The sequence below is a fragment of the Coffea eugenioides genome, chromosome 2 (assembly GCF_003713205.1).
Source record: "Coffea eugenioides isolate CCC68of chromosome 2, Ceug_1.0, whole genome shotgun sequence".
NCBI classification, from domain to species: Eukaryota; Viridiplantae; Streptophyta; class Magnoliopsida; order Gentianales; family Rubiaceae; genus Coffea; species Coffea eugenioides.
This window is the reverse complement of record NC_040036.1, coordinates 43,882,992-43,955,080: the sequence shown is the minus strand read 5'-3', so window position 1 is coordinate 43,955,080 and position 72,089 is coordinate 43,882,992. Positions and strand designations below refer to the sequence as shown.

The window sequence follows — 72,089 nt, the reverse complement described above, 5'->3', positions numbered from 1 at the left end:
ATTTGGTTTTGTAAGAGAAAACATAAAGAGAAGACTTCAGAATTGAAAAAATAAATTTCTGAGCTTAGCTGGAAAAGAGGTCATGTTGAAGGCAGTTGCAATGGTCATGCCTAGAGGTACTATTGAGCCGAGTCGAGCTCAAGTAGCACCATACTCGAGCTCGAGATCGATCAGAATCAGTGCTGCTCAAGCTCGAACGAGTAAAAAAATTTGGACTCGAGCTCGACTCGATAAAATAAAATTAAACTCGAGCTCGACTCGTTTGAGCTCAAGTAAGCTCGAGTAAATATCAAACCCGATCTATTCGAGCTCGAGCTCGAGTTTTGGAATAAACCTATAATTTTTTTTCAAAATATATAATATAAATATAATATAAAAACTCGATTAAACTCGTCGAACACTCGAGTATTTATTTTTGGAGCTCGAACTCGACTCGTTGAATGTAACGAGTAGCTCGAGCTCGATTTGACCGAGCTCGAGCCAAGCTTTTTACCAAGCAGCTCGCAAGTTACTCGCGAGCGGCTTGACTTGATTGCATCCCTAGCCATGCCTACGTACGTAATGTCATGCTTTAAGCTGTCAAGGAAACTTTGCAAAGACATTAGTACTTTGATGTCTAATTTCTTGTGGGGTGAAACCGAGGGAAGGAATAAAATGCATTGGATATCTTGGGACAGAATGGTAGCGCACAAAAACGCAGGTGGTCTTGGTTTCAAGGATTTGGAAGCCTTCAATAAAGCACTACTGGGTAAGCAGGTATGGAGGTTACTAACCAAGCCAAACCTTCTTGTTAGTAAGGTATTGAAGGCTAAATATTTCCCTCAGGAATCCATTCTACAATGCACCCCCCCTAAGAATGCTTCATAGATTTGGCAAGGATTAATGGGAGCAAGAGGTTTACTAGATGAAGGCTTGATCAAGAGAATTGGAAATGGTAGAAGTACGAGAATCTGGGACCATAAATGGTTACCAGAGGCACTCACGGGGAAGCCATCTATTTGCAGAACAAGTAACTGTGAGTTGAAAATGGTGGATAAACTTATATGTCAGCAGAGATGGAACAGGAATATCATATTCAGTAATTTCAACAAGGAAGATGCTGAGAGGATCCTCCGCATCCCTCTAAGCTTATCAGGGAGAGAAGACAACTTTTACTGGAAACCAAAAGCTGGGGGGGAATATACAGTTGACTCAGGATACAAAATGTTGATAGAGAAAGGCAGCAGCAGAAGGAGGTGTAACCTGGAGGGAGCGGGATCAAGCATTTTAGAAGGAAGCCAACAAATGACTCAGATGTCAAATACACTGTGGAGGCTCAACATTAAGAATAAAATCAAGCACTTCATTTGGAAGTGTATTAAAGGAGCCTTACCAGTTAGGGAGGCAGTGAGGAGACGAACAGGAGTAGGTGATCCTATATGCTCAACTTGTGGTGAGGCACAGGAAACCATAGAACATCTATTACTTAACTGTTCCCACGTAATGGATGTATGGAAATCAGCTCCCATTCAATGGGATGGAGCAAAAGACCAGAAGGGAGATTTCAAGAGATGGTGGCTGAGAATTTCAGAAGCAAGGACTAGACCAGAAGGGAAGGATCATATTGGACTGATAGCAAATATATTGTGGCAGGTATGGAAAGATAGGAATAAGAAGGAATTTGAGAGCTCAGCTAGGTCAACACCAATGAGAACAGTAGAACGTGCGTATAAAGAATGGATGGAACAAGGGGTAGAGATTCAACAGGGAGATAGAAAGAGTACAGAAGAAACAGTCCCTATAAATGAACAACAAAGCCAGAGCATTGGAAATGAAGGGGCTATAATTATAGAAGTGGCAACAACAAAGAAGCAAGAACAGAATGCTCTTGGAATAGGAGTCACAGTAAGAAATGTGGCAAGCACTAAAATTGCAGATTGGGTGCTGAAAGAGAGAAGCCTGGGAAGCAAAATTTTGGATGAAGCATTGGCATTAAAACTGGCTCTGTGTAAAGCTGTGCACTAGCAGTGGAGAAAGGTACGACTCAACTTTTGCAACAAAGAGTTATAGAAACAACTAACATAGCAACGACCAACAGATAGCAAGATGGCTACATTGCTGGAGGATATTTTGAATCTGAAGAGACTGTTTTGCATGTGCTCCTTTGGTTTGGAAAGGGAAGAAAATATGGTAGATAGTAGAAAATTGAGTGCAGATGCTTTAAGCATAATTGTGGATGAGGAAAGATTTTTTCCTCAGTGTTCTTTGAACACTTTTTGTACAGTTCCCTCGAGCCGTTGCTCGTAAATGTAACTTGTACTTTCTGATAATGAAATTTCCTATCGTTTCGACAAAAAAAAAAAGAGTTTCAAATTGAAGAGATTGAAAAACACAAACCCGATGGTTGTAGTTGGGGTTTTCGATATTCTTCTTCAGCTTGATGCTCCAACCCAAACAAGATACAAGTGAATTTCCTCTCCAAGTTCTTCCCCCTTTTCTTGCTTTCACCCTACTTTATTATATATAGAGAAGTCGTGCAGTTGCAGCAAGAAAGAGACGGTTATGAACATCAAACCCTAGAAATTTTAGAGTGTTCTCCCGTCCCTTGTGTAACCAGTCCGATGGCCAGTCCTGACCAATAGCCAGCTGCCCTGTACAAAACTGGCCGCCTCTAATAGCTATCAATTCTGATCCTTACACGCAACTTTGATTCAAGTTGGTTCAATGGCACGTCTTGACCAAGTTGTTGCCAGCCCTGAACATTTCTTCAAGTTTCCTTTGCGCACTTCACTTCTTGCTTTGTACTTGTGCTCAATGTTTCTTCACTTGAACTTCAAAGACAATAGAAATCACATAGAACTTCCTTAATCACAATCCAATCATCTTTGAATTCTCCTTGCAAGTTAAAGTTCATTTTGCACTTACCTACAAAGCAAGATTGAAACAAAATATGAACCATAAAAGTGTAGTTTCCCAAGGCCAAACACAAAATGCAGAAAATGTAACATATATAATTACTAATAAAAACTCCTAAAACATACAGAAAACAAACACATTATATCCTATTAAATTCCATGAAACAAGTGCTTGTCACACACTATGTACAAAAAGAAACCCAAAATATGCTTGAACATAGTCTAATGTTAGGATGGTTCAATGAACTATTTCACATGTCAAACAAGTTAACTTTTTCAGGCACATATCACTATGTTTAAGGAACATTTACTAGCCACTAATCTTATAGTTTAAGCTTTATATTATCAAACATTTTTTTTTATTTTTTCCTACCAAGGAAGCGGTGAGACTTAAGAAGTGAAAATGATACAAGGAGATTTGAACTCAGAATCTCTAATTTCTTGGACCTCAAGTTAAATAAAGAATATAGGTAGAAAAAAGATGGTATTGTGCTTTGAAGTAAACAAAGTATGTAACTAAATCAAGGCCTCCTCAACTATCAAACATTGGTTATGTGCTTTCAAGTTAAATAAAGTATATAGACAGAAAAAAGATGGTATTATGCTTTGAAGTAAACAAAGTATGTAAATAGGAGAAAGATGATTATTACATTGTGAATTACAGTTAGAGTAATTAAGAGCTTCAAAATTCCTTTGCAATTTGGGCATAACGCATACAAGTACATCATAAAATGACCTGACAACAAACCCCACTCCTAATTCAATGTTTCCCGCCTTAAAGTTTAGAGAAAAATTATTACCCTTCTATAGTTCTGGCTATGTTCTTCAACACTTGCCAAGCAGTTAGCGATGCAACAGGAATTGATCTTGCTTCTCGTGGAACACAAAAATTGTATGAATCCTTTATTGCTAGGGAATAAATATGAAGATTGAAGATCAAAATGAAATGCATAGGAAAGTAATGAACTAAATACCTTAAAATTAAACTATGGCATTAGTGCAGAGGATGAAACTAATTTACCATCTTAAATTAAATGAGGAATTAGTAAAATTTTCCCAATATACATTAAGGTAGAAAATTAGGACTAGAAATACTAAAGAGATTTTTTTCAATTTTTATTTAGGGATAGGAGGACAAATTTCAATTTGTGCACTTTACATTTTATTTATGCGAACCTAACACTGGTAAATCAATTAAACATCATCAACACCCAAAATCTTAACAATTGTAATTTTTTCATGTGTCCCAATTCTAATGAATAAGCACGTTGATGTACCAAGGAGTTACCAGCTGAAAGCAAAGTTTAGGCCATTATTTGTACCTATGCTTTGGGGTAGTACCAACCAAAAAAAAAAAGCAAAAATACAATATTGATGTAACTTCCAGAATTTCCAGTCATGCATGAATATGCCCAGTGGTTAGAGAAGGGCTCTTTCTTTTCTATTGTCAGGTTAAGGATTAGAATCGTGTGTTTAATAGTTAGTGGTGAGAAGAGTATGGGAAGGGGTGAAAGAGTAAAAATGAAAAAAAAGAAAAAAGAAAAACACATGCATTGATGCAATAATGATGTTGCCAATTAGTCACTTTAGGATATTCAAAATTCATGTCAAAACATGGTAGGAGCCTTCTTGATGCTACTCGGATGTTAGTCAAACTAAAATAGATGCTTCACTACTTAAATGTTAGTCAAAATGACAAGATGCTTCAATGTGTTTTGGTTATGAATTCCATACATGGGGGGTGAACGTCCGACTAAACAAGTGCACTACTACACTTTCTGACGAATAGTTCTATCAGAGTTGAACTAAAAAGAATCCATAAAAAGAATTGAAATTTAGGAAAGTAAGAAGAAGGGAATTTTGGAGAAGAAATGGGGGAGAATTTTATTTAGAAGACTCTTCAATCAACGGTTACATAACCATCTTATTCTCCTAATTAGGTTATTAATAGAGGTCTCAACCCCATTCAGTAACTAAATAAGCAGTTACAACAACTAATCATCAACTAACTTTTTAGTGTAATGGCATTATTTCTGATCTTTTACACAAGAAGCTAAAAATGATTAAAACAACATCGCCCTACTAATAGTTCTGATTCATTACAAATCCCTCCCCTTTAAGACCATCCTTGACCTCAAGGATGGAAAACAGGAAACTACTGTTTAATGAAGTCAAGATCTTCCCAAGTACCTTTTTCAATTTTGAAACAAACCCACTTGATGAGAATTTGAGATATAGGTTGATGATTCTTCATTATAGCCCTTCGTTTCAGGACCAATTCTGGAGCAACTTGAATCTGATCATTGGGACCAAATAAGAGCAATGTAGGCATGGAACCTAAGAATCTTCCAGCTTCTTTTTCAACATAGAAACATGAAATATTGGATGAATTTTTGAGCCTGCAGGCAACTCCATAGTATTTGAAAGCTAGTTTCAAAGATTTCCTGACTTCAACTAACTGTTGTCTATATGGCTGGAAGTTTCAAATAAACCATATCACCTACTTCCAGAACCCTTTCACTCCTCTTCTTAATTGCAAAATACTTCATTCGTTGTTGTGCCTTTGTCAAATGTTGGCAAAGAATTTGCAAGATAGCCTACCTATCTTTGACAAGATTACTTGCTGCTGGAACAATAGAATTATAGAGGGGTCCCATTGGTAACTGTACTGGTTTATATCCACAGAGAGCTTCAAATTGGGTCATGTCTAGACTAGTATGATGGTTGGTGTTATGCCACCATTCTGCTAAAGTCAGCCAAGATTTCCATTTTTGTGGTCTATCACTAGTCATACATCTCAAATATGTTTCCACATACTTGTTCACACATTCACTTTGTCCATCTAATTGTGGGTGGTAAGATGTGCTATAATTTAGTTGAGTCCTACCAATCTGAACAACTCTTGCCAGAAAATACTTGTGAAAAGTTTATCTCTATTTGATACAATAATTTCTGGCAAATCATGAAGCCTGAAAACATGTGTTAAGAAGAGTTTGGTAACTTCCATTGCAGAAAAAGGATCCTTCAAGGAAATAAAATGGGAAAATTTGGTTAGCTTGTTCACAACTACATTATAGTATCACAGTCATCAGAAAGAGGTAAACTCTCTGTGAAATCCATGCTGATTTGTGACCATGCTTGATTGGGAATTAGTAGAGGCTGGAATAAGCCTGCATATGGAACATTCTCATGTTTGTTTCTCTGGAAAATGTCACACCTCCTAACAAATTCTGTGACATCCATCCTCATTTGAGGCCAAAAGAAAATAGCACTTGACCTTTTGAAACATCCCAGTTGTCCGAAGTATCATCCAAATGCTGATGAATGCAATTGTTAGATAATCTGTTGTCTCAAATCACCATGGTTACCCAAAAAAATATTTTCTTTGAACCTTATAATTCCATCCCTACTCATAATCTGTCACATAAGCATAATCAACTATCAATTGAGCAATTATCCCTTAAAAAGATGAATCATTCTCATAACTGTCAGAGATATCCAATAACCACTGGGGTCTGGTGCAACCTATAGCACAAGATGTTCTCATAGAATCCTCAACCTGGAATCCTCTGGTAGATAATCCATCAGCAACCTTGTTATCAGCTCCTTTCCTATACTGCATTTCATAATCCAGTCCCAAAGCTTTGTCAAACATTGTGTTGCAGTAAAGTGCTCAACATTTGCTCTAGTAAAAATCTCAAACTCTAGTGATTAGTTCTTATAATAAAATGGTATTTAACCAAATAGTGCTTCTATTTTGTTACTGCCATTACAGCAGCTAATAGCTGCTCATATATAGAGAGCCCCAAGTTCTTAGGACTCAAAGCTTTGCTGAGATATGCTACTAGTTGGCCCTCTTGTATTAAAACAACACCAATGCCTCTATTGCAAGCATCGGTCTCCACAATAAAATGTTTGGTGAAATCTGGCATTCTCAGTACAGGAGCAGTGCTCATGATGTTCTTTAGCTGTTGAAAAGTTGTTGCTGCTGTTTCGTTCCAACAAAAAGAATCCTTCTTCAATAATTCAGTCAAGGGTTTACAAATTAACTCATAGCCTTGTACAAATCTTCTGTAATAACCAATGGGACCCAAGAACCCCCTTAGAGACTTGATTGTGTTAGGTACTGACCATCCTCTGATACACTCCACCTTAGCAGTATCCATTTCTACTCCATTATGAGATATAATATGCCTCAGGTACTCCATTCTCAGTTGAGTAAACATGCGTTTAGACATTTTTGCATACAACTGGTAAGATCTTAGAATTCTTAACATTGTTCTCAGATGATTTACATAGGATTGAAGGTCTGGGCAATAAACAAGTATGTCATCAAAAAAGACTAAATGAATTCCTGAGCTAAGGCTGGAAAATTTCATTCATAAGGGATTGAAAGGATGCAAGAGCATTTGTTAAGCCAAAAGGCATAACTAAAAGTTCATAATGGCCTTGGTGAGTTTGAAATGATATTTTCTAGATTCACAGGTTATTTACCCTAATCTAATGGCTCAGGTCTATTTTACTAAAAAATTTTGAGCCAAAAAGTTCTTTAATGTTTGGAATGGGTTATCTATCCTAAATGGTGAGGTCATTTAGGTGTTTGTAATCAACACAGAGGCGCCAAGTGCCATCTTTTTTTCTTGACAAGTAAGATAGGTGAAGAAAATAGGCTTGTACTAGCTATAATGATCCTAGTTTGACGCATATTTCTCATCTAATTTTCAATTTTAATTTTTTGGGAATGTGGATATCGATAGGGTTTGAGTTTAAAGGGCTAAGCATTTGGCTCAAGTGGAATGGTATGATCATGTGATCTTTCAGGAGGAAATTGTTTAGATTCTGCAAATACATCAGAGAATTCATGCAATAATTCTGAGATTTCACTAGGAAATGGAGTTATCTCACTGAAGAAGCCATTCTCATGCAGTGAACTGATAGAGGACAAACTCCTATGTCTTTGTTGGATGAATTTCTTCACTGATTTTGCTCCAACCAGCTTCAGGGTTGGTTGATCAACTGTTTCCTCCAACACCCCACTTTCATTTGAGAACTTGATCCGCAGCTATTTAAAATCGAAAGTAATAATGTTGTAGTGTGCCATCCAATCCAATCCAAGTATTACATCCCATATTCCCAGACTCATGATCACTATAGGGAAAGAAAAATTATAACTCGGAAGACTCCAGAATAATCCACTAGAAATGGTAGTTCTATTAGCAATAGTGGCTGTAAGAGGTGCCATTTTTATTGTCTTTAACTTCAGTGATTCCATTAATGCAGTATTCAAGAAACTGTTAGTACTTCCAGTATCAACTAGTATAGACACAACTTTTCCTTGTATTTTACCTTGCAGTTTTAATGTCTTCCTCTTCATAGAAACTGTCTAGGCATGCAAAGACACATATACTGACTACCCAAGTTTACTAGTGTTTTCATTCTGTTCTCCAATAGCATCAAGAAATTCCAATTCCTCATCATCTTCTAGAATGAAATTTAGATGCCTATATTTACAATGGTGACTAGGGTGGAATCTTTCGCCATATTTGAAACATAGGTGGTTATTCTTTCTATACAATATATCTAGAGGGAAAATCTTTCTACATCCTTGACTGTTGCCAGAATTCTTTTTTCTTTACACAAAATTTAACGAAGTCTTCCCTCCTGTGCTAATTCCTGCAAATGAAGTACTAGAGGATTTCAAACGGTCTCCGGTACCCCAAGCTTTATTATTCTTGGCATTCTTTCATTCAAGATTAAAAGCTGTTCTTGCCACTCTGCTACTTCAAAAGCCTCCATCAGGTGGTAGGCTTCATCATTCGAACCATAGGTTTGATTTCACCCTTAACACCACTGATGAAATTGGAAATGAAATAAGATTCAGAGAGGTGAGGATCTCGAATTAACATCAAGGAACTTAATTCCTCGAACTTCTCTTGGTAGTCATTGACAGTGGTAGTTGGTTGAGTTTATTGAACTCTTCCACTTCATCCTTTTTGTTCTGTCACCGAACATCCAACAAAACAATTTGCGGAACCCTTCCTTAGATAGTTTCCCTTTACTCCTCTTGATTCCTTGAAACCATATCTCGGCCATTCCTTCCAAATATATTTCCACAATTTCCACCTTCTCAAGCTCAGGAATTTGATGAACCAGAAAGTATTTTTCACATTTTCGGATCCATTCTCGGGGCCTATATCCTTCAAAGAAAGGAAGTTCCACCTTGGGAGGATTTGGAACCATAAACCTGCGCTCCTTATTTACTGCTGACTGCTCCCCTCCATCCTTACACCTAGTATGAGGATTAGAAAATAGAGGAGTCTTTTCCTATGACTGGGACTCTCCAGTTGTTAATGTTCTGTCCCTATTGAGAGCTTGAAGGAAAGAAATCAGTTTCGTCTCGATTCCTACCATCATCATATCAATCTTCGTGTCAAGATCCTCAATTCTAGCATCTACATGCATTCGTATCTTGCATTTTTGTCTGTACAGAATCAGCTTGGGTTTGAACCCTAGCTTCAAGCTTCTTGAATTGCTTATGCAAATTCTTAAGTCTAGTATCATTCACCGTTGCAGCACTAGCTATGAATTTGGCCAAGGATCCAATGCTCTAATTACCAAATTGTTAGAGTTGAACCAAAAAGAACCGAGAAAAAGAATTGAAATTGAGGAAGGAAAGAAGTAGGGAATTTTGGAAAAGAAATGGGGAGAATTTTATTCAAAAAAAACTTCAATCAATAGTTACATAACCACCTTATTCTCCTAATTTGATTATTAATGGACGTCTCAACCCCATTTAGTAACTAACTGAGCAGTTACAACTAGGGCTGGTGACGACTCGAGCAGCTCGCGAGCTGCTCGCGAGCTGCTCGAGTCAAAGCTCGGCTCGAGCTCGTGTTGACCGAGCTCGAGCCGAGCTCGAGCAGTTCGTCAAGATAAACGAGGCGAGCTCGAGCCTTCGTTTCTTAGGCTCGATAGCTCGACGAGCCGCTCGTTGGGCTCGAGTAAGTGTGAAATTACAAAAATACCCTTGATTCAATTAAAATTTACACGTTCTCTGCGCACTAAGCTATAATCGATGTTCAGCCACAGTCCGACCTAAGCTACCTTTCCTCCTTCCTTCACTTAGGTTAACTTGTATGCTCTGCTGACTCCTTCGATTGATCTTCTTCCTCCGCCACCGACTGTTCCAAACTCCCAATTTCCACTTCCGTCACTGCCATTGCTGCTACCGCTAGCTGCATCTCGAGATTCTTCACTTCCTCCCACCTCAGCCACAGTCATCGGTGCTACTGCTAGCTGCATCTCCACCGCTTCCGCCATCTCCACTTCAGAAACCTCCAAGTCGCGCAAGAATCTGAGTGCGCAACCCACTGCCGGAGGCTGACTAACGGACGAGGAACTGGAAGGTGATCCACAGTGCCAAGAATCTGAGTGCACAACCTCCCAATCTGATTGCGCAACCTCCTTTAGCAACCACCACTTCCGCACTTCCGCCAGCTCCGCTTCAGCTCCGCAACCGCAAGTGCCAACTCGACTAGCAATCTTTGGTGAAGACTTTGTTCAGAAATTTTGCTTAGACTTTGTCCACCGGACGCCACCCACATTTCCCCACTATACTACCACTTCGCCCCTCTGCACAGCTACCGCTACCTTCCTTGCAACTGTAGCTAACTGCTTCTTGGTCTTGCTTCCTTCTCCCTCCCTAGCACCCAAAAAAGAGAAAAAAAAAAGAAACCCACAGCTTCCACTCTTACTTAAACCGTCTCTTCTTTCTCCAGCGTGAATCTGCGCTGACCAGACTCCCCCGACAGCCAAAGGTGATTCTTTGCTTTATTTTCATCTCTCGATTTTTTTTTTTTTTTTTGGGAATTTCGCTCCAACCTGAGCCTTGATTACTTTGGAAAGATTGAATTTTTCTGAATGCCTTTGTGATGATTATTTGCGGATGCTTTGATGTACTTGTACTTTGCTGCAAATTAAGTAAGTAGGATTACAATTTTATTTTCGTGCTTCCGGGTTCCACCCCTCTTTTTTTTTTTATTATTTTTTTGGGAGGGAAAGGGTGAACCAGTGATGAATTTGCTTCTTTAGGTACCGTCCTTGATTGATTGATTTGATTAATTCGTCTTTTTTTGGTTACCGTTTAGCATGTGTGTCAGCGCCTCGATGTCCTCCTGAAATCCTGTGTCTTGTTCCTACTTGCCAGGATCATGCTTTCTTCTAAGTTTTCTATAATAATTATGCCTAGATTGGTTCCAAATTTGTGATGTCCCATGTTTTGCTAATAATAATGCTTACAATTGTATAATTTTTTGGATTCTCCGCCGGCCATGCTTCTTTGAGCTTCCTTTCAAAGGACGGAGTAACATATTTTTATTTTTGCTGCATAATTCTTTAGCATAGAACTATAAAGAAAACTTTTCAAGTGAACTATTTCTTCTGTTCAATATGAAAAAGAAAAAGGCTAATTGAGAAGAACAAGTTACGTTCAAATGCATCCAAGGCTGGCCCTGGCCATACCTAAAAAGAAGGCTTTGACTTTGCTCTTAATCAAACTATAGGGCCATTCTGATTTCTGACCTGAAAATGCAAATTGGGAGCTCACGCCTCTTATTAGTACCATTTAATCATAAATGATGGCTGCAATTCTTGGTTCAACAAACAACTAAAAATGAAAGTATATCTATCTGCTTTGGCTGTGCACAAAACATATGCCAAATAAAATTCTTAGTATGTCATAGATGTGGTCCAATTTTAACAACAGCAGAGTTTGAACAGTAGCGATATGAGGTGATTAGAAGCTTAAAATGAAATGGAGACAGTGCTAAGAGGCTTGATATTGCTCCAGATCTTGTAGTAACTATGGGATAGTGGCATTTAAGGAGACATCTGTTTAATTACTTATTTTTTTGGGGGTGAAAACTGTGTTGACACTTGACAGTACAAGCTACTTATTATCATTCCATGGTCATGTATGTTCTTGTCATTATGAGCCTTGCTGTCCTCTTGTTTCTTGAAAATAATTACTACTACTAACTTGTTTACTAGTAATAGTAATCTGTTTTGGGACTAGAGAATGTTGCTCATGTTCCTTTTTTTCTTTTGGTATAGTTAAAAGAAATTGAGAATATAAGATGGATACGTCCAACCAAGAGCAGTCTTCACCAATTAATAGATCAGTTGGTGATTCCGCTAGTCCGGTGAATATCTCTGACAAGGCTATTGCTATTAACATTGATGAAGAGCTGGAATTATCTCTTGGTGATGAAGAATTAGGGAGTGAAGATGAAGCATTAGAAGGTGATACACATACAACCACTCAAACAGTCATGGAAGAAGCTGATGCGGATGATGGCTTGGATGCTTTTCGGAAAAAAAAGAGGATCAAAAAATCAGTAGCATGGGATGACTTCAAAGATGTTGAAGTTGGCCATCAAAAAACTCTTATGTCGGAGTGTATTCATTGCCATGCAAAGTTCAAGAAGACGAAAACTAGTACAACTTCAAGTTTGCTGAGGCATAGGAAGTCGTGTACTATCCGATTGCAAAAACTCAAGAAAGCAACACAACAAACAAAGATCAATTTTCCATCTGCTGATTCTGCCGAAGCTTCTCAAACCTACCTTCACTCCGGGAGGTTTGATATGGCAGCCATGAGAGAGGCTACTGCTGAATGGGTGCTTATGCATGAGCATCCATTTTCAATTGTGGACGAAGAAGGCTTCAATTTGATGCAAAAAAGAGGGATGCCGGAATGGCAAAGAATCAGTCGGACTATGAACAAAAACGACTGCACATCAGTTTATGAAAGAGAGAAGACAAAATTGAAGAACCAATTAAAGAAAGTCAAGAAAATTAGCTTGACTACAGATCTTTGGAAGTCCAAGAACCAAAAAAATGAGTATATGGTCATAACCGGGCATTGGATTGATAGCAATTGGAGATTGCAGAAACGGGTTCTCAACTTTGTGCACGTCCCTCCTCCACGTCGGGGCATCCAAATTGCGGATGCTATTTTCAAGTGTTTAACGGATTGGGGAATTGAGAGCAAGATTTATACAGTCTCAGTTGATAATGCCTCAAATAATGACAGTGCACTGAGATGTTTAAAGGACACTTTCTCCCGAAACAAGTGTCTATTAGCAAAAGGAAAGTTGTTTCATGTGAGATGTTGTGCGCATATACTGAATTTAATGGTTCAAGATGGACTCAGTCAAATCAAGGAAATAGTTGGAACAATCAGGGACAGTGTGGAGTTTATCAATAAGACAGATGCAAGACGCCTTCAATTTGCTGAAATTGTACGCCAGCTGCAGTTGCCAGAAAAAATACTAATTTATGACTGCAAAACAAGGTGGAATTCTACTTATGAGATGCTAACTTGTGCACTGGAGTTTCAAGATGTTTTTCCCAGGTACAGAGATAGAGAGCCAATATGATTTCTGTCCAACTTTGGAAGATTGGGAAAAGGTTACAAAAGTGTGCAATATTTTAAAAGCTTTTTGGACAGCAACTCATGTGATATCTGGTAGTGATTATCCGACTGCAAATTTATATCTAAATGAAGTTTGTCGGATTAAAGTACTACTAGATAGTAAGGTTGATGATGAAGATGATTTTGTCCGGTCAATGGTGCAAAAGATGAAGTTGAAATTTGATAAGTACTGGGGAGAGTGTAACTTGTTAATGTCTATAGCAGCTATTTTGGATCCCAGATGCAAGATGAGAGTTATAAACTATTGTTTTCCATTGCTTTATCCTCCACATGAAGTGCAAAGCAACATAGGCAAGGTTCGACAAGCCTTGTATGACCTATATGATGAATATGTGGAGATACATGTTTCAGGCCAAAGTGGATCATCTTCTCAACTACTAGTCGGCAATGATCATCCAACCAAGAGCAGCAGTAGTGCATCTTCATCAGTGTCCCATGTTTCGGGTATGAGTGAATTTCTGACCCACATTGCTACCGTTGAGAGTGTTCAACCCATCAAGAATGAGTTGGATACCTACTTTGAAGATGGTCTCCTCACAGCTGCAGATGATTCAACGGTAGATATCGTGAATTTGGATGCCTTGAAGTGGTGGAAAGACACAACAAAATACAAGATTCTTCCCAAGATGGCTGCTGATATTTTAGCCATTCCAATAAGCACTGTAGCTTCAGAAGCTACATTTAGTGCTGGAACCAGAGTAATCGACTCTTACCGTGCTTCCTTGGCTCCAGAAACTGTAGAAATGTTGATGTGTGCTGGAGATTGGTGTCGTAAGCTACACGGGGTGAAGAAAAGGGAAAAGGTAACAAAAAAAATAAAATTATCACACATAATATTTAAATTCGGTCTTACTATTTCTTAATTTTTTTATTTAATTTTTTTGTTTTTTCAGAAATTGAAGGATAAACAAGAGATTGTGTTGCCTATTTCTTGACTTCGAAGATGTTTGAGGTAATTTACTTTTAATTTCCTATTTAGAGTTTTGGCCAATTGTAACTCGTGGTATTAAACACTTTTTAGTTCTCAGACCTGAGTTCTCTGTTATTAGTATTTCTCTGTTCTGGCCAATTGCTGGTACTAAACTATGTTTGTTGGATATGAGTTGCTGCTGAGAGATCTATGTTTGTGAATAGCTTATTTTGTGTCTGCTATTTTTATGTACTCAAATACTATTGTTGGCTTGTATATTGTCAAGATTTTAGACAAGTCTGTTTTCTAATTTACGTACATCGAATCTTTATGTCTCTCCTTCGTTTCAAAAGGAGATTTGAGATATTTTAGTTAGGTGTGGAGTCAATTAGTTTAGTCGCTTTTTGTAATTTTGGCAAGCAGATACCCTTTTTTTTCTGCATCCTTTGTGGATAAGCCTCTGTTTGTCAACAGGAAAGTTAAAAATTTTGGGTAAGTTCCATTTAAGAATAAAGAATGTTATTACGAAGACTAAAACAGCTTAATGAAATTGGGGCTGGACTTTCGTGCCTATATATCTTTTCAATTGGATGTATCAAGCTGTCTACAACAGATATTTTGTGTTGTAAATTTGTGATAGCTTGTAATATTTTGAGCTTTGGTTGGTTCGTATATATCAAGAATGTTGCCTGCAGGTTGGTTCGTAGATCCATTGCTGGCATTAGGGAAGATTACAAAGGTAATCTACTGAGACTGAGGGGATGTGTCTTTTCAAATATGTGCTGAGAGCCTGAGACAATGCTAAATATATTCCTGATCAGTGAAGTAATCATAATTTGTATTAATGGATTTTTGTGGACATTTGGATAATTTGTATTTGTGGATAATTTTTGGATAATTTGTATTAGTGGACATTTGGACATTTATGATTGTATTGGTGCATAATTTGTAGGCCTCAAGATCAAGAATATGTGAAAAATTGTAGTTATTTCATGCGCAAATTTTGTCAAAAAATGGGGAAAAAATGCTGTATTCTTGCTTAAAGTTTCAGAAATTTTCGAGCTATTTTCGAGTTCGAACTCGAGCTCCAAACGAGCTAGAATTCGAGCTGCTTTCGAGCTTCATGCGAGCTAGAAGATCGAGCGAAACTCGAGCTATTCGCGAGCCAGATTTCGAGCTAAGCTCGCGAGCCATAAACGAGTCGATCTCGAGTTTCCTTTTCTTACATCGAGCCGAGCTCGAGCTTTATTTTTCGAGCTCGACGAGCTCGAGCTCGAACTCGAGCTCTCATATAAATAAGCCTGACTCGACTCGATAAGCTCAAAACTCGACTCGATTCGGCTCGTTTGCACCCCTAGTTACAACAACTAATCATCAACTAACTTTTAGAACGACGGCATTGTTTTTTATCTTTTACACAAGAAGCTAAAAATGATTAAAACGACTTGCCCTACTAATAGTTTTGATTCATGACAAACTCTAAGAGGTTCTCCCTGGTCACTAGACCAAGATCCAATAGTTGAATTCCACTAATCCAATCAATAGACACTTAATTGAGTAGAGTAGAATTAAAATGAAGCAGTTAAAACCAAGAAAGAGAGAAAAATCAACTTACTTGTAGAGGAATTACAATACAATCGGTCATCAATCCAAATAGGAACCCGCTCATGACACACTTATATCTTACAGGATTTAGAGCATATTTTTAAGTTAACCTCCATTTCTCGTCTATTGCTAGAAGAGAGTTACAGAAATTTTTAATGAAGATTGTAAAACTTGTAGAACTCAAAAATCAACCAAAAACATATAAGAGATGAATTTCATAAAATCAAGGTATATGAAGAGGCAATTTACACACATACAAGTATGTGTGGGAGGAAGTGAAATAAATATTAACAATATATCATTAATTATACACCATAAAGAGCAAACCTATCAATTTTCACTCTTATCAACTAATAAGATAATAAGACACCTTATTTATAGATTAAATGATTTAACAAGTCTTATAATCATAAGAAATTTCCTAATAAAATACTAATTTCTAAATAATAAAACTACCATAATTTGACTCGAACAAAATTATTGGATTCTTAATTTGACTAAAACACTACTAGATAATAATATAGAAACTTCTATTTTTTTAGACTTGATTTAATATGCCAACATTATCTCTCTTTAATCAGTTTTGAATTGAATTAGGTTTACCACAATCACGAATGACAATCTCCCTTGAAAATTCTTCTAACATCGCTTTATGTTAATTCTTTATCTTCAAATATTGTTCTCATTACAATAATCCCCGCACTTAAATAGACTGTTTTCGCCGCGCAATTTGATTTCAATTTTTTTGGGTATATCAGTAACTTTTATTGCTATAACAATTAAGTACAATTCACAGTGCAGTTAAAATATTACGAAATATCCTCAACAAAATATCTGATTTGAGGATAATTTGATTTCAATTTACTAACAACTCATTACTTCTCATCACTTTGTGATTTTAATAATCACAATTTAACTGATAGGATCCTTTTCCGATCTCTATTTTCACACTCACAATCAATTTGACAATTCTTGGGCCAATCTTTTTTTTTTCAATCTTTACCAACTAAATATCTCAAAACTAACCTTGTGGTCTAATTTGATCAATTGATTTCTTCATAGCAATTTGTTCTCCAACTCTAAGAGCTAAAAGCACACATGACTAGCCTCATAGCTGGGTCAATTCTTCAATATTTTCAAGCCCTTTCAAGATCAATTTCTTGAATCAGGGCTTTGATATCATATATAAAACTTAAAAAATTTTACCAAAAAGTTATGGGAGATAAATTTCATAAAATCAATATATCTGGGGAGGCAATTTATACACGTACAAAAATGTATGAAAGAAAGAGGAATAAGCATCAACAATATGTCATTAATCACACATCATAATAACAAGCCTATTAATTTTTACTCTTCTCAACTGATACAATAATAAGACTTCCTATTTATAAATTAAATAAGTTGGTAAACAAGTCTTGCAATCATAAGAAATTTCCTAATCAAATACTAATTTCTAAATAATAAAACTATCACAGAATTACTATAATCTTAATTTGACTAAAACACTGTTAGATAACAATATAAAAACTTCTATTTTTTGGACTTGATTTAATATGCCAACAAAAATAATAGTCAAATCCCTCCACATGGAGATTAGATAGCTGGTTGACCAGCTTAGGCCACAATCAAAGTCTTTAAAGTGATTATACATACTTGGCCATCCTTTGCTTTTGGTGACATAGGTTTCTAAAAAGCATAAACTTTGTTTCCTTTTTTTTTAATTAATGATCCTAGAACTTCCAAATGTGTGACAGATGACTAATTGTATCAGTTAGTTCGCCAAATACTTACCTTTGAATATCGCTTTTTTTTTGGGTACGGAAAAAGTGTAGCCGGCAAAAGTTATCCCATTCCAAGATTTGAACAAGCCACGTGCATTTTTCAATGTGATTTTTACTAATAGCTACAAATAAAAAGTTACTTGAGAAAGAGATTAATATACGAATTTCTTTAAAGAAGGTGCACGAGTTTTATCAACTAAACCGACATCGTTGATGGGTTAATAATGCTCAAACTCCCAAGGATCATCTGGATCTTTGAAGCAATAATGCTCATCTGGATCTTTGATGAGTTAAAGAAGATGTACCTCTTTTTCATTGTCAAAATTATACTGGTACTACGAACCAACTCAAGGCTTCGATTAAGTAGTATACAAAAAGATTCAAAACTGTTGAGGCAAAAACAAAATGCATATTCAGGCATATTCAGGACACTGTGGGTTCAATTTCTTTTTCTTTGGTGAATCATCTCCTTTCTAGGCAGCTAGCAATAATTTAAATACTTCTGTTTAGCATTTGAGAAATTACAAAAAACAGTAGTTAAAGAAAAATGTTATCAGGCAAATATTTTCAGCCTTTAAAACTTCGTAAATTTCTAGATGACCAAAAAAGTTTAATCTATATTGGAGAAATAGAATATTCACATATTGAGCAAATTACGGGTTACTCAATAAACTTTTTAAATGATATAGTTATATCCATCCAAAACATATATATTTTGGACCATTCTATCTGTTTTCACCGTTAAGTTTGTCTCTCAATTATGTCTCGTGACTGGTGCGAATCCTTGATTTTGTCAGACTTGGCAGTAGAAATAGACGGAATTGACCAAAATATACACATTTGAGAGTTAAATGAATAATTTCATACTCTTAAAAGTTGAGTGGTTAAAACTATGCTATTTTAAATGTTTAGTGGTAACTAGGTAATTTCCTCTAACATATTTTACAACCCAACAATTCGAACGAAATAGGCCCAGTCATATTTGGTCCCCGGTAATCCTTTCGAGCATGCTATATTTACACCGGTAGATGAACTCAAAGGGATATTAACATAAAAACTATTCTTTGTCCTTGCATACATAAACTATTGGATTAATCTTTATACACTGTCTGTGTACCAATCCCTGTTAGATAAATAATACATATATAAAATTTAAATTTTAAATTCAAATTTTACGCATGAAATTCAAATTTCACACATGCGTCATTTATCAAATTATGATAGTTTATATGCTGACAGTGTATATAAGATTTATTCTAAACTATTTGTCTTTACATTGCATACGAATCCAAATTGACACAAGACCCACAATCTCAGCGATAAAGAAGCGGTTAAAAGTTTGAAATTCTAATAATGGAAATTTGTGCGGTCCTCGTAGAAGTCAAGTTACATGAAGGAAATTTTCTGTTTGGATTGCATTTTTCATGATTTTTCATGGAAAAATTACTGTAGCGATTTGATGCATGTGAGGGAAAAAGGTAATAGGGAAATGTGATTACAGAAAACGACGTAATTTTTCGACGGAAAACAGCAATCCAAACAAGGCCTTAAAAACAGGAGCGAAGAACTGTTTACTTTATTAGGTTCATATGACCGGAAAATCTTTCAGGCAACTTACATAATTGACTAATTTAGAACCGGGTAAGTTGGAATTTGGATAGAGTATTATTTAAAATAATTATTATAATATTTTTTATGATATGATATATGTGAAATAAAAAAATGATTAAAAATATAAAAATATGAGTTAAAAAATATGTTTATAATGTGAATCAAATATTAAATTAGATAAAATTGGGCTATCCAAACGCTAGTCAAAGTTAATTCAGTTAACAAGAACGATGACTTTCTTTTGTGTGTTCGCTATGATTGTATTGAATCGAACCACTTGAAACTGTTTTTTAGCAAAAGAAAATAAAGAAAAAAAATCTCCGAAACTATTCTTTCAAAAGTTCTCTGTGTCTGCACGAAGCACTTTCCCTCTATACACAAGAAAACCACAACGCATTCTAACTTTGACTCTCTCACTTGTAGCTCCCGCTCTCTGCACAAAATCCATCGACACACCGTGCCTCTCCGGTGTTGAAGAGCAAGTGTTTTGTCCAAGTCCCTGCAAAAAAGGTTGGTTCTTTCTCTCTCCTGTTTCCGCTGATTTTTTCCAATACTTTTGCCCTGCTCTTTTTATTTTTCTGAAAATTTCTGCCCTGTCCGAATTCTTTTCGGATCTTTTGAGTTTTGGGTGCAATCGTCTCTGTATGGTTATTTACATGATCAATTTTTTCATTCCCCAAATTTTGTTGCCGTAATATTTATTTTAGCTGAAACTTTTGCCCAATACTTTTGCGGTGGGTTGAGTTGAATATTAAGGTAAGCTGTTAAAATCTAAAGGTTGTAGGATATGATAAGTTGTTTTAAGAGATTCAAGGGCAAGTTAATTGAGGTTTTTGTAGAGGTAAGCAGAACAGGAGCAGATGGGATGTTCTCTAATTACCGTGAATCAGATTGAGTTGGCTTTGCTCTTGACTTGAATTCTCCTTTGGTTATTCATTTTTTGTAGACTTTGTAGTTGGTGTTGTACGCTTGGAGATATTTAAATGTAGAACTTGTTTAAATTAATGAAAAGACAAAAATTTGAGTCAGTGGAGTTATAGAGTAGGAGGTAAGGTTTCTTCCCTCCTTCCTGTTCGTTAAAGCATCCTAAATCCGAATCCTGAATAAAAAGGGAGTTGCTGTTATCAACGGTAACTGACAGTCCCCCATTAACGACATAGATGCATCGGCTTTGCTGTAAATTTGGGTCAAATTTTGCAATACTGGTCTTTGCTCTACCTGAATTTTCTCTATCACCAAAGCTTGCCACAAAATTCAAGCCTCACAGCTAAACTTTCCATCCTCAGTTTTACCAACTTTATCATGTTTCTCCATTTGATTTTATCATTAGTCAACATTTTTCATCCCAAAATTTAATTCTGAAGATCTCCATGGTGGATAGAAGGAAATAGAGGAGAAAAGCTCATTGATGCAGTTGATTGTCACTGCCACTGCTGAGATTATCGCTAATAAGGCTCTGTGCAAGACTCAAATTTAGTTGTAACACCTGTAGGCGGAAAAAAGAGGGATAATATTTACAAAAACATTGGTTTGTAAGGTAAGTAGTGGTGAGTGAAAGACACTAATTGAACTATAGTTGGCTCTTATGAATTTTGTTTCTTGGTTGGATAGGTTTGAATTATATGATTGGTTACTATAGTTGGTTCATATGATTTTTGTTTCTTGGTCTTGTTTTGCTTTCTGCGTTCTTTGTGATATCTTGATTTGATGTTATTACAAGAAGAAATGTGAAGATTTTTTTTTTTTGGGTTTTACTGATAAAAAAAATTAAAGTAGGTAGTTTTATTTGGGTTGTACTGTTGATTTATCAACTGATTTGGTATATGCTTGTTTACTTAGCTTCTTGTCAAGCAAAGGAAGAAAGGAAAAAAGTAGGCTAACTTTTACTGTTTAAGTCTTTGGGTTATGTAAATACACCAAAGTATGTTCTTAATGACTTGGTTATTATATGTTCTAAAAATTATTCTGTTATTGCAGGATATCGTTTTAACACTTATTGCCGCTCAAGAGGTGTGCTTTATTAATCTATCCAACGACTTATAGTCTCTCATAACTACCTCCAACTTGTAAAAAGATTTGATTATGTCTGTATTGTTGTTAAAATTGGTTGGAGCATGATGATCATTGTAGTGTTAATAATCACTGCCAGATACTTTGATTGAAAGCTGTTTGATGTTTTATATTCTATTCTCCCATATCTGTTTTTTTGATTGCAGCTGTTCAACCTAAAATTGAATTTTCTGGTTCATGTGGAAGAGTGTAGTGTTCGGGAAAGCCATATTTTGGTTAGGTGTAGTGCAGGGATAGATGTCTATGCGAGTGTATTTAACATGCCTTCACAAGATTTAGAATATTACCAAACTTTGCACTTAAACATGGGTGATTAGTACTCATTGCAAGTTGATAGAATTGATAATTTTTCGAATTCTTGTTCTATTGAGAAATCTGATATTTTCCCTTATATACACTCTACTATTCTCTTCAAAATTCAGGTTTAAAGAGAAATAGTTTTTGGAACCAAGAAGCAGAGAAAAAGCTAAGAAATTTCCCCATTTTGTCTATCCGGTTTGCTTTCTTACTTTATCTCTAATTGCATTGATTACCTAAGAGTACCACGGGCTTTCATGTAATTTTGAACTTTATTTTTTTATTTTGCTTGGAATATAAAATCTTGTTTTTACTGCTCTGTTTGGCTGGTTTTTGCTATTAATGACTGTTTTTATTGTGACTTATATTTAAAAAGTTTGTTCTGTCATTGAACTTTTCAAGAGAGAGCAGAAAATTTTCTTTTAGTTTAAATTGACGTCCTATTGTTCATTTATGTTGTGTTGGTGAAAAGGTGGCATGAATGAAAGATATCTACATGATTTATAGGCTAAAATGCATATGCTGTCTTTTGGCTTTCTATTGTTTATTATTTATTTATTCAGCATTCATGTTTGAGGAAGGCTGGCAAGAGGTATCATTCAAATACAATGGTGGCTCAAAATGCACATGCTGTTTTTTGGCTTTATGTTCTTTATTTATTTATCCAGCATTAATGTTTGAGAAAAAAATTGATTGACAATAGGTATTATTCAAAGATAATGGTGGCTCAAACTTAGGAGTACGGAATGTGCTCTTGACTGCTTTGTTTCATATTTGGTCCTTTAGTATTTCCTTAAAATTTCACAACAAAGCATGGCAAAGACTGCTGGTGCGTTACCTGTGGTTTAACAAGGTTGTCATTCTGTTATTTATACAAGATGTTTTTAAATTCTAATATGATTCCTTCTTGGCAGATCTGATTGATGTTTAGATAGTGGAAACTTGGAAGCTAATGGAGTTTTGTCATGAGTGCTTGATACTTTGTTTTTCCTTTCTTTCTAATATCTTTAGCAAACAATCATTATTTAATTGTATAATCACTTACTATAGCATAGACATCAAATTTTGTGATGATTCTTTTTAATCTTTCAGCACTAATACATACTTCAAGTAGAATTTTTTGATTGCACCAGACACTAACCAAGCGAAGACTAGAGGCATTTCTAGACATACCAGCCAAAGAGAACTTTTGGATGAATGTATCTTTAATAGTAACTTATTTCCTTTTCACAAGTAATGACACACATTTTACATTGGGAGAGCCTACCTCAATTATACATGTTATTATGCTCCTCAACTTTATTAGTATTAATGTTAACTCTTATTTGCCTTGGTTCTTACCTAAAGTAATCATAACTGAAATGTTGACAAAATCCTTCAATTATCTACCGCACATAGAAATTATAAAAAAAATTATTGGAAAAATACAGCCCTGAGGGCTCTGGGCAACCATGTTAACTTCACACCATGCATTGCATGGTGATCCCCTCCTTGTCTATCTCTAAGCAGATATAATTTCTCCTTATCGGACCCTCTCCATTCTGTTGTTTGTGGTTTTCATCGTCTGTTTTTTGCTTGTTTTGACGAGTAGAGCTTTTTTTTTTTTTGGTTAAAAAAAAAAATAGAGTTAGAACAAAGAAGAGCAAATCCGGATTGTGCACACCAAATGTTGTTTTCTATTTTTGATATAGGAGTTATTAGTTTATATGGTTGCATCCAAGCAACAGTATCGGATTGATGTGGTTTCATCTTGGTACTTGGATTTATGGGTTGTAACTGTTGAGTACAAGAATGATGAATTTGTCCGTAGTTTCTGTGGATATAACAATTGCTTAGTTCATAAACTGAAATATTTTTCTCAATTGAAATATTGAAAGCAGAGGTATGTTCATAGTTGAGAACTTCCTTAATTGCGATACTTTGGGGGCCTTTTGAATTGCTAAAGATGTAGAGCATGTTTAGCTTGCTAAAAGGTGTATGCTTGTTTTGGGGACTTAAAGTTTGTCAGCCCTTAAACAGAGTGTATACATGAAGTGGAACTCCGCATGCTTTCTCATTCAAGGAATTATGTGAGTTTAGAAATAATTTTATGCAATTATTTCTTCCACTTGATCAGTGTTGCAGTTGTAATTTTTCTTTTCCTATTGTTGTTTGATAAAGGTTCCGGTTTGAGGTATGGCTCTTATGTTGATGTCATAGTTGCTAAATCTGAGGTGCAAAGAATATGTATGTTCCTATTGTAAGCAGGGTTCCTTTGGGTATGATCATTTTTTAGAGGAAATGGGTACTATAACTGCTAAATATTTCCCAATTTCCATTGGACAGCTTAGCTAGTAAAAAATTGCTAGAGTTTCATAATTCAGTTGTTGTGCCCCTGTAAAAGATATTTTATAAAGCTGATAGTACGTAGATTTTGGTCTAGACTTTCATAATTTGGTTGTTACTCCAAGTTTTAACCAATTATAGTTTCTTTAATATTTAAGAGACGAATGGGTAGGATATAAGAAACTTAAGCCCTATATAATTCTCCCTTACAACTTTATAAGGTTGAAAAGCTAAATACTGACTACAGTGATATTAAGGTAGGCTTGAGCGGAGGTTGTAGTTTGATTGCAGAAAATGGGAGAGGGATCAGGAGAGGAGGACATGCCTAGAGATGCAAAGATCGTGAAATCTCTACTAAAATCAATGGGTGTGGAAGACTATGAGCCTCGTGTTATCCACCAATTCTTGGAACTTTGGTACAGGTACGTGGTGGATGTGCTTACAGATGCACAAATTTACTCAGAACATGCTGGCAAATCTGTGATCGATTCTGATGATGTCAAGCTTGCCATTCAGTCCAAAGTCAATTTTAGCTTCTCACAACCTCCTCCACGTGAGGTATATTCTTCATTAAGTTAACCCACAGCCCTATTTTCATCCTAATAACCATTATTACTAGTAGTAGTAGTAGTAGTAATTTTCTCTCCTCCTTTCTCCCTGTGAGGATTTTCAATTGATTGTTGAGAATTTCAAGTTTTGTGCTTATTGAGCCACTCCAACAAAGCTGATTGAATTCAGATTGAATAAGATTAAACATAATTCAAGCTTGTTACTGAAAATTAGATTTAATTGAAAATACAAAAGCAAGCTTGAAATTCTCCTGCTCCCAAGCTAACTGTTACTCGGACGTAGTGTTCTAAAAGGCATTTTTGGGCAAGTCCCAAATGCCCTAGGGCGTTTGAATGGGGCATAAGTCTTGTTAGGCATTTGGGGCTTCCCCCCCTCCCCCCCTTGTTTAAGTCTAAACTTTGATTTTACTATTTTTTCTTCTTTATCTTTGCTTATAGTCCTTGTTATTGTTTAGTAAATTGAAGAATGATTCCATTTATCTTCTCTATGGAGATAGTTTGGAGAAAATACTAAGTTGAAGTGTCTATGACTTTGTTTCCTATATGTTTGTCCCTTTTCATTTGTCCTAAGATATATTTATTTTTTGCTAACATGATTCTAGATGGTGAATATATGGATTAGAGTTATGTTATGATTTTACTTGTTAGACAACAATAATGTTTTTTTAGTTTTTCTTAATTTTATCAATTTTTGTGTGTGTGTGTGTATAGACACGTGTATGAATATTGTAATTTCGTACTATTATTGCATATTTTATACTTTCATATGTTTAAAAAAAATCAAAATTTGTGGGGCTTACGCTCCATATCTTAGGGCTTTTACCCCACTTGGGCGAACATGGATCGCTCCGTCCAACGCCCTTGCGTTTAAACCATTGCTCAGAGGCACCACACTGCCTGAGGTATTTATATAGCACCACACTGCTGAAGATGCAGTGTCAAATTCCGGGAATTTGCTGCTTTTACCAGCTCTCCTTAATCCTGAGTTGTTGATTTGTCTGAATGTTTTTTGTTTTATTGTCATTCGCAATGTATTCTTTTTATGGAACCTGGAAGATGATATGTGAGTTTTTGAGGTGAAGTTGCAGCATTTAAAATTGTAATATTAGGGAAAGCCCTCTTCCAACTGACATGCAGATAACATACCTAGTCTTGTGTCCTAGCAGTGTACTTACTAACAATTTTGTATTGATTACTGTTCAGGTCCTACTAGAGCTAGCTAGGAATAGAAACAAGACCCCTCTACCAAAATCAATTGCCGGGCCTGGAATTCCACTTCCTCCTGAACAGCATACCCTAATCAGTCCCAACTACCAATTTGCTATTACAAAGAAACAAAGCAAGGAAGCAGTTGAGGAAACAGAGGATGATGAAGAGGCTGCTGATCCTAAACTTAACCCTTCTCAAGAGCAAAGAATAGATGCTTCACAAGGCGCCGCTCAGCGTGTATCTTTTCCAATCGGACCCAAACGATCAAAATGAGCATTTTAATCTCAATGGCAGTTGCCAAAAATCATATAGTGGTCAATTGTATGTTTGGGCTTATATATAGTTCTTCTTGCTGCAAAGTTCCAGGAAGATTGACATTTGTCATCTCCATTTCTTGACTCCTTTCTCATAAGCTAGTCCTTTCTTGTAAGCTAGGATTCAGTGGTTGGTTGTTTAACCTGTGGCTTTTTTGACCGCTGGTGATGCAATCCGGGGCAGTGTTGACTGGTAAAATTTGTTCCTGAAATGAGACTCTGAAAATGTTTTCATACTGGGAAAAGACAAACTGGAGAATTGTATGTATCCTGGATGCACGATTGTTTGTGTTCGTCGAATGATCCTTCTTTTATTGTTACTAACACTGCAGTAAATTTGCTCACATCCAGTGGAAAGTTATAACTTTTCTACAACTTTTTTAAGAATTTGTGTTCTTAATCATCGGCAATGCTTTGGGCTGGTTCATGTATCCTGCTTTAGGTTCAATTAGAACCATATTTGACTAGAAATGATGATTTCTGCGGTAGTTCAATAGTTAAGTAGGAAAAAGTCACCTGGTAAAACAAAAAAGTTCTACCGGAAATTCAGGCCACGATACAAGTAGAAACCAGTGAGAAGGTACCTCACGCCTCAAAGCTAGATCCATATTCCATTGTAAATATACAGCTGCCACCCCTTAGGGCGGAAAACCTAGCTCTAGTAAAATCTCACCTAGATCATCAGGCGAGCACAAATAACTGTTTGATGCTCATTTGCCTCTTACTTCATGTGCCCTGCAAAATTTTCGTCAGGTGACAATACCCCCGAGCCCAAAAAATGACCAGAGAATTCTTGCAAGGTAAAGTTAGGATAGACAATCTTACCTTATTTGTCTACAATGCACGTGAACGTTCCAGAAAGTCACATCACGTTCTTGTTTGTTTTGGTTATTGGTGAAGAAGTCGTGCAGAGTGCAGACTAACAAAACTGGAAGGCAACATGATTAACAACCTGGTGCTAGTATCTAAACACAAAGCAACACGTCCTATCAATTCAGTTATCCATTTATCTGAAGCTGTTCTGTACAGATATTATGATATATATACACAAACATACACAAAAGAATGAGTAATTTGTCCATGGTACCCTATTACTACACGTAAAGTATCAGAACGGGTCAACTGCTCGAGCCAATCATTGAACTGTGAGAAGTTGGTATGGTGAGTCCTCTGTCGTACATGCGCTAAATCTCCTCCCTGCACTCCATCAATGATTTATCTGGTATTGCCGGAGTTAATTCCACAACAACAGAACAACTCCCATTCTTAGCTTGCACATGGGGTCTCTTATAGTTGCAAGGTTCTTGACCCCAAAAAAAAAAAAAGTTGCATGGTTCAGTGGGGGCCTAAGCTCCTCCAGTAGAGTTCGCTTATAGTTGCATGGCCTAACCATGGCCCTTGATGGTCGAGTTCGTTCGAAATTCCTGTATAGACTCTGCAACACCAAAAAAGCAGATTAGTCCATGGTTCAAAGACGCGGCCAAGTCATCGGTGGAACGAAACTCTCCGTTCCGATATCGAGACCAGATGACTCCGAAATATATGGATCGTTGAGAACTCGGTCGAGAAGTCTTTGACACGAATAGAAACGGCCGAATCGTACCGAGTCATTCCTAATCAACTCAAATCCAACTAAAAACCAATGGAAACAAACTAATTTTTATTATTTTTGTTTAACATATTTTTTTATATTATTCATAATTTTTAGAATATTAAATGTTTCAAAATTGCATCTCGCCGAGACTGCGACCAAAATGCCAAAATTGATATGGAACGGTCCGAACCGTGACTGTGACTGCGACCGCGATTTTGAACCATGGATTAGTCGTGACAATTTGTATCATCATATGAGTAGTACTAAAATTTCAAACCCAAGAGAGGACCAAAGGGCAAAAAATTTGAATGAACTCTTGGTATATCTACGTCACACAAAAATGCCATTAGAACAACAGAAATTGGCCAACTAAAGCATTTGCTTCTGAATTAATTCTTTTGCAATCATTGACAACTAAAGTAGATGTACAAACTACTGAAAGCATCAATAAAAGTTGGATTGGATCTGGGTCCTTGCACTTCTAACGGCTATGATCAGCCCATCTGATCTTGATCTCGAACACATCTCGATCATTGATTTAAATTTTTATCAATCCAAATTTCATGATTTTTTTTTAGTTTTCAGCATGAGAAAGCAAGAGACAAATTTTTAAACATTGAAACTGTAATTTATTTGGAACACACACCACGTACGTGCACGAAAAGGAAAGAAACACATTACACACACATATATTCAGACATTAATTACACAAAATAGGGATAACAACCTCAATATAATGCCGTCAACAACAAGGATTTGTAGCACGGTGACAAACAAAACATATACATACATACATACATATATATATATATATATAGAGGACAAATTACACTTTATCCCTTGTGGTTTAGTATTTTCCTACATAAACCCTCTATAGTTTCAAAAGTTATACATAACCCTTTCATGATTTGGATTAAAGTGTCAAAGTGACGGAATTGATCATTCGTAACGGAGTCACCTAAAATGTCAAAAATACTCTTATTTAAAGTTGAAAATTATTTATTAATCAAGGGGGTTATGTGTATATTTTGAAAATTATAAGGGGGTTATATGGTAAAGTATTAAATAATAAGAGGGTTATATGATAATATATATATATATATATATATATATATATATATATATATATAAGTGCATTGCAGCTACAGCTGCATACAAATTCTATTAGAACTTGCATTGATGAATTATTTGAACACAATTTGATCGCGATCCTGAGAATTAAGCATATATATCAAATCATAGTGAATAAAGATGATGAGGAAGCCGAGGCTCAACAACGGCAACAAGCGGGAACTTCCTCGGTGTTGAAAGCCCGATGATTTCTTCCATGTCCAAGTCCTCAGGATTCATATCACTTGGCAACTTCCAGTTGTATCCATGTAAAAGATTGGCCAAAGTGGATTGGACAACCTTAAGGCCTAAACTGTACCCCGGGCACATTCTTCTTCCAGAACCAAAAGGCAACAACTCGTAGTCTTGCCCTTTGACATCAATTTCCTTTCCAATGAATCTTTCAGGGTAAAATTCCTGGGGATCTTTCCACAATTCGGGATCCCTCCCAATTGACCAAACATTAATGAGAACTCGAGTTCCCTTTTGGATATCGTACCCTGCAACATTGCAATCTTCACGGGCACATCTTGGCACCAGCATTGGTACTACAGGATGCATACGCATTGTTTCCTTAACAATAGCTTCTACATAAGGAAGGTTTGGGATGTCCTTCTCTGTTACCCATCGGTTCTGACCGATAACCTCGTCAAGTTCTTGGGTTGCCTTTTCGAATAATTCTGGCTTTTTCAGCAACTCCGAAATGGCCCATTCGACTGTTATCGCTGAGCTCTCAGTTCCACCAACAAGTAGGTCCTGGAGTTCATTCATTATTCGAAAACATTTCAGTGCAATTATTAAAGTTATCAGAATAATTTGTACTTTCGGTTCCACCAAGAAGTAGCTCCTGGAGTTCATTCGTTGCGCAAAAGTGCAATTATTAAAGTTTATATATATATATATATATATATTACAAATAGAGCCACTATACCAGAGTGAATGCTTTGACTCCATGCCTCTCCAGCTTCACCTCTAAAGTCTGATCCTCCGCAAGGTCCAGAAGGACGTCCACCATGTCCTTGCTTGCACGATTCTGTTCATCATTCCTCATCCTGGCCGCATTATGCTCATCCAGGACATGCTCCAGAAACCAGTCGAATTTCTTGCTCAGGGCTTTCAGCCTCTTAATATACCCCTGCAAATCCAAGAAATTCAGCCAAGGTATTGAATCACCAATGTTAAAGACTCCATTGAGCAAAAGAAACTCGTCCATCATTTTCACGAACTCTTTAGGCGTGATGATTGAGTTCTGATCAGACTCGTCCAAGTATCTTTTCCCCAACACCATCCTACTAATCACGTTCAAGGTCATAGTTGTGAGATAATCTTTCAACAAGACAGGCTTGCCTAAAGATTGGAACAGCCCCAGAAGAAGTGAGTTCATTTCTTCCACACGAATATGTTCATAGGACTCGAGTCTTTTTGCGCTGAACAATTCCATGAGGCACATCTTACGCGCCTGGCGCCAGTATGGTCCGTAAGGGGACCATATGATGTCAGAGAAGTTATAGCTGGTATACTTTCCGGCTGCAGTTGTGGGCCTATCAGCAAAAGTGACGTCCATGGTCTTGAGGAAAACTTTGGCCATCTCCATGGAGGAGCCGACCACAACGGGGAAGGAGCCAAAACGGAGGTGCATTAGGGGACCATATGTTAGGGAGAGTTGATGGAGTGAACGATGAGGGAGGGTGCCAATGAGGTTTAAGTTTCCAACGATAGGCCAGGGCTTTGGACCTGGAGGGAGGTTGAGTTTTTTCTGATGAAAACGCCTACAAAGGAGCGCGATGACCATCGTTGCAAGCCATGCGACTGCGTAGGCGGCCCAACTGGTGGTGGGGGTGAAAGAAATCTCCATTTCTTTTGGTGTGTGTGTGTGTGTGTGTGGAAGTGTGTTTTAATGAGCATGGAGCCTTGAAGGGGTGCTATATAAAGTTGTGGAACTGGCCGAGTAATTAACTACTACTGCCAAGAACTCATTGTTTACTATTATGAACGGTCTGTCGGCCAATGGTCAATTGAAATCAGTGTTTTAAAAGGCGAATGTATTGCAAATGGGACGAAAGGCCCAAGCGTAAGCCCCACAAATTTTTATTTTTAAAAAATATATAAATATGATATATATTATAAAAAATTCATTTGAAGATAAAAATAAATATAATAAAATTAGATAAAATTAAGAAAATTTATACAAATAAGAATTATTATTGTATAACTTCAACTGATAATTTAAGAAACATGCATATTAACATTAGCTGCACCAAAAAGCAAAATAATTAAAATTACAAAAAGTTTAATCTTAGAAACAAATTAGTCACAATTCAAAAGTCACCACATTATCAAGCACTTAAATTACAAATACATAAATTCAAGTAGACACAAACTTCAAAGGTTAATTGTTTCAACAAACACACTTAACTAGTATCAAAAATAAAATACCAAATTAGCAACCATATTGCTTATAATGCATAACAAAGAATAACACCAATAATTAGAAATAAACTGACAAATAAAATGATACTATTCATCAAAGTCAATATCATCCATGTCATCATCTTTATCTAGTGTATATACACTAGGTAATTTTCTTCCAATAGTTGATGGTGGTTTTGAAATTTCCATCCTATCACAGGATCCAATCTACAGGTAACAATCTTTTTTTCTTTACCTTTTTTGCCTAACCATATATTATATTACAAAAAAATTCATATCAAACTCATTCAATGTCTCAATATAAAAGATAGTAAATTAGTAATAAAGTTGAATATTAAAAAGTTAAAAACTTAATTGATGAAATTAAATCTTTTTTTAAGACAGTTTGTAGGGCATACACTTTTAACATCCCACTTCATAGGCACGCCCAAGCGCTTGGTCGTACACCCCACAACACTTTTGCCTTATACGATCACTTAGCAGTAGTATTGGAACACTTCGCCTCAGGACTCGCCTCGCGAACCTCTTTTGAAATGAACTTATATTCAAGTTAATTTAAACAATTAATCAACATACTAATCTCAATTTTGTTTGCTTGCTCGTTTTTCACGTTTTTGCTTTCTGTGTATACAGGAGAGCATTTCCTGTGATCAGCTTGGTTGAATTATTGTGCAGATCCTCAAGTCTGCATCACGTGTTTAAAAAAAATTCCAGTGTATAGAATGATATAATATAGGTGTCAAACTTTTGATGGTAGTAGTTCCTTACAAGGAAATGCTACCTCTATCATTGTATGGTGTCTAAGTGATTTTGTCCTTGAGGACCTGGAAACCATACCAGATCCAATTAGTGGTCGCATCAACAGGCGGTGTCGCGACATGTTTCGAACGAGAGGCTGGACCGTCGGCTGAGATGCTATGCTCTATAGCATTGGATTCGAGAGTGCCTAAATCGCTCAAGAAAAATGTGGTGCCAAAATCGATCAAGGGACATTAATTCGGTCCAGATAGCTTGTTTGCCTCCAGTGTCTATACATAGGGATGGCCCCGTTGCCATCTCCGCGATTTAAACATGGCACTATATCCGAGCAATGTAACGAGAATTCCAAAGATTGGTACAGCGGTCCATACCAATGGAACGGTAAAGGTGTACGGAGGGATTGAATGTAGACGGGAAATCAAACACGGAAATGTAGGGAGTTATGTGCTGCCACGTGTTGGGGATTGATTACCGGATGTCTAAAAAATCCGTACTGGTGAATATGGCAAGGACCCCGGGTTACTAAGAGAAATTAAAATTTAAAAGAGGAAGTTGATCCTGAGTGAAATGTGGGGACCACATTGATAGCCCATTGACACGATTGAAAGTGAAAATTCTGTCAGCACTTTTTTTTCTTTTTTTCAAACGTAGGGAGTATTTCAGTCTTGTTAAATTAATTTTCTTGTGCCTATGTACCCCATCCTCCAAAGATACATAAGATAAAAAAGTGATTTGAATACATGATCTTGAGGCTTAATTAGATTACTCCAAAACTATTCGAACCAACCTCGAGTGACAAGCGATCTAGGCTTCTTCCAAGTCCACATAACTCAGCTCTTCCCTTGGAATAGCTCAGTACTTGGTTGTTGATTATGCTAGTAGTAGTTTTTTTTTTTTTTTTTCCAATCGTAGGTTGTTACTTCTGATGAATAGGGTGGATAGGGAAATTGCCCAAGCTGAGAAGCTCGACTGGTTTTCGCTCAGGATCCTTATCCCAAGGTCTCGAGTTCGAACCCAGTAGTTACCGTTTTGGGCATTGGTCGGGTCCGCTCTGCCCGGGTACTGTGGCATTAGTTTGGTGTAGATACAAATACTTACAATGTCGATAAAAAAAAGGAGTTGATAGGGAAATTAATGATAACGATTGATGTCTTAAATTAATTATACCAACCGTGGTGGAGGAAAAAAAATAATGAACGTAATTAAGTAGGACATGTGAATTGTAGTAAAGAATAGGTACAAGGTAATAAACAGAAGGGGACGGTGGAAGTTTAAGAGCCAGGGGAAGTTTAATTGAGGAAAATACTAAGGCGGAAGGTGCATTCAACAAAAGCACATAGGAAGGAACATTGTTAGGGAAAAAATAAATGACTGGATTTTATATACGAGTAAATCTTATATATGCGGATAATATAGATACTATTACTATTTGATTCATGATACATGTGTAAAAGTTGGATTTCAAACTTACATTTTACATAACTATCATTCATCCAAAACTAACAGTACATATACTGTCAGTATAGGAAAAATTAATTCTTTATATATATATACATATATACATGCATACATTCATATGTATATATATATATATGTTAATAACCGGATTATATGGTTACTAGTATGTTTAAATTTGTCTTAGAAGTTGATAAAGTATTGAAGTAATAAGTAGAAGTGAATGTGTTAAACAATTAAGATTTTGAGGAACTAATTAAGGAGACTAGAATAGGAGTAATTAGAGGCACACTTAACTGGATTGCAGAACTTGTAATTAGAGAAAAACGCAAAAATTGAAATAAACTATGAAGTGGCTAATACTGATCCTGAATGTGTGCACTAGTAGGTGTTCGGGATGGTTAGTGTCAACATTGTTTATATTTAAAAAAAATCATTAATATTGAAATAAACTACGAAATGGCTAGTATTAGTACTGAATGTGTGTACTCGTAACCATTCGTAATGGTAAATGTTCATGATGTGTGTATTTAAAAAAATAAATCACAAATATTGAAATGAACTATGAAGTGGCTAATACTGATCTTGAATGTGTGTACTCGTAGTTGTTCTTGTTGTACTGTTAACAATGTTTCCATTTTTGAGATTGATTGCTTGTTACAGAGGTGAGATGTATGATAACGAAAAAGGAGGGAAGGAAAAAAAAAGTGCAAGTGGTTGTATAATATTAACTGGTTAATACTATTTAAGTTTCAACGAGTTTATTTGTTACGTAAAATTACTCTTTGCATCCGAAAGATAGCATGATCAAAGAGTTATCTGCCAACTAGATAAGAGAACCCTGAAGTTCTCCATTGAACGGCAAGTGCCAATGTGTTATTGGAGGAAACAGTTTAGTTTTTCAATTTTGGGGTTTAAGGAGTGAGAAATGTCTATTTGAGACTTGGTATCCAAATTCAAAGGCTCAATAGTTCCTTACTATTTGGGGCTAATTGGTAACAATGATTTAATTATTTCATTTGTTTCTTTTGTTTGCTTCTTAATTGATGGGAAAGGTCAATTGAGTCCTTTTATTAAAATTAGCTCTTTAAATAGTTGCTAACTATTTAGGATTATTTTTGTATGCTTGAAATTATTTGCTTTATAATTTTCTGGTCAAATGCAAATAGTTGTAGATTATTTTGGGCTCCTTTTATTACATGGTTTTTTTTTTGGATTAATTAAGATAATGGAGCCAGTCAAATTAGTGTAGGTCATGTTAGGCCTGTTAGTTAGTGAAACATCCAAATTAACAAGAGGTTAGTCTAACACTTAGCCCTAATAAGATTCTCTCTTAATCATCATTTTTATTCGTTGTTTAGGTTTCAGAAGGAGAACTTCCTTCCCCTTTCTTCTAGTGAGATAGATGCCTATGAGCATGCAAAATCTTCACTTTTCTACCAATTCCTCCGACAACTAATTGTACTTTCTTTTGATTGCAACCCAAAAATCCTCCATGTGCATGTGAAGTTTTCTTTTGCCCTCAAAATCAGCTTAGTGAAATTTTCTTTTCCCCCAGAATCAGCTCAGTTTAGGGATGAATGCTGTACCGATTTATCAATCATTTTTGCACTGGATTTGAATTTGACCTCTTTTCTTGCTATTTGATTTGAAGTTTTGTTTACTTTTGGAAAAGAATTTTTAATCATGTATGGTACAGCTTTCAAAGCCTACTACAAAAGCGACATAGCAACCCATTCATATACCTGTAATAATTATCGGAGGCCCGCGACCCTCAAATTAGGGGATCTCCCTCCCCTAGACCGACTGGAAAATTGAAATCACTAGTTGGTTGGTTTCTCGACTATGTTAATCAGTTTGGTTTTAGACTTGATAATTAGCATGACATCCTTAAGAAGAGCTATAAATATTATACATTCTAAGAATTTTTTAAATAAAGGTACATTTAGTAGGGTAAATAGCATCATTGTGCAAAGGTTGTTTATATTTAGTGGCACACGATAAGCATATCTACAATCCACAATTAAAATTTTAAAATTATCACGTAGTCCTTGAATTAAGTACTTTTGAAGAAAAAATTTATTTTTGCACCAATAAAAGAAACTTCAAAACCACTACTTGAGGGATGGCTACTAGTGTTCAGACACCGAATAAATTTATTAGAACATGGTAAAGCCACTTGAGAAAAGGTTGAAACTTAATGTTGATCAGTCTTGGAAAAGAGGGAAGGCAGGAGGTTGAAAATTTACTCAGACCATGCTGGCAAATCTGTGATCCTGATGATGTTGAGCTTCCCATTCAGTCCAAAGTCAATTTTAGCTTCTCACAGCCTCCTCCACATGAGGTATATTCTTCATTAGGTTAACCCACAACCCTGTTTTTATCCTAATAGCCATTATTACTGGTAGTAGCAGTAGTAATTTTCTCTCCTCCTTTTTCCCTGTGAGGATTTTTAATCAATTGTTGAGAATTTCAAGTTTTGTGCTTATTCACTCCATCAAAGCTGATTGAATTCAGATTAAATATAAATTTAATTCAAGCTTGTTACTGAAAATTAAATTTAAATTGAAAATACAAAAACAAGCTTGAAATTCTATTTTACTATTTTTTCTTCCTTGTCTTTGTTTTCTGTCCTTGTTATTGTTTAGTAACTTGAAGAATGATTCCATTTATCTTCTCTATGGAGAGAGTTTGGAGAAAATACTAAGTAGAAGCATCCATCCATGACTTTGTACCCTATATTTTTGTCCCTTTTCATTTGTTCTAAGATACATTTATTTTTAATTTGCTAACATGGATGGTGAATGCATGGGTTAGAGTTATGTAATAATTTTACTTGTTAGACAACAATAATATTTTTGTAGTTTTTCTTAATTTTATCAGGTGTGTGTCTATATATATATAGTGTGTGTCTATATATATCTATATATATTGACAAATGTTTATGAATATTGTAATTTTGTAATATTATTGCATATTTTATACTTTTATATGTTTTAAAAAAATCAAAATTTGTGGGATTACGCCCCATATCTTAGGGCTTTCACCCGGTTGGGCGAACATGGATCGCTCTGTCCAATGCCGTCGCGTTTAAACCATTGCTCAGAAGCACCACGCTGCCTGAGGTATTTATTTAGCACCACACCGCTGAAGATGCAGTGTCAGTTTCCTATAATTTGCTGCTTTTATCAGCTTTCCTTCACTGAGTTGTTGATTCGTCTGAATGTTTTTTGTTTTATTGTCATTAGCAATGTATTCTTTTTATGGAACCTGGAAGATGATATGTGAGTTTTTGAGGTGAAGTTGCAGTATTTAAAATTGTAATATTAGGGAAAGCCCTCTTCCCAACTGACATGCAAATAACATGCATTGTCTTGTGTCCTTGCAGTGAACAATATTGTATTGATTACTGTTCAGGTCCTACTAGAGCTAGATAGGAATAGAAAAAAGACCCTTCTACCAAAATCAATTGCCAGGCCTGGTATTCCACTTCCTCCTGAACAGGATACCCTAATCAGTCCCAACTACCAATTTGCTATTAAAAAAAAAAAAAAAGAAACAAAGCAAGGAAGCAGTTGAGGAAACAGAGGCTGATGAAGGGACTGCTGATCCTAACCTAGACCCTTCTCAAGAGCAAAGAATAGATGCTTCACAAGGCGCTGCTCAGCGTGTATCTTTTCCAATTGGACCCAAACGATCAAAATGCGCATTTTAATCTCAATGGCAGTTGGCAAAAATCATATAGTGGTCAATTGTATGTTTGGGCTTATATATAGTTCTTCTCGCTTCAAAATTCCCCGGAAGATTGACATTTGTCATCTCCATTTCTTGACTCCTTTCTCGTAAGCTAGGCTTCAGTGGTTGGTTGTTTAACCTGTGGCTTTTATGACCGTTGGTGATGCAATCCGGGGCAGTGTTGACTGATAAAATTCGTCCCTGAAAATGTTTTCATACTGGGAAAGGACAAACTGGAGAATTGTATGTATCCTCGATGCGCGATTGTTTGCGTTCGTCAAATGATACTTCTTTTATTGTTATTAACACTCCAGTAAATTTGCTCACATCCTGTGGAAAGTTATAACTTTTTTAAGAATTTGCGTTCTTAATCATCGGCAATGCTTTGGGCTGGTTCATGTATCCTGCTTTAGGTTCAATAGAGCTATATTTGACTAGAAATGATGATTTCTGCGGTGGGTCAATAGTTCAGTAGGAAAAAGTCACCTGGTAAAACCAAAAAGTTCTACCGGAAATTCAGGCCACGGTACAAGTAGAAACCAGTGAGAAGGTACCTCACGCCTCAAAGCTAGATCCATATTCCATTGTAAATATACGGGCGGAAAACCTAGCTCGAGTAAAATCTCACCTAGATCATCAGGCGAGCACAAATAACTGTTGATGCTCATTTTCCTTTTACTTCAAGTGCCCTGCAAAATTTTCGTCAGGCGACAATGCCCCTGAGCCCAAAAGATTACCAGAGAGTGCTTGCACAGATAATCTTACCTTATTTGTCTACAATGCACGTGAACGTTCCAGAAAGTCACATCACATTCTTGTTAGTTTTGGTTATTTGTGAAGAAGTCGTGCAGACTAACAAAACTGGAAGGCAACATGATTAACCTGGTGCTAGTATCTAAACACAAAGCAACACGTCCTACCAATTCAGTTATCCATTTATCTGAAGCTGTTCTGTACAGATATTATGATATATATACACACACATACACAAAAGAATGAGTAATTTGTCCATGGTACCCTATTACTACACGTACTACACGTATATTATCAGAACGGGTCAGCTGCTCGAGCCAATCATTGAACTACGAGAATGATGATCAATGGTATAGTGAGTCCTCAGCCGTACATGCAATGAATCTCCTCCCTGTACTCCATCAATGATTTATCTGGTATTGCTGGAGTTAATTCCACAACATCTCCCATTTTTAGCTTGCACATGGGGTCGCTTATAGTTGCATGATTCTTTACCAAAAAAAAAAAAAGTTGCATGGTTCAGTGGGGGCCTAAGCTCCTCCAGTAGAGTTCGCTTATAGTTGCATGGCCTAACCATGGCCCTTGATGATCGAGTTCGCTCGAAATTCCTGTATAGACATCTGCAACACCAAAGACTCGGCCCTTGATGGTTCTAAGACTCGGCCGAGTCCGAGACAACTCGGCCGAATTATCATCGGAACGGAACTCTCCATTCCAATATTGGGACGAGATGATTTCGAGATAGATGAATCGCCGAGAAGTCTTCGACATGAATAAAAATGACCGAGTCGACCCGAGTTATTTCGAGTCAAATCGAATCCAACTAAAAACCAACGGGAAAAAAGCTATTTTTATTATCTTTGTTTAGCATATATTTTATTTAATATTATTCGCAATGTTTAGAATATTAAATATATCAAAATTTGTGTTTCGCCGAAACTGCTACCGATATGTTGAAACTGATATGAAATGGTCCGAGCCGTGACCGCGACTGCGAACAATGGATTAGTCATGACAATTTGTATCATCATATGAGTGGTACTAAAATTTCAAACCAAAGGGCAAAAAATTTGAATGAACTCTTGGTATAGCTGCGTCACACAAAAATGCCATTAGAACACCAGAAATTTGGCCAACTAAATCCTTTGCTTCTGAATTAATTCTTTTGCAATCATTGACAACTAAAATAGATGTACAAACTACTGAAAACATCAATAAAAGTTGGATTGGATCTGGGTCCTCTGCACTTCTAACGGCTAAGATCAGCCCATTCAATCTCGATCGCGAACAAACCTAGATCGTTGATTTAAATTTTTATCAATTCAAATTTCACGATTTTTCTTTAATTTTCAGCATGAGAAAGCAAAAGACAAATTTTGTAAACATTGAAACTGTAATTTATTTGGAACACACACCATGTAAGTGTATGAAAAGGGAAAAAACACATTACACACAGATATATTCACACATTAATTGCACAAAATGGGGATAACAAGCTCAATATAATGCCATCAACAACAAACAAAACATATATATATATATATATAGGTCAATACAATTTATCCCTATGGTTTAGTATTTTTTTTACATAATTTCCCTATAGTTTCAAAAGCTATACATAGCCCCTTCATGGTTTGGATTAAAGTGTTAAAGTGATGGAATTGATCATTGTAATGGAGCCACCAAAAATATAAAAAATACTTTTTATGTAAAGTTGAAAATTATTTATTAATCAAGGGGGTTATGTGTATATTTTGAAAATCATAAGGGGGTTATATAGTAAAGTATTAAATCATATGGAGATTATATGGTAAAATATAAAATCATACGGGTTAGTGTGTCATGTATTTATAAGGGTAATTTTGATATTTTTAAATGTTTCATTACGAATGATCAATTACGTCATTTTGACACTTTAATCCAAACTATGAAAAGGTTATATATAATTTTTAAAACCATAGGAGGATTATGTAGAAAAACACTAAACCAGGGGATAAGTGTAATTTGCCCATATATAAGTGCATTGCAGCTACATACAAAAATAAACTTGCATTGCTGAATTATTTGAACACAATTTAATCGCGATCCTGAGAATTAAGCGTATATATCAAATCGTTGTGAATAAAGATGATGAGGAAGCCGAGGCTCAACAATGGTAACAAGCGGGAACTTCCTTGGTGTTGAAAGCCCGAAGATTTCTTCCATGTCCAAGTCCTCAGGATTCATATCACTTGGCAACTTCCAGTTGTATCCATGTAAAAGATTGGCCAAAGTGGATTGGACAACCTTAAGGCCTAAACTGTACCCCGGGCACATTCTTCTTCCAGAACCAAAAGGCAACAACTCGTAGTCTTGCCCTTTGACATCAATTTCCTCTCCAATGAATCTTTCAGGGTAAAATTCCTGGGGATCTTTCCACAATTCGGGATCCCTCCCAATTGACCAAACATTAATGAGAACTCGAGTTCCCTTTTGGATATCGTACCCTGCAACATTGCAATCTTCACGGGCACATCTTGGCACCAGCATTGGTACTACAGGATGCATACGCATTGTTTCCTTAACAATAGCTTCTACATAAGGAAGGTTTGGGATGTCCTTCTCTGTTACCCATCGGTTCTGACCGATAACCCGGTCAAGTTCTTGGGTTGCCTTTTTGAATAATTCTGGCTTTTTCAGCAACTCTGAAATGGCCCATTCGACTGTCATGGCTGAGCTCTCGGTTCCACCAACAAGTAGGTCCTGGAGTTCATTCATTATTCAAAAAGATTTCAGTGCAATTATTAGAGTTCTCGGAAAAATTTCTACTTTTAGTTCCACTGAGTAGTAGTTCCTGGAGTTCATTCATTACGCAAAAGTGCAGTTATTGAAGTTCTTAGAATAATATATAAATATATATATATATATATATAGTACAAATAGAGCCACTATACTTGTGTGAATGCCTTGACTCCATGCCTCTCCAGTTTCACCTCCAAAGTCTGATGCTCCGCAAGGTCCAGAAGGACATCCACCATGTCCTTGCTTACCCGATTCTGTTCGTCATTCCTCATCCTGGCCACGTTATGCTCGTCCAGGACATGCTCTAGAAACCAGTCGAATTTCTTGCTCAGGATTTTCATCCTCTTAATATACCCCTGCAAATCCAAGAAATTCAGCCAAGGTATCGAATCACCAATGTTAAAGACGCCATTCAGCAAAAGAAGCTCGTCCATCATCTTCACGAACTCTTCAGGCGTGATGATTGAGTTCTGATCAGACTCGTCCAAGTATCTTTTCCCTAACACCATCCTGCTAATCATGTTCAAGCTCATAGTTGTGAGATAATCTTTCAACAAGACAGGCTTGCCTAACGATTGGAACAGCCCCAGAAGAAGTGAGTTCATTTCTTCCACACGAATATGTTCATAGGACTCGAGTCTTTTTGCGCTGAACAATTCCATGAGGCACATCTTACGCGCCTGGTGCCAGTATGGTCCGTAAGGGGACCACATGATGTCAGAGCAGTTATAGCTGGTATACTTTCCGGCTGCAGTTTTGGGCCTATCAGCAAAAGTGACGTCCATGGTCTTGAGGAAAACTTTGGCCATCACCATGGAGGAGCCGACCACAACGGGGAAGGAGCCAAAATGGAGGTGCATTAGGGGACCGTATGTTAGGGAGAGTTGATGGAGTGAACGATGGGAGAGGGTGCCAATGAGGTTTAAGTTTCCAACGATAGGCCAGGGCTTTGGACCTGGTGGGAGGTTGAGTTTTTTCTGATGAAAACGCCTACAAAAGAGCGCGATGACCATCGTGGCAAGCCATGCGACTGCGTAGGCGGCCCAACTGGTGGTGGCGGTGAAAGAAATCTCCATTTCTTTTGGGGTGTGTGTGTGTGTGTGGAAGGGTGTTTTAATGAGCATGGAGCCTTGAAAGGGTGTTATATAAAGTTGTGGAACTAGCCGAGTAATTAACTACTAATGCCAAGAACTCATTGTTTACTATTGTGAACGGTCTGTCGGCCAATGGTCAATTGAAATCAATGTTTTAAAAGGCAAAGGCATTGCAAATGGCACGAAAGGCCCAAGGCGTGAGGAATAAGCCCCGCAAATTTTTATTTTGAAAAAAATATATAAATATGATATATATTATTAAAAAGGCATTTGAAGATATAAATAAATATAATAAAATTAGATAAAATTAAAAAAAATTTGTACAAATAAAGAATTATTATTGTATAACTTCAACTGATAATTTAAGAAACATGCATATTAACATTAGCTGCACCAAAAAGCAAAATAATTAACATTACAAAAAGTTCAATCTTAAAAACAAACTAGTCACAATTCAAAAGTCACCACATTATCAAGCACTTAAATTACAAATGCATAAATGGAAGACACAAACTTCAAAGGTTAATTGTTTCAACAAACACACTTAACTAGTATAAACAATAAAATACCAAATTAGCAACCATATTGCTTATAATACATAACAAGGAATAGCACCAATAATTAGAAATAAACTGACAAATAAAATGATACTATTCATCAAAGTCAATATCATCCATGTCATCATCTTTATCTAGTGTATATACACTAGGTAATTTTCTTTCAATAGTTGGTGGTGGTTTTGAAATTTTCATCCTATCACAGGATCTAATCTACACGTAACAACCTCATTTCCTTTACCTTTTTTGCCTAACCATATATTATATTACAAAAAAGTTCATATCAAACTTATTCAATGTCTCAATATAAAAGATAGTAAATTAGTAATAAAGTTGAATATTAAAAAGTTAAAAACTTAATTGATGAAATTAAATCTTTTTCTTTAAGACAGTTTTTGGGCATACGCTTTTAACATTCCACTTCAGAGGCGCGTCCATGCACCTGGGCATACGCCCCAATAACACTTTCACCTTATCCGATCACTTCGGAGTAGTATTGGAACACTTCGTCTTAGAATTCGCCTTGCGAACCCCTTTTGAAATGAACTTATGTTCAAGTTAATTTAAACAATTAATCAACATACTAATCTCAATTTTGTTTGCTTGCTCGTTTTTAACATTTTTGCTTTCTGTGTATACAGGAGAGCATTTCCCGTGATCAGCTTGGTTAAATTATTGTGCAGATCCTGAAGTCTGCATCGCATGTTTAAAAGAAATTCCAATATATAGAACGGTATAATATAGGTGTCAAATTTTTGCTGGTAGTAGTTCCTCACAAGGAAATGCTACCTCTATCATTGTATGGTGTCGAAGCGATTTTGTCCTTGAGGACTTGGAAACCATACCAGATCCAATTAGTGGTTGCATCAACAGGCTGAGATGCTATGCTTTATGGCATTGGGTTCGAGAGTGCCTAAATCGCACAAGAAAAATGTGGTGCCAAAATCGATCAAGAGGCATTAATCCGGTCCAGATAGCTTGTTTGCCTCGAGAGTCTATAAAGGATCGACACGTAACAGAAGTTGTAGTGCAAAAACTAGACTGACGGAAGTTGCTAGTAGCTTAACTGAATAAGGACAGCACCTACAGGTCGTCCTGTGGCTCAAATTCATCATCCCGCAATCACACAAATTCAGACAGCACCTACAGGTCGTCCTGTGGCTCAAATTCATCATCTCGCAACCATACAAATTTGTTTATTTCAATAACCGCAACCATCCATCTTACTCTTATAACAAGCTACACTATAAGAGAAGGGAATTTCAAAGGAACTTGTATAGATGCTAGGAGGTGAACTGTCAATGCACTACTGAACTTTTTAAATTTTGCAAAAAAGAAATTACAGAAGAAGAGAATTCAAAGAGGCTGTATAGACATTAAGAGGTTAACCACCATTACATTATAGAACTGTTTAAATTTTTGAAAGAAGGGAAGCACTGTAGTACTTCTTTGTGGTGCATTAAGCGCGATTTAAACATGGCACTATATCCGAGCAATGCAAAGAGAATTCCAAAGATTGGTACAGCGGTCTATACCAATGGAATGGTAAAGGTGTACGGAGGGATGGAATGTAGACGGGAAACCAAACACGGAAATGCAGGGGGTTTTGTCCTGCCCCGTGTTGGAGATTGATTACCGGATGTCTAAAAAATCCGTACAGGTGAATATGGCAAGGACCCGGGTTATTAAGAGAAATAAAAAGAGGAAGTTGATCCTGAGTGAAATGTGAGGACCACATTGGAAGCCCATTGACATGATTGAAAGTGAAAATTTTGTCAGTACTCTTTTTTTTTTTTTTTTAATACAGGGAGTATCCAACTTTGTGAGATTAATCTCCCTGTGCCTATGCACCCCGCCCCTCAAGAATATATAAGCGATAGAGAGGTAACTTGAATGCACGACCTCGGGACCTAATTAGGTTACCTCGAAACCATCCGAGCCAACCCCAAGAAACAAGCAATCTAGGCTTCTGCCAGGTCCACATAGCTCAGCTCTTCACTTGGAATAGCTAAGTACTTGGTTGTTGATTATACTAGTAGTAGTTTTTTTTTTTTTTTTTTTAATCGGAGGTTGTTACCTCTGATGAATAGGGTGGATAGGGAAATTGCCCGAGCTAAGAAGCTGGACTGGTTTTTGCTTAGGATCCTTATTCCAGGGTCTCGAGTTCGAATCCCAGTAGTTACCGTCTTGGGCAATGGTCGGGTCCAACTTGCCCAGGCACTGTGAAATTAGTCGGCTGTAGACCCAAATACTTACAGTGTCGATAAAAAAAAAGGGTTGATAGGGTAATTAATGATAACGATTAATGTCTTAAACTAATTATACCAGCCGTGGTAGGAGGAAAAAAAATAATGAACGTAATTAAGTAGGAGATGTGAATTATAGTGAAGAATAGGTACAAGGTAATAAACAGAAGGGGACGGGGGAAGTTTAAGAGCCAGGGGAAGTTCAATTGAGGAAAATACTAAGGCGGAAGGTGCATTCAGCAAAAGCACATAGGAAGGAACATTGTTAGGGAAAAAATAAATGACTGGATTTTATATATGAGTAAATCTTATATATGCGGATAATATATATACTATTACCATTTGATCCATGATACATGTGCAAAAGTTGAATTTCAAATTTACGTTTTTCATAACTATCATTAATCCAAAACTAATAGTGCATATACTGTTAGTGTAGGAAAAATTAATTCTTTATATATACATACATATATACATGCATACATTCATATGTATATATATATATATATGTTAATAACCGGATTATACGGTTACTAGTATGTTTAAATTTGTCTTAGAAGTAATAAGTAGAAGTGAATGTGTTAAACAATTAAGATTTTGAGGAACTAATTAAGGAGATCTGCCAACTAGATAAGAGAACCCTGAAGTTCTCCTTTGAACGGCAAGTGTCAATGTGTTATTGGAGGAAACTGTAGTTTTTCAATTTTGGGGTTTAAGGAGTGAGAAATGTCTATTTGAGACTTGATATCCAAATTCAAAGGCATAATAGTTCCTTACTATTTTGGGGCTAATTGGTAACAATGATTTAATTATTTCATTTGTTTATTTTGTTTGCTTCTTAATTGATGGGAAAGGTCAATTGAGTCCTTTTATAAAAATTAGCTCTTCAAATAGTTGCTAACTATTTAGGATTATTTTTGTATGCTTGAAATTATTTGCTTTATAATTTTCTGGTCAAATGCAAATAGTTGTAGATTATTTTGGGCTCCTTTTATTACATGGGTTTTTTTTGGATTAATTAAGATAATGGAGCCAGTCAAATTAGTGTAAGTCATGTTAGGCCTGTTAGTTAGTGAAACATCCAAATTAACAAGAGGTTAGTCTAACACTTAGCCCTAATGAGATTCTCTCTTAATCATCATTTTTATTCGTTGTTTAGGTTTCAGAAGGAGAACTTCCTTCCCCTTTCTTCTAGTGAGATAGATAATGCCTATGAGCATGCAAAATCTTCACTTTTCTGCCAATTCTTCCAACAACTAATTGTACTTTCTTTTGATTGCAACCCAAAAAATCCTCCATGTGCATGTGAAGTTTTATTTTGCCCCCAAAATCAGCTTAGTGAAATTTTCTTTTCCCCCAAAATCAGCTCAGTTTAGGGATGAATGCTGTACCGATTCATCAATCATTTTTGCACTGGATTTGAATTTGGCATTGAAAATCTCCTCTTTTCTTGCTATTCGATTTGAAGTTTTGTTTTCTTTTAGAAAAGAATTTTTAATTATGTATGGTGCGGCTTTCAGAACCTACTACTTAAACAAAAGGGACATAGCAACCCATTCATATACCAGTAATAATTATAGGAGGCCCGCGACCCACAAATTAGGGGATCTCCCTCCCTAGACCGACTAGAAAATTGAAATCACTAGTTGGTTGGTTTCCCGACTGTGTTAATCAGTTTGGTTTTAGACTTGATAATTAGCATGACATCCTTAAGAAGAGCTATAAATATTGTAGATTCTAAGTGTTTTTTAAATAAAGGTACATTTAGTAGGGTAAATAGCATCATTGTGCAATGGTTGTTTATATTTAGTGGCACACGATAAGCATATCTACAATCCACAATTAAAATTTTAAAATTATCACGTAGTCCTTGAATTAAGTACTTTTGCAGAAAAAATTTATTTTTGCACCAATAAAAGAAACTTCAAAACCACTACTTGAGGGATGGCTACTAGTGTTCAGACACCGAATAAATTTATTAGAACATGGTAAAGGCACTTGAGAAAAGGTTGAAACTTAATGTTGATCAGTCTTGGAAAAGAGGGAAGGCAGGAGGTTGACAATTTACTCAGACCATGCTGGCAAATCTGTGATCCTGATGATGTTGAGCTTCCCATTCTGTCCAAAGTCAATTTTAGCTTCTCATAGCCTCCTCCACGTGAGGTATATTCTTCATTAAGTTAACCCACAACCCTGTTTTTATCCTAATAGCCATTATTACTGGTAGTAGCAGTAGTAATTTTCTCTCCTCCTTTTTCCCTGTGAGGATTTTTAATCAATTGTTGAGAATTTCAAGTTTTGTGCTTATTCACTCCATCAAAGCTGATTGAATTCAGATTAAATAAGATTAAACATAATTCAAGCTTGTTACTGAAAATTAAATTTAAATTGAAAATACAAAAGCAAGCTTGAAATTCTATTTTACTATTTTTTCTTCCTTGTCTTTGTTTTCTGTCCTTGTTATTGTTTAGTAACTTGAAGAATGGTTCCATTTATCATCTCTATGGAGAGAGTTTGGAGAAAATACTAAGTAGAAGCATCCATCCATGACTTTGTACCCTATATTTTTGTCCCTTTTCATTTGTTCTAAGATATATTTATTTTTTGCTAACATGGATGGTGAATGTATGGGTTAGAGTTATGTTATGATTTTACTTGTTAGACAACAATAATATTTTTGTAGTTTTTCTTAATTTTATCAAGTGTGTGTGTCTATATATATAGTGTGTGTGTGTCTATATATATCTATATATAGATATATGTTTATGAATATTGTAATTTTGTAATATTATTGCATATTTTATACTTTTATATGTTTTAAAAAAATCAAAATTTGTGGGATTACGCCCCATATCTTAGGGCTTTCACCCGGTAGGGCAAACATGGATCGCTCTGTCCAACACCCTCGCGTTTAAACCATTGCTCAGAAGCACCACACTGCTGAAGATGCAGTGTCAATTTCCTATAATTTGCTGCTTTTATTAGCTTTCCTTCATTGAGTTGTTGATTCGTCTGAATGTTTTTTTTTATTGCCATTTGCAATGTATTCTTTTTATGGAACCTGGATATGTGAGTTTTTGAGGTGAAGTTGCAGTATTTAAAATTGTAACATTAGGGAAAGCCCTCTTCCCAACTGACATGCAAATAACATGCATTGTCTTGTGTCCTTGCAGTGTACTTATTAACAATTTTGTATTGATTACTGTTCAGGTCCTACTAGAGCTAGCTAGGAATAGAAACAAGACCCCTCTACGAAAATCAATTGCCGGGCCTGGAACTCCACTTCCTCCTGAACAGGATACCGTAATCAGTCCCAACTACCAATTTGCTATTACAAAGAAACAAAGCAAGGAAGCAGTTGAGGAAACGGAGGATGATGAAGAGGCTGCTGATCCAAACCTAAACCCTTCTCAAGAGCAAAGAATAGATGCTTCACAAGGCGCTGCTCAGCGTGTATCTTTTCCAATTGGACCCAAACGATCAAAATGAGCATTTTAATCTCAATGGCAGTTGCCAAAAATCATATAGTGGTCAATTGTATGTTTGGGCTTATATATAGTTCTTCTCGCTTCAAAGTTCCCAGGAAGATTGACATTTGTCATCTCCATTTCTTGACTCCTTTCTCATAAGCTAGGCTTCAGTGGTTGGTTGTTTAACCTGTGGCTTTATGACCGTTGGTGATGCAATCCGGAGCAGTGTTGACTGGTAAAATTCGTCCCTGAAATGAGACTCTGAAAATGTTTTCATACTGGGAAACGACAAACTGGAGAATTGTATGTATCCTGGTTGCACGATTGTTTGTGCTCATCGATTGGTCCTTCTTTTAATGTTACTAACATTGCAGTAAATTTGCTCACATCCAGTGGAAAGTTCTAACTTTTTTTAAAAAAAAAAAATTTTCGAATTTGTGTTCATAATCATCGGCAATGCTTTGGGCTGGTTCGTGTATCCTGCTCTAGGTACAATTAGAACTATATTTGACTAGAATTGATGATTTCTGCGGTGGTTCAATAGTTAAGTAGGAAAAAGTCACCTGGTAAAACAAAAAAGTTCTACGGAAAATTCAGGCCACGATACAAGTAGAAACCAGCGAGAAGGTACTTCACGTTCTCACAACCTCGCTAGTACAAGTTTCGGCCTCAAGTAGCAACAAGAGCTACCTCACGCCTCAAACCTTAGATCCATATTCCATGTATGTTACGGCTGCCTTCCCTTAGGGCAGAAAACCTAGCTCTAGTAATTTCTCACCTAGATCATCAGGCGAGAACAAATAACTGTTTGATGCTCATTTTCCTTTTACTTCATGTGCCCTGCAAAATTTTCGTCAGGCGACAATACCCCCGAGCCAAAAAATGACAGAGAATTCTTGCAAGGTAAAGTTGCGATAGATAATCTTACCTTACTTGTCTACAATACATATGAACGTTCGCATCACATTGTTATTAGTTTTGGTTAGTTGTGAACAAGTCGTGCAGACTAACAAAACTGTCAGGCAACATGATTAGCAACTTGGTGCTAGTATCTGAACACAAAACAACACGTCCTATCAATTTAGTTAGCCATTTATCTGAAGCTGTTCGGTACAGATATATATATATATAGACACACACACACACACACACAAAAGAATGAGTAATTTGTCCATGGTACCCTATTACTACACGTAAAGTATCAGAACGGGTCAGCTGCTCGAGCCAATCATTGAACTACGAGAAGTTGGTATAGTGAGTCCTCTGTCGTACATGCGCTAAATCTCCTCCCTGTACTCCATCAATGATTTATCTGGTATTGCTGGAGTTAATTCCACAACATCCCTCATTTTTAGCTTGCACATGGGGTCGCTTATAGTTGCATGTTTCAGTCGGGGCCTAAGCTCCTCCTTCAGTAGAAATCCATAGTGTGTCTAATCAAGAGCTCCCCAATCTGCACTCTCAACCATGGCCCTTGACGGTCGAGTTCGCTGGAATTCCTGTACCGACATCTGCAACACCGAAAACCAGACTAGTTATGACAATTTGTATCATCATATGAGTAGGACTAAAATTTTAAAACCAAATAGAGGACCGAAGGGCAAAATATTTGAATGAACTCTTGGTCCCAAAAATGCCATCAGAACACCAGAAATTAGCCAACTAAATCTTTTGCTTCTGAATTAATTCTTTTGCAATCATTGACAACTAAAGAGATGTACAAACTACTGGAAGCATCAATAAAAGTTGGATTAAGGGCAGGAACGGTCCTCAGACGGACTATTTCCAAGCGGTCTCCTCACAATCCCATGCGAAAGGACCAGAAATAGCCACGTCATTCAGTTTTGGGAAGGAGCAAAAATGATGTCGCGTGAATCTGTAGAGTAAAAAGAAATTTGTGAACCTAACCAATGCCGTTGGAACTTAACAGGGGTTTCAAATGTTCAAAAATTGAAAAGAATTGGATTTATTTGAAATGAAACCCGGGAAAATCACCAGCCACATCATTTAGTAGTCAAAATATCATTCAATAGTAAGATAAGGGGAGAAATAGTTGTGGAGAGACAAGCTTGCATACATTCAGGTGATTATAGGTTTGAGAAAGAGATCTCTAAGGCACAAAGTGTGTGAGGGATGAAGACGCACAATGTCGCTGGTGTGTTAAGCAGGCATTTGCAGAGCAAAACAAGGAAGTAGAAGTAAAAGATCTACATTATCCAATGACACTGCATATGCAGAGTGAATTGGAATAGAGAAGAAACCAAGTACAGTACTTAGTCGTCCCTATTATCCCTGGTGAAGCGAACAGTAGTGATTAAGGGAAGTAGCATGGTTGACGGACACTAAGTCGGAGACCAACAAAGGTAATACATTCAGTTATTTCATGGAAAATATGTAAGAATTAGGCATTCTGCCTATGAGCTATAAATGTGTAAAAAGTAGGCAATGTGAGCGTATACTATATTGATTTGAAATAGATGTCATGGTTGTTGGCGGCATGGGTATTGTATGTGAGCAATAGTCACATAGTGTCACAGTTGTGCACAATAGGTTTCCAATAATGTACATGTTGTTAGATGACAATTACTATGCATAGTCACAAGTGTACACATTGTGAGTCAGGCATTGCAGTTAGTTAACTCGTTAGTACAAGGTAAGCAAAGTCCTCACCTTTTAAAATCCAGTTGCATAGTATACATATATCTTGGCTAAAAGAGGTTGAGTGGGATGGCTTGCGTAGTAGAAACTATCAGGGTAGTTGATAAGTACATGTCTATCAAAATTTACAACCGCATGGCGAGAAATTTACATAACTTAGCTGTTTCTTTGAATTTGCAAATGGGTATTTGGTTCATAGGTAATGTTGTCTACATGGTACATAATACGATAATAAAGTTGCTATACAGATGGTTAGTAATTATGTTGACTTCATGGCAGTATATATGTGTTGAAATGGGCCAAACGTGTACATAATTAATGACTTATGTGCAATCTTTTTATTGATGGGACGAGTAAGTGCAATGGTTCACATTGTGATGACTGATGTACACGTGGTAATTGATAGAAAATGTAGTTGTTGATAGCAACAAGTTGACAGAGGATGGGATTCTTAAAATAGGAATGGGGTTTGATGCAAAAGATGAGGCTTATAAATTTTACAATACATATGGTTTTGTCATGGGCTTCAGCATCCAAAAAGACTACTTGAACAAGGACTAGGATGGCTTGACAACATCAAGAAGGTACACTTGTTGCAAGGTATCCCATAACACTTATGTATGCATACATAGTCATAAATTTATAGAAGTTAGCCTATTGTTTAAATTTGCAATTAATTGTTGGCCCTTACATACTATCACGTGCATACACATAATATGGAAATGAATTTACTATATAGTTGTTCGCTGGTTATATAGAATCCACATAGGTGTACAAATTGGGATCTAATATGTTATATCCTACATGTAATTGTTAATACATTATATCTTGTTCAATTTATTTTGCAGCATGCCAAGGATAAAAATAGCTTCTTTTCACAAATCAATGGATATCAATCAAAGGTGGTAGAACAAAGAAGTTAGATTGGATAATTAGATTTTTTTTTATTTTGCCAAACTCATTATACTCATTAGAATGTATTTACACTTAGTTTTCTTATTGTACTTGGGGAAAAAAAGTTAAATTGCTAATTTTAGATTTTGTTTATCGATATTGCTAATATGTAGTGACGTGCGCAGGGTATACATATAACATTAAACTCATCCCAATCAAGTTTTACATTTATAAACTCCTAAATACCCCACACGCAATTTATCGCAAGTATACGAATCGTGAGCGAGTATAGGGTATTAAGGGTCGATCTCACAGGGAAGATTGCAATTATCGGTGATTTTCGAACTCCTTTATTATCTAGACTACCATAAATATAAAAGTAATGAAAATTAACACTAGAAAGCTCCTAGAGGTATGGAATTCCTTACTACTCTTGCAAATGAGATTACTGATTAAGTGAATGCTATTATCTTGGCTAGTTATGATGTAATTTCCTTAAACACAAGTCCAATATTTGCAACCAACAAGTCAATCACATACAATATATATATCTCAATTCTTCCCCCCACACTTAACATGCACATTGTCCTCAATGTGTCAAAAGGAAAATCAAGATAAAGAAAAATAATACTCCCCTATTGTTGCGATCGAAATGTCAAAGCATGAAGTTCACGAACCATTGGCTACTTATCTCCAATGCTTCATGCATTCCATTTATAACCATTAGTAATATTAACCTAAAGATGGAAAATGAGAAACAAATGAAAAACAACAAAATAACTCAACACATAATTTAAACATGAAATCACACAAAATAAAATAGTCAAAACATTGCGTTGCCTCCTAATAAGCGCTTTTGTTTATAATCGTTGGCTCGACTTTTGCACCTCATTAATGAATAATCCACCAATTTTGGTCATGGTGGATCATTAAAAGGTGACTTAATAGAAAAAGTCACATGTTCAAATGATATGAGAGGTGGAAGAAGCTTACCTGTCTCAAGTGAGTCATAGATATTACCTTGAACATGCACCACTTGAGTACTCACCAAAGGAACATCTGTGAGAACCCTCATTTTTAAAATACAATTTTCCCAAACTACATGCCTTGCACCAAGATTTAAATCACCTCTTATATGCCCTAACATTATATTTTACAATATGTTACAACAAATCCCTTGTATTGACCCTCACTTTAAAACATAATTTTCTTATTTACATGCCTTATTATAAGATCTAGACAATTTAATATATGCTCTTACAATATATTTCCTATGTATTATAATAATTTCCATGCATTACATTTCATTTCATTTTACTTGAAGTAAAATATTATCTTGAGTTGGATTCTAATAGTTCACCACTTGCATTTTACCAAGTGTTCCTTTATTAGTGGAAGAGACTTTATGTGAGTGATTAGAGGTGTTAAATTAGAATTGGTACATTTGGAAAGGTATAAATACCATTAGTCAAAGGATTAAGAAAAGTTGTGGTCAAGAAGAGAGAGATGTGGCAAAACCCTAGCCATAGATTTGTTTGACCAAAGATTAAGAAGACAATTTAAACTAAACTTGGCTCTTTTTTTTTAGTATGTTGGCCGAAATTCCTAGCTTCAAAAGAGAGTGTGAGAGAGAGAGCTCCATAAACTTATCTTTTACCCTTAATAAATGAAGAGCAACTAAATCAAAAGAGAAAGATCTAGAGTTTGTGAGAAAACTTTCTTCAATCCTAGTGGTTGATTCAAGCTTTGAGGTTTTCATTTTGGTGGATTGACTTGGCGGTCTGACGGGTATTTTACATACGTGCAAGCTAAAAAATACCGAATTACACCCGTTCACTGCAAGTATACAGATCAACTAGTAGTTTAGGGTATATATCGGGTCGATCCCACAAGGAAGAGTGAACAATTACCGGTATTACTAAAGCTTCTCTATTATTTAGACTATCAATGAATTATAACAAATTTAACCTACTGAAATTATATAAAATGACAAATGAAAGCTCCTTAGGTTGTGGTATCCCTAACTACTCATGCAAGTGCTATATTTGGATCATTGAATACTACATCTAGGCTAATTATGGTGTAATTTCCTTATGCATTTGAATCCTACTTTCGTAGTGAATCAATTATACTTATAACTAATCCATACCTATTCTCATGGTTATGAAATTAGCTACAAGTTCATTTCTTCAGTGAAATTACATGAAATGAATCACTAAAAACCACATAGGTGCACCTCTACTTTCGTGAGTGTACTCCCTATGTTTAGCACTTCTTGAACTAATGTTAAATCTCAATTTTCATTGCAGAAATAACACCTTAGATAATCACAATTAATGGTACCAGATTAATCATGATTTAAAGAGCTAAAGTGCTAAATAACTTGCTCAAATCATAGCAGTTAAATAGCCAAATGATAAACACTAACAATCATAGAAAGTTCAACCAAACCCAAGGCATAAACTTTAGAAACACATAATAGACATAAATTCCAGAACTTGCATATTAACCATAGTTAAGAATCCAATACAAAAGATAAAGAATTGGAGTAGAGATAACCCATGTCACTTGAGCTTCAACTTCTCCTTCTTCATCTCCATCTTCATCCTAATCTAGCTATTATACAAGAATGGATTAACTACACTAGCTAAACTATCCTACACTAAGGAAATGGAAGAACTACATTTCTGCACTCTTCAAGCTTCTCCCGTATATTTCCCCTCTTTCTCAGACCACCCAAAATGTCTCTGCATATAAACTGCTTAAGAGCTCCATTTTTCCAAGTCAAATTCCACATTTTGATTCCCAAATCTCAACTTTGTTAGGATAGTCAATAACAAATGTTTTTGACTTGAAAATAAGCCACCTTGTCTGCCCTTTTGTCTTCTGAAGCATGTGCACCGAATTCTCTTGCAACTTATAGCTGGAAAGTGGTATGAACACAAGAGAATTGACTGAGCAAATTGCAGAATTTCGGCCAGAAAACGCGCCTTTACAAAACGCGTCTACAACTCGCGTTTTGTGCACTCGCGTTTTCACTTTGTCCTTACTTCAACTGCAATTTTCTCCATGATGCAGGCCGAACTGGCTTTTGTGCAAAACACCAAAGTTGTAGATCTTTGAGTTAGCTTTCCAATGCTTCAAGAATCATCCAAATCGGAGCTTTGTAGACTGAAATATGATCAAAATACTAAACACTGGTCGGAACTCTGTTTTCCACTTTGGACAGCTGAGTTGAATTTCGGTATTTCAACTTTTGGACTATGAAAACGGATGAATTGGACTTTGATGTCTTCATACCAAATGTAGATATATCTCTTAGCTTCAAAATGGTACCAAGATCACCTTGATCTGATCATTGTAGCTCCTGATATAGTCAAAATACGAAAATATGTCTGAGTTGTCAAAGCTGACTTTTCTTGATTTTTGTCCTCAAATTGCATTTCTTCCTTTTACACTTCATATTTTATTTTCCTCACTTTAATCCATCTTCAATCATCCAAATATCTTCTCAATGCACTTCATTTGATGATTGAATCATTAAACCTACAAAATATGAAGTTTTTACCATAAAAATCCATAAAATGCAATGTTTAGCCACTTTAACATAAAATGTAGTTTTTTACCAAAACCTTAGTTATTTTAGTTATAAAACTAAATAATCAAACCAAAATTAACTAATAAAACACACTAAAAATACGTAAAATAAACCCTTGTCACGGTCCAAGCTACTCACAAGAAAGGTAAGTACACCTTAAATGGTAGTTTATGGTGATAAATCATGTGTTTCAAGTGTTAATGGCAAACCATAAGTTGTTTGGGTTGTGAGTTGAAGTAATCTCTTGAATTAGACAAAAGAGTAATTAGTTAGAAAGCATGCCTACCAAGTGTTTGATGAAATGCATGCACTTTATTCATGATTGTTATGAAGTATTAACATGTTTTAAAGCCCTTTTGAGTGAGATATAACACTTGGTATGTGATTTAAGTGGAAATCATGAAAGGATGAAAGTTAGAAAATTTGGAGAAGGTGCTGTTTGAAATTTCAAGAACTCGCTACCCTATTTTGCTTGGATATTTTCGTGCTTAATATGACTACAAATGTGAGGGATATATATTGTGTTATGTGTGTGGAGGTTGTCTACAAAAAATTAACCAATTTGGTTGGCTAAATTTTGAGTTATGAGCAAAGAGGCAAAACTGGACTAGATCCAGGAATTTTTTGACCAATGATCTTGTGAGGGTCATAACGTTTTCTTCGATGATCGGATTTGAGTGCTGTTTGTGGAATTTGAAAGTAGACTCTTAGAGCTTTAAAATGGTACCAAGCTCATTTTCTTGTTCATCCCGAGCGATTCGTGGCGAGTCTTGAAATTTGGCTGCCCGTTTATTATTGTTCATCTGAGACTCTCCAGAAAATTCATTTGGTTGCTTGATTTTGAACCACTTACGTTTGGATTTTGGAAATGATTTATTCTACACAAATATAGCCTTGTGAACCTAATTTCCAACGCCACTGATGGAACCTAATTCTGACTTTTCTACAGTGCATTATAACCATTTTCCCGAGACTGCCGGGCAAGACTATTCAATCCGAGAAAAAAAGAACCGTTAAGTCTAAATGAAACCTTTCTTTTGCCGAGCTTTCATGTACACATTAAACTTATTTTCTCATGAACTTTTACCATGGTATGGACCTCATTGCATGCCGGATTAAGTAGTCTGGACTACTCACTTGGTTTCTTAATGAACCTATAATTTAGTGAGAAACGAATCTAATTGTTAATAATTTCACTCGTTGCCTTAGGTTTGGGGAAACGCAGGTGACCATAACTGAGACGTTTGACGTTGATTATTACTTTTACTTGACAGGTGAGTGTTCCACTACCTGCTACCTGTTATGTGAAATATCGGAATATCTGAAATACTTGATTTGTGACTGTTAGAGCCAAATACTGTTTTGATAAAATGGAGGCAAGCGTGTACTTTATCGCACTCGACCTCCCTTGTTTTTCAATGAGGCTCTGTGTACTGTTATTATGAGATGTGATTTCTCTATATATGACTGTGTTTAAGTTGTTTGGGTGATATTCCATCAACTACTGCTACTATTTGGGTACCCAACCTCTTTGGTGAGTCGGCTGTATCGAGCCAGCAAGGGCTTGGTCGAAAAGGCCGATAAACCTTGGAGACTGATGTTTGGAGGTTCCTGGTGAAGTATAGCCGTTATGCTTGCTTGTTGTGTTGCCCAGCACCACCAGTGATAAAATCCTCGACTTGATCCTGTTCCTTTGGAATCTTGAATTCCTGGTATACTCGAGTATTATCAAACTACTGTTTGTGGCGTGCGGGTCTGGTAGGGGGTTGATTGGTGGACGGAAATTGGTGAAAGTGGTGTTCTACGGACCCTATATACTGTGCATACAAGTGTTGACGGAGTGTCAACAAGAGGCAATTATGATCAAGCTCAAGTGGATCTTTGACTTTTGAAAGCCACCCGTATCCTTGAATTGAACTGTGATTAAACTGTTATTCTACTATACGGTGTTTATTTGGTTATTTTGTGACCTTATGTGGCTATGTATTTATTTGCTTTATTTGGAACCTCACTGGGTTTTAGCTCACCCCATTCCCTTTGTTTTCCTTAACAGATCGGGGATGGATTGATCAAGAGCTTTCTTACCTTTATTTTGTTTTGAACTTGTATTTTGAGATTGTAACCTTTTATTTAAGACGACCTTACTTTTGACTTCCGTAAGCTTGAATCTATAAGTTCGACTTATATTATGTAAGTTATGTGCGGAGTGCTAAGTTGACATTTAATTATGTGTATGCTAAGCTTTTAGATTGTTGGTGTAGTGGTTATATTTAATTGGGGTTACACTCCCGTGAATAGAAGATATTTCATCCGCTTCATTTGACTTATTAGTACTTTGATCGACTGAGCCCCGCGCGAGAGTTGGGCAGGCAATCTGCTGATACCCTAGGGTTCGCTCTAGAGAGAGGTGGGGCTGTCACAATATTTACATAGCTTTCTTGGGCTATAATACCTTTAGAACCTGTACAATCAACACATTCCTCAAGAGGGGTGAAAAATGAGTCGTTAAGACTCACCTCTTGAGGTTCAATGTTAGCTCCAAAGACACTATCTTGTGAAATGGATATTTTCTCATTGAAACACAAATTGGATTCATCATTTTGATCAAAATATAATCCATATTCACTTACAACATTCCCACCATTCATAATAGGGTCATTTTGCATATTATTAGAAAAAATAACTTCACACAATACATATAATTGTTCTTGTATTCTACAAAAGTGAGAGGTTAATTCATCTAATCTTTCCTCAATCCTATCAAGACGATCGGAAGTCACATTAGCTAGTTTTTCTATGACTAAATCAAATTGATTAGAAGAATTTTCTACAGCTAGCTCCCAAGTTGCATTAGAATCATTAGCTAATGGTTCACTTTCTAATTTTCAAGGTAGAGGTGCATTAACTAACTTCTCTATTGCCAATTCCCAAGATGGTTTTGATTCATAGTGGACACATTCGGATTGGTAATCATATAAACAAAAAGAAGCACTATCAGCACATTGACTATCCCAACCATAAGCACAAGAATTGTCCCAATTAGGACCATATTGATCAAGATAAGGATTGCAATGCCCAAATTCATCATAATAATCCACATTTTGTACTTGTCTACATGTATGAATAGTATGATAACCTCCACACAAGTCACAAATCATTTGATTAGAATTAAAAGTATTAACATTCCTCTTTTCCTCAATCTCATGCATCATGGTGTCCATTTGCACTTTTAACATTATAACATCAAATTTAGTCTTTAAACGCTTTAAACCATCTTCGAAAGACATACCTTCAGTAATTTCTTGGTTACCTCTATTGAAAGAGTTTTACACTCGGTAACCATGTGACGCCCCACTTCTCCCTAAGGCGAACCAAAGTGTATCCGCGGGACGCCTGCCTAACTCTCGCCAGGACTCAAGCCAAATCATTCAAACTTATTATCGAACTACACCACACAAGTAAGTAACTAAAGTACAGTAAATGCGGAAGCGTTCAAGCTTAACAATGGTCATCCATTATCCAACCCGCACGTCGGGTATTCAAAATACATCATGAATCCCAAATATACATTACGCCCCAAAAGTTACATTTCAATTCCAAAAGTACAATCCAAAACCAAGGGGCATAGCCAAAATGAAATAGAAATCCTAAACAAAAACACATCAGGAGGGTTTCCCCAGTACACCTCCGAGTTCAAACCTGTTAAGGAAAACAAATCTACAGGGTGAGCAAAAACGCTCGTGAAGCCAAGAATACACATACAGGCACATAGCTCAGGTAACAAGCCCAAGTAACAGTTCAAGTGATAACTTGCAAGTAATTAATATTGCCAACAAAATGTAAACAGAAACAATTCAATGATATGGTAGCTCTCAGGAGCTAAATTCCACTTGCTTTGCCAGTTCATTCGTATATTTTCTCGCGATGACTCTCCGTCAATCGGGTTGATATTTTCAAATCGTAGATCACCACTTATTTCTCATTCGTACACCGTACACCGTTTCGGGCCCGCACGACATTTAGAAGGCTATACTCCACGAGTATGCCAAGTAAGATCTCTCAAATAGATCAAGCTTATCATGTAATTCTCATAGCTCACCAAGGTTCCCGACCAAGCCCATGCCGACTCGAGTTCCAAGGTCGGCCTATGAGTTTGGGCGTCCCCCATGTATCATGTAAGTGTCGAGGAGATTCACTCCAACGACATATGCATCCATAGCATACCATGTCATATATTCAAGCATTTGACAGATCTAAACAGGTATTTCAAGTCATGTAAACCAAGTAAATCATGTTAAGCATGAGTCATTTGTTTTCAAATGAGAACGAGTGCGATAAAGTACACACTCGGCTCTATTTTTCTAAAACAAGTGGGCTAAACACGTAATCAGGTAAACCAAGCAGGAGTCAAGTCCAGAGAGTACAAGTATTCATACACTTGACACTCACCGAACAAATCAAGAAAAATATTTTCTGGAAGTTCAAGTGTTCACTGTAGGATCCTCTTGAAGTCAAAAAATAATTTTACGAGTCCTCACATCCTCTCCCCTTTAAGAAAATTTCGTCCTCGAAATTTACCTTGATTGGCGAACAGGTCTGGATACTTTTCTCGAATTGCTTCTTTGACCTCCCAAGTTGCTTCCTCTAACCCATGGTTCTTCCAAAGGACTTTTACTCATGGTATCTGTTTATTTCTCAATTCCTTCACCTTCCTATCCAGAAGCTTAACCGGTTTTTCCTCATAGGCCAAAATCTCATCAATCTCAACATTTTCAGGTTGTAAGACGTGAGAAGGGTTCGGATGATACTTCTTAAGCATAGATACATGAAACACATTATGGATTCGAAATAAACTCGGCGGTAATTTCAACTTATAGGCTACACTCCCCACACGTTGGATAATCTTGTAAGGCCCTACAAACCTTGGCTGTAACTTCTTTCCTTTTCCCGACATCAAACTTGCTTTCAAAGGTGTAATTTTGAGAAATACCAAATCTCCAACAGTAAACTCCAAATCTTTTCTTCGATTATCGACATAACTCTTTTGGCGACTCTGGGCGGTTTGAATTCTTTGGCGTACTAACCTTACTTTCTCACTAACTTCTTCAATCCAAGATATTGTGGTCGGGTCTAAGATTTTTCGTTCACCTATTTCGTCCCAACAAATTGGAGACATACATTTTCGACCATAAAATGCCTCATACGGGGCCATCTGAATAGAAGAGTGGAAACTATTGTTGTAGGCAAATTCTACTAAAGTCAAAAACTTATCCCAATTCTCTCCAAAGTCCAGAACACAAGTCCTTAACATGTCCTCAAGAGTTTGAATTGTCCTCTCCGACTGTCCATTAGTTTGGGGATGATAAGTGGTACTAAAATTCAATTTAGTCCCTAACACTTCTTGCATCTTTTGCTAGAATCTCGAAACAAATCTTAGATATCTATCCGACACGATACTGACAGGTATTCCATGCAACCTAATGATCTCATCCAAATACAATCTGGCCAACTTCTCTAATGGGTATTTCATATTAATCGGCAGAAAATGAGCCGATTTGGTCAATCTATCCACATTACCCAAATCGCATCATGGCCTCTCTGTGTCCTTAGTAATCCCGATACAAAATCTATGGTGATATTCTCCCATTTCCACTCAGGTATTTCTAGAGGTTGCAAAAGTCCCGATGATTTCTGATGTTCGACTTTAACCTGTTGACAAATTAAACATGTTTGGACAAATTTAGCAATCTCCTTCTTCATTTTCTCCCACCAATAAAGACTCTTTAAATCCTGGTACATTTTATTCCCTCCTGGATGTACCGTAAACTTTGATCGTGTGTCTCTTCTAAAATTTCCTTTTTAAACCCTTCATCCTTTGGCACAACTACCCGATTCCGAAATCTCAATACACCATTCGGTCCCAAGTTAAAATTCGATTTGTCCCCCTTTTTAACCCTTTCTGACCATTTCTGCACTTCAGTGTCCTTTCCTTGAGATTCCTTGATACGTTCCATCAAAGGAAAATTCAATACAATGTTCCCCAGAATTACTTTCCTCGGTTCCAGTCGAGAATTCCACTAACTAACTTCTTCCAACAATTCGAATTCCTTAATCATCAATCCAGCGATCTATACTTGACGACTCAAAGCATCAGCCACTACATTAGCTTTCCCTGGATGGTACTTAATCGTACAGTCATAGTCTTCCAAAAATTTCATCCATCTACGTTGCCTCAAATTCAGTTCCTTTTGAGAAAATAAGTACTTAAGGCTTTTGTGGTCTGTAAAAATCTCAAATGTCACTCCGTACAGATAATGCCTCCATTTCTTTAAAGCAAAAACCACAGCTGCTAACTCCAAATCATGAGTCGGGTAATTCCCTTCATGCGGTTTCAATTTCCTAGAGGCATATGCTATCACTCTGTCATTTTGCATTAGAATACACCCCAATCTTTCCTTAGATGCATCTGTGTAAACCACAAAACTATCCTTTCCGTTTGACAAAGCTAACACAGGTGCCCTTGTCAACCGTCTTTTCAATTCCTGAAAACTTTCCTCATACTTAGAATTCTATATAAACTTTCCATTTTTCTTGGTCAATTCAGTCATGGGTCCAGCAATTTTCGAAAAATCCTGAATGAATCTCCGGTAATACCCTACTAATCCAATAAAACTCCGAACCTCGGTAGGGTTTTCCGGTCGTTTCCATTTCGAAACAGCTTCAACTTTAGCTGGATCCACTTTGATCCCATCCTTAGAAATTATGTGTCCCAAGAAAGTCACTTCTTTTAACCAAAATTCGTACTTGCTAAACTTAGCATATAATTGATGTTCCCTCAAAGTTTACAAAATAATTCTCAAATGCTTTTCATGATTCTTTACATTCTTAGAATACACCAATATGTCATCAATAAAGACCACCACAAATTGATTTAGGTAAGGTTTAAAGACCCTGTGCATTAAATCCATAAAAGCAGCAGGTGCATTCGTTAACCCAAATGGCATCACGGCAAATTCAAAATGCCCATATCTCGAGTTAAAAGCAGTTTTGGGTATGTCCTTCTACAAAATCCTCAACTGATAATAACCCTGTCTCAAATCCAACTTCGAGAATACTACAGCCCCTTGCAATTGGTCAAATAATTCATCAATGTGGGGCAGAGGGTACTTATTCTTAATTGTAACATCATTCAAGCCTCGGTAGTCTATAACCAGTCTCAGACTCCCGTCCTTCTTCTTAACAAATAAAACTGGGGCTCCCCACGGCGAATCACTTTCCCGTATAAAATCCCGTTCCAACAAGTGTTGTAGTTGCAATTTCAACTCCTTCAATTCGGCTGGGGCCATTCGGTATGGCGTCCTAGAAATAGGGGCTACTCCCGGAGTTACATTGATCTTAAAGGCTATTTCCCGTTCCGGGGGTAGGAACTCCAATTCTTCAGGAAAAACATCAGGAAAGTTTTTCACTACAAGCATGTCCTCCAAATTCACCTTATCACTAGGGGTGTTAATAAGAAAAGTCAAATATCCTTGAGCTCCTATACTTAACAACTTTCTAGCCTGAATTTCTGAAATAAGTGCAGACGAAGCTAATCTACCCCTTACATCCGGTTTCAGAGTTGTTTCTCCTGGAAGACGCAACTCTACGATTTTCGTCCTACAGTTTGACTGAGCATTATAACGGGTTAACCAATCCATCCCCAATATTACATCGTATCCCTTAATCGTCAATCCCATCAAATCGGCCAGTAATTTTCGTTCCCCAATCCAGACTTCACAATTTTGATACACCAAGTTAGCAATTAGACTTTGATCTCCAGTAGGCGTTTTAACCTCTAGATCATATGGTAACTTAATTGGCTTCAAGTCTATCCCACTCATGAAGTTAGGGTTTACAAAAGAATGTGTAGCACCTGAATCAATTAAAACCCTAGCTAAACGGTGAAAGATTAGGAGTGTACCTTCTACCACCTCAGTTGCCTCAGAAACTTGTTGGTAATCCAGTGCATAAACCTTGGCCGGTACTTTCGGTCGGCTCCCTTCTGCATTGGTTTGCTTAGAGGCTGACTTTTCCGGTCTCTGGGTATCACCTCCCGCCTTCAGTTTGTTTGGACAATTCGCGAGCTGATGCTCGGTACTACCGCAGGCCAAGCACTTCCCAGACTTCCTCCAATAGTCACTTTCAGAATGGTTGGGTTTTCCGCAGTACCCACACGTAACTTGAGGGGTCACCGCTGATCCACTGGAAGGCGCTCTCCTAGCCTGTGTCAGTCCATTACGGCCTCCTTTAGATAAAGCTCCTCTTGAAGCTCCAACAGTCCTTGGTCCTCCCGCTCCTCTTCCTATCTTGGAAGGCTGTGCACTTTTACTAGTTTGTCCAGAGGTATGGCTAGAAAAGTTTCTTTTCCTATTGTGGAAGTCTCTCACTTGCAATCTTGCACTCTCAACCCTCTGTGCCTTCTCTAAAGCTTCAGTAAATGTAGAGATTTGGGCTGCGGCCAAGCCCTCTTGTATCTCCACATTAAGTCCCTGAACAAACCGTCTAATCCTTTTTCACTCATTGATCACCAATTCGGGATCGTACTTTGAAAGTTTAGTAAACTTTCCTTCATACTCAGTTACACTAAGAGCTCCCTGTTTTAGCTTGATAAATTCATCTTCCCTCTTCTCTTGGATTAAGGGTGGAAGAAACTTTTCGTTAAATTTCCTTGTGAAATTCTCCCAAGCCCAAGGGGTCTGAGTTCTTTCCCATTTTCCTTTTATCAGATCCCACCAAGCACGGGCTACTCCCTCAAATTGGAAAGCAGCGAAATTCACTAGCCTAACTTCAGTGTAGTCTAAAGTAGCGAATATGTTGGTCATCCTTTCTACCCAATTCTCCGTTACCTCAGGATCAGGATCGCCAAGGAACTTAGGCGGGTTAAATTTTAAGAACCTCTCTAAGGCTCTATCCTCTCCTCTTTCTTGACCCCCAGGTTGGTTGAACGGTCCAGGTCCTTGTCTATCAGCTAAGCGCTCTAGGATATCAGTCATCCTGTTAATGGCAGTAGCCACTTGATTACCCTCAATATTTTCCTGACCCTGGGTCGGTCCAGTTTCCGATCCCTGGTCATTCCCCTGGGGTTGGGCCGATCTAGTCCCTCGCCCACGGCCTCGACCACGGTCTCGACCCCTTCTTAGCCCTTCCATAACCTAGGCGTGCCTAGTGCAAGAAATAAATAAATTATGCGATGCAAAGTAAAGAGCAGGAACCAATCAAGAAAACATCGAAAATAATAATAATTTACATTCATTAGCATATCAAGTTCATACAATTAGCAAGTCATGGGGTAGTCACAAAAATATAGGCCACACAGTCACAGAAGACTAAAGTAAAGTAAGTGCCTCAAAAATAGGCCACACAGTTATGCAAAATACAATGGCCTCAACACTTAGTATCACCCCTGCTAATACTAGCTATACTAGTCAAAAGGGTCAAAAGAAAGGTCAGTCAATCTAGACCTAGTCCGCAGCAGGACTATCAGAAGGAACCTCCTCCTCAGGATCCTCCTCCGAATCCTCCTCCTCAGAGTCCTGAGCTACACCCATCGCCTCATCCACTAGCCTAGTGGCATCAGGTACGATATCGGAAGCCCGACTACAGACTTCCTCCCTCAACCTAGTAAGCTGAGCCCTAGTACTCTGAAGCTCATTACGGACCACTGCAGATGTGGCCACCTCACCCTCGATCACCTCCTCAAGCTCGGCAATCCGCTCACCCTGAGCGCTAACCATCTGTCTAAACTCGTCCACCTCTGCCTGAAGGTCCCTATTAAGATCCACTAGCTGACGACGCTCGTCGTCCAGAGCAAGCACAAGGTGGTTCTGGTAAGCAAAAGTAACCCTACACGCACATCGGGGATATCTGTTAGATGGGGAATAGCGTACTCGAGCTCCCCCAACTAGAGCCCGGTAGTAGATAGGCCTAGGAGGCACTATATGGCCATTCGCATGGCCATTCCCGTCAGCTGCTGGAACTCCATTTCTGTTTTCCATCCCTGCAAAATTATAGCACTTTTCGGGTTAGAAATTTAAATCACTATCTAGTTCGGATATCCTGTAATGCATGCCTAACCCAATCACTAGTATGCCCCAATTACCTCTTAAGGTATAATTTAATTATCCGGTCTCAAATCGTACGGGTAGAGTATCTAATATGTCTCCCATATAGGTCTCTAACCTAGCGCTAACCTAGCACTCTGATACCAACCGTGACGCCCCACTTCTCCCTAAGGCGAACCAAAAGGTATCCGCGGGACGCCTGCCTAATTCTCGCCAGGACTCAAGCCAAATCATTCAAGCTTATTATCGAACTACACCACACAAGTAAGTAACTTAAGTACAGTAAATGCGGAAGCGTTCAAGCTTAACAATGGTCATCCATTATCCAACCCGCACGTCGGGTATTCAAAATACATCATGAATCCCAAATATACATTACACCCCAAAAGTTACATTTCAATTCCAAAAGTACAATCCAAAACTAAGGGGCATAGCCAAAATGAAATAGAAACCCTAAACAAAAACACATCAGGAGGGTTTCCCAGTACACCTCCGAGTTCAAACCTGTTAAGGAAAATAAATCTACAGGGTGAGCAAAAACGCTCGTGAGACCAAGAACACACATGCAGGCACATAGCTCAGGTAACAAGCCCAAGTAACAGTTCAAGTGATAACTTGCAAGTAATTAATAATGCCAACAAAATGTAACCAGAAACAATTCAAGGAGATGGTAGCTCTCAGGAGCTAAATTCCACTTGTTTTGCCAGTTCATTCGTATATCTTCCCGCGATGACTCTCCGTCAACCGGGTTGATATTTCCAAATCATAGATCACCACTTATTTCTCATCCGTACACCATACACCGCTTCCGGCCCGCACGACATTTAGAAGGCTATACTCCACGAGTATGCCAAGCAAGATCTCTCAAATAGATCAGGCTTATCATGTAATTCTCATGACTCACCAAGGTTCCCGACCAAACCCATGCCGGCTCGAGTTCCAAGGTCGGCCTATGAGTTGGGCGTCCCCCATGTATCATGTAAGTTTCGAGGAGATTCACTCCAACGACGTATGCAGCCATAGCATACCATGTCATGTATTCAAGTATTTGACAGATCTAAGCAGGTATTTCAAGTCATGTAAATCAGGTAAATCATGTTAAGCATGAGTTATTTGTTTTCAAATGAGAACGAGTGCGATAAAGTACACACTCAGCTCTATTTTTCTAAAACAAGTGGGCTAAGCACGTAATCAGGTAAACCAAGCAGGAGTCAAGTCCAGAGAGTACAAGTATTCATACACTTGACACTCACCGAGCAAATCAAGAAAAAATATTTTCTGGAAGTTCAAGTGTTCACTGTAGGATCCTCTTGAAGGTTCTCGTGGGCGCCTGAGCAAATAATAATGTATTATCATTCACGTGCCTCAATTATCAAGGAAAATTGTATGTTAGTACAATCTAAGGAAATTTCATGAAAACGAATCTCAATTACTCGTAAATCGAGATTCAACTAGAGTTTCTTAAAGTACAAGAGCGATCGAGTTTTCATTTTGGGAAATCAAGTAAAACGTTCAAGTAATATCGAAGGGATAAGGAGTGCTTGAAAACTCCCTTCTTTTGGAATTCGGAAAATTTTCAGTTTTGATACGATATTTTGAAAAATCGTATCTCACATTCTACATGTCAAAAATTGGAAAACTTGGTACCGTTGGAAACCTCTTTGAAAGTACTAAAAGTTCTTAGAAGACACTTTTCCATGAATCTAAGTGAAAGGTATTCAAAAATGGGTTTAAAGTTGCTGTTTCAGAACACTCAGAATTGAGCCGGGTTGGTTTTTCGCTAACTTTGAAAATTCGGCAAAATTCACACGTTACGAGCTAGCCTCTAAAATTTGTAACTCAATTAGAGTTGCAAGTAAGGTTTAAAACAGAAAAAGCTGATCAAGGATCGGAGTGTCGAGCACCGAGATACGGTAGCTCAAAGTTGGAAAAAATTCGAGACTGTTGAACAAATTCCAGATTTGGGTTTCCGACTTTGGATCTTTAGTTAAGTATCGAAAAGGATTTGGATTGGTATCAAAAGCAGTATAATACTCCTATATGAAGGGTATCTCTCTATCAAATTTCATGGAAAAATACCTTCGGATAGGTAGTCAACTATCCAACCAAAATTTTGAAAAATTCTTAAGGCATAACTGCCTTGAATTTCTTGTTCCTCATTTCCAAACATTTGGCCAATGGAAAATCCTCCAAACATAGTTCATTTGTGCAGAAAAGGCCTAAGGAACATACATGGTACATTTAGTAGGTGTTTAACACCACGGAACTCAATTAGCAAAATCACTCCAAGTCTTGTCTCAAATCAGTCCAAAAGTTGGGGTTTTCAAGAACAGGGCAGTCTCGTATTTTAATCATAACTCACTCAATTTAACTCGGAATTGAGCATGGTTGATAGTGTTGGAAAATACATTATAGGGCTAAAATTTCACAAAAGAAAACGTTTTGAAATTCAGTACACAACTAGCTCGAAATCGAGTTTCAAATCACAGCTTCTGTATTTCATTCCAGCAGAACAGAGAAACAGAGCAGCTGAGTTCAAAAGAGTGGTGCGGCTCACACACATAGAACCAGAATGTGTATTTATACCTTTGGAAAGGTGGGAGTGTCTAGTTTCAAATGCCGCTGACGGCACTTGATTTCGACGTCGGAGCACGGCGTTATGGACAAAATACGAACACTAGTCTGAGCATTAGGGGAACAGTTTCCAGATTACTAGTTTTGGGAAATAAATTCATTTGACCAACCAAAACTCAGTATTTTTCAATGAAAATTTTTATACAACTACTACAACATGTAAACAACACAATCAAGCCATTAAATCCTCAAATTTTTGCATTAAAGTGGCCGAACAAAGCAGGGGCAAAATGGTCAGATTTGGCCTTTGCACCCATCATGAGTTTCCATCAATTTTCCACCAATAATCCACTAGTTTAAGCACTAATCCAACATTATAAACATTATCAAGCATGAGATCAGCCTCCAAAACAAGGGTGGGAGTTCATAGAGCCCACATTCCACTTTTTCCAACAACAACATCAACCCATATGAAAATAAGAGTTTAAAGGTATACTAGAACTTCCAAAAATCGAAATTAGAAAGCTTGATCTTTACTTACTCTAGTTGATGTCCAAGGCAGTGATTTTCGGCCCTTTTTGCTCCAGAAAAACCGTGAGTTTTAGCTATCTTTTGCAGCTCAAAGTGGTGTCCAAGTGTAGAGCTAAGTGTATGTGAAGTTTGGTGTGAATCTATGAAGGTTTGATGCAAGAATTTGGAGATGAAAAAATTTGAAAAGCTTTGGTTATTTTTGCTGCTGCTGGTTTGGTCAAATGAGAAGGAAAAAGAAGTGTTTGCTGATGATAAAGCTTCTGTGAGAAGCTTAGCAAATTTTGGTTTTAAATGTACAAAAGTCAACTCTCCAATAGTGCGCGTAAGCGCGCGTTTTGTGCTCGATTCCTCTTACATTTGTTTCACTAGTGCACTAAACCTCTAGTACACTTATATTCATATAAATATTATTCACTCTTAATTGTCCCAAAATAATGGTCTAAAGTCCCTCAATTAAGCGCGCGCATGAAAACGCGTATTTCCAATTTAGGCGCGATAAAGTGAAATCTTCGAGAAATTCTTGTAACGATCGTACCACTAACTATCACTTGAGTATTTAAACCTATAATTACCTATTTTAGAACCATTGTACATGTCTCCAAGTTTTGAACTTATTGTACTCCCAAATGGCTAAAGTTTTCAGACATGTTTTTACTATTTTCATTAATCGAGCTTTCAAAGAAATTAATTTTTGAAACGAGTCACTTTAAAAATATAATGAAGTCATAACTTCCATATATTTAAGTCTAATAAGGCTAGAAAATAATAATCGAAACAAATATTTGAATAAATAATTAAATGAGCAAAAATAGGAGTCGAAAAATAATAATTTTACGAGTCCTCACAAACCATCCATTGCCGATCTTCCACTTCCCATACATTGTCTCCTCATATTTTCTAGTCTCCTTGATCTACTAAACATGTCTTTAAAATAACTCAAAAACAAGTTTAGCCAAGAAGAATAGATAACTCTAACATAAAAAAATAATAATAAAAAAAAAACAAAAAACACAAAAACACAAAAACACTAAAACAAAAATTGAGACAATAGACACAACAAACACAAGAAAAATAAGTAAAAATGTCTAAATTAATAAAGTTACTCTTAGCACCGATATTGACAAATCCTCCCCGGCAACGGCGTCAAAAACTTGACGTGCGCGGGGTATACATATAACATTAAGCTCATCCCAATCAAGTTTTACATTTTTAAACTCCTAAATACCCACACACGATTTATCGCAAGTATACGAATCGTGAGCAAGTATAGGGTATTAAGGGTCGATCCCACAGGGAAGATTGCAATTACCGGTGATTTTCAAACACCTTTATTATCTAGACTACCATAAATATAAAAGTAATGAAAATTAACACTAGAAAACTCCTAGAGGAATTCCATACTACTCTTGCTAATGAGATTACCAATTAAGTGAATGTTATTATCTTGGCTAGTTATGACGTGATTTCCTTAAGTATATGAAACCTATTCTCGTAGTGAATCAACTATACTTGTAACTAAGCCATACCTACTCTCGTGGTTATGATATTAACTACAAGTTCATTTCTTCTATGAAATTACATGAACAAGTCACTTAAGCCACATAGGTGCACCTCTACTCTCGTGAGTGTACTCCCTAGGTTTATCACTTCCTTGAACTAGTATTAAATTTCAATTTTCATTGCAAACTTAACACCTTTAGAAAATCACAATTAATGGCCGGTTAATCATGATTAGAAAAGAAAAAATGATAAATAACTTGTTCAAAATAATATCATCAAATAACCAAATAAAGATCATAAACAAGGTGTAGAAAGTTCATACATACTCTAGGCATAAACTTTAACCAAACATGGTAAAAACAAACACCAAACTTGTATTATAGTTAAACATAAATTCAACTACAAAAGAGAAAGTGATAGGAGAGAAGTCACCCTTGTCACATGAGTTTCAAACTCTCCATCTTTGCTCCTCAATCTTCCTCCAAATCTAACTATAAATACAAGAACGATAAACTACTCTACCTATACTATACTAATGAACTAAGAAAAACTAGTGAACACTACATTTTTGGTGAGTTTTTCCTAGCCTTGCAAAGTTATTTTTGAATCTTACAAGTCCATGGCTATATATAGATGAATGCAGTCAGGAAATGAGGCTTGAAACATCCCTTTTACAGTTGCTAATTGGTTTTCATACGTTCATCCATAGCTGTGAATTATTGAAGGAGAAAACATGATGTACCAATGGAGAGCAGCTATTTCTGATCAGAATCTAGCTACTTCAACTGCTATTTTCTCTATAATGGAGGCTGAATTAGCTCTTGTGAAAAACATATAAGTTGTATCCTTTGAAATAGCTTTCCAATGCATTAAGAATCATCCAATTTGGAGTTCTGAGGACCAAGATATGATAAAAATACCACTGACTGGTCAATTCCGCATTTTCAGCTCTTAGCAGCAGACTTTTACTTCTGTATTTCGACATTTTGACCAGGAAAACAGCGAATTGGACTTTGATGTCTTCATACCAAATGTCGATCTGTCTCTTAGCTTCAAAAATAGTTGAAGAATCATCTCAATCCAATGTATGTAGCTCAATATATAGCCAAAATACAAAAATGTGTCAAAGCTGAACATCTTGCTTCCTTTTGACTTTAATTGCTTTTCTTCTTTCACACTTCATATTCTATTTTTATCACTTTAATCCATCACCAATCATCAAATTATATTCTCAATGCACTCTATTTGATGATTGAATCAATAAACCTGTAAAATATAAAATTTTTATCATAAAAATCCATAGAAATGCAATTTTCATACTTTAAACCACAAAATGCATATTTTCACTAGAATCTTAATTAATTATTTATAAATTAAATAAAACATCAAAACTAACCAATAAAGCACACTAAAAATACGTAAAATATACTCTTATCATGTAGTTATTTGTCCACATGCATATTGCAATTAGTTATCGCAGCCACATGCATAGTGCAATGGTATGCATACATTTGGAATGATTAATTGGTGCTTTAATCCAATTGTGCATCTCCTTGCAGGCTGCAGTGGGTGTGTAATTTTATTTGTGTGATTAATACTAATTTGTCTATAAGCAAATTGCGCGAGATGATCCATGAGGTACAATTAGTTTACAAAAATGTACATCATATTAGATGTTAATTACTTGACTGTGTATATCTATGAAAGGTAGTGCAATGATATACATAACTTTGGAATGGTTATTGGCCATTTAATCAACTTGTGCATCCCCTACAATTGATGCATAATTTTACTTGTATGAGTAATACTAGTTTGTTTGTGAGCACCTTACACGGGATGATCTATGAGACAGAATCAGTTTATAAAAATGTACATCATGTTAGGTGTTTGTTACTTGACTATGTATATCTGTAACAGGGAGATTAGATATAGTGCAATAAAAAGTAGCCACGTGAGTTGGAATATATTTTAGAAACTTTGGTATAATTGATATTGACATTTTTTTTGTAATTTTTTTTTGGAGTATACATGTTGTTAGTGGGTATGGAGTAGTGCTATATGTTATGTATGCTTACATGGTCATAAGTTTACAAAAAGTTAGTCCATTGTTTAAATTTGTAATTGGCTGTTAGCTCTTACACACTGTCACGTGCATACACATAATGTA

The 72,089-nt window shown here is 36.7% G+C and overlaps 2 protein-coding genes and 2 pseudogenes across 2 annotated transcripts; 2 read left to right on the top strand and 2 right to left on the bottom strand.

Annotated features, from left to right (window-relative positions):
- Positions 1-28,826: 28,826 nt before the first annotated feature.
- On the bottom strand, positions 28,827-30,665 carry LOC113761513 (cytochrome P450 71A1-like). Its single transcript, XM_027304533.1, has 2 exons — positions 29,719-30,665; positions 28,827-29,543 (listed from the first exon to the last, which is right to left on the bottom strand). The coding sequence occupies exons 1-2, from the start codon at positions 30,640-30,642 to the stop codon at positions 28,914-28,916; spliced, it is 1,554 nt and encodes a 517-aa protein (XP_027160334.1). The 5' UTR covers positions 30,643-30,665; the 3' UTR covers positions 28,827-28,913.
- Positions 30,666-32,257: 1,592 nt separating this feature from the next.
- On the top strand, positions 32,258-37,146 carry LOC113759780 (annotated as a pseudogene).
- Positions 37,147-40,013: 2,867 nt separating this feature from the next.
- On the bottom strand, positions 40,014-41,743 carry LOC113759779 (cytochrome P450 71A1-like). Its single transcript, XM_027302353.1, has 2 exons — positions 40,853-41,743; positions 40,014-40,661 (listed from the first exon to the last, which is right to left on the bottom strand). The coding sequence occupies exons 1-2, from the start codon at positions 41,711-41,713 to the stop codon at positions 40,014-40,016; spliced, it is 1,509 nt and encodes a 502-aa protein (XP_027158154.1). The 5' UTR covers positions 41,714-41,743.
- Positions 41,744-43,827: 2,084 nt separating this feature from the next.
- LOC113759778 lies at positions 43,828-48,225 on the top strand (annotated as a pseudogene).
- Positions 48,226-72,089: the final 23,864 nt, after the last annotated feature.

Coding starts and splice junctions, on each gene's coding strand:
- LOC113761513 (XM_027304533.1), bottom strand. CDS start 30,642: ATGGAGATTTCTTTCACCCCCACCACCAGTTGGGCCGCCTACGCAGTC. Junction 29,544..29,718: donor GAGTCAAAGCATTCACTCTG/GTATAGTGGCTC, acceptor AATGAACTCCAG/GACCTACTTGTTGGTGGAAC.
- LOC113759779 (XM_027302353.1), bottom strand. CDS start 41,713: ATGGTCATCGCGCTCTTTTGTAGGCGTTTTCATCAGAAAAAACTCAAC. Junction 40,662..40,852: donor GAGTCAAGGCATTCACACAA/GTATAGTGGCTC, acceptor AATGAACTCCAG/GACCTACTTGTTGGTGGAAC.